Genomic DNA, 72,089 nt, shown 5'->3' with positions numbered 1-72,089 from the left:
AACATCCTTTATCAATGGAATCGTCAACTATCAATGATGTCAAGACACTTTTCCTGCCAAATTAATTTAGAGTGGAAGGTCCCCAATCTTCATTGGGTCCTGGATGGTGAGTACACAATTTGTTGCACTTAGGCAACCATTGAAATACTCCTTTAGGAACTAAAATTCTCCTAAATTTGCATTTTTCAATGGTATGTCCCTTTTTGCAACAATAATGACAGGTAATATGATGAGAATATGGAGTTTTGCTAGTTGATACTTTTGGTACAAAAGTGTATTTACTATATAAAGGAGTATACGATCTTTTGAACTTGTTTGGATCAACCGCAAAAGTCACTTTTGGTTGTAGAGCCTTGTCTAGCTTGGCTTTTAGATCTCTCACTTCTTTTTGCCAAATGTGACATGTCTCACAACCAAACCATGATGTAGGATCTAATTCAACTTTGTTCTTTTGAATGTCTAGCATAGATTGTTTTAAAGCTTCCATATCCCTTTCGGTTTTCTCAACTTTTGATTCAAGATATGAAAAAATTTTCTTGTTTGAGGCCAAAAGTTTGAAAGCTTTAATTGCATCTCTATGTAATTCTTCAAAAGCAAGTTTTAGTTGAGAATGAGATACCTTATCTATGAGTTCAGGTTTAAGATGACTTACAGCTTTCTTTTTCTTGTTTTGATGAGCCATGAAACATAGGTTTGCTGATTCTTCTTCATCGCTTGACGAGTTTTCACTAGATGAATCACTTTCCCATGCTATGTAAGCTCTTTTAGATTTGTTATGACCTTTGCTTTGGTTCTTCTCCCTTTCTTTCTTAAGGTATGGACAATCCGGTTTGTAGTGACCGGCTTTCCCACAATTGAAGCAAAGACCTTTGATCTTTCCTTTGTTGTCGTCATCTTGTTTGAACATGTTTGATTGCTTTCTATAGTTGATCAATCCTTTGTCGGAATGTTTTACTCCATTTTTCTTTAGATATTTGTTGTATCTTCGCACAAACAGTCCCATTTCCTCATCATCGGAGTCTTCGTCATCACTTGTGTCACTATCCTTTGGCTCTCGTTTTGAGGTCTTGGAGCTCGAAGCTTTTAGAGCTATTGACTTCTTCTCTACCTCTTTCTCCATGTTCTTTTCTTTCTTTGTCCTCTTCTCATGCATGTCAAGGCATTTAAGATGCTGTTCATGTTCCTCTAGTTTACCAAAGAGAGTGGTAATGTCTAAAGTGTTGAGATCATTTGCTTCCTTAATTGCTGTAACTTTGGGCTGCCATTCCCTGTTCAAACACCTTAAGATTTTGTTAGTAGCAACTGCATTGGAAACCGGTCTATCAAGAGAATTTAATCGATTTTTCAGGTGAACGAATCTTTTCTGCATGCTTTCGATGGTTTCACCATCTTCCATGTGGAAAAGTTCGAACTCTTGAGTTAACGTATTGATCCTAGCTAGTTTGACATCATCCGTTCCCTCGTGGGCAACTTGCAATGTGTCCCACATAGCTTTAGCTGATCTACAATGGGAAACGCGATAGTATTCATCAACTCCTAGAGCTGAGATTAGAATGTTTCTCGCTTTCCAATCGTATGCATATTTCTTTTCATCTTCAGCATTCCAAGTATCTTCTGGTTTTGGAACAACTGCACCAGCTGCATTTGTCATAGTGATCTGAAATGGACCATTGACAATAGCTGTCCAGATGTTCCTATCAATTGCATTGATATGGACACACATACAATCCTTCCAATAGCCGTAGTTTTCTCCGTTGAAAACTGGAGCTCTATTATGAGCCCCTTTAGGTCCAGAAGCCATCTTTCCAATAAGTGTTTCACGTAGCACGGAATAAACCAGAGCTCTTGATGCCACTTGTTAGACGCTGGCCTAAGGATCTAGAGGGGGGGGTGAATAGATCTCTCTAAGTTTTTAAGGATTTTTCTACTGACTCGAGCGAAAGCGGTTCTGAATCGACTTGCGTCTATTCTGGACCGCTATTGCAAAGATCGTACGTGTTTCAAAACCAAAGAATAAGTGGAATTGATGGTGAAGTAATATGATAGCTAACCAATACGTTTAACAACTGAAATCCAATTTAACTTCTAGATTGACAACTTTGATTTGCAATGCAGTAAGATTGGATAAGCAAAAACACAAACACTTGGTGATACGTTCAAATTGATAGTGATTCAAGTTGTGGTGAATTGTGATGTTTGTGCAGAACTTTAATTCACAATTTTAACACTCGAATCGTTGATCAATTTTGCACTTATAACCAATTATGAACAGAAGGTAAAAGAGAAAGTAAAAGCGATAAGAACACGATATTTGTTTAGGCAGTTCGTCGATCGTCCTCGCTACGACTACGTCTGCCCCCAATTCCAAATTGAAATTGGGTAATCTTTCATTAATGTTGAAAGTAGTATATACAAAGAAGATAACAAAGCGATAAACGATAAACCAATTATGTCGATCCTTTGAATCTTCTTCCCCCTTAATCTTGAGCAAGATCAAGGTTATCCAAGAGCTTCACTTCGATTCCCTTCTGCAGTGTCTTGATTCCTTGAACTCCCCGTTCCTCAATCGTTACACTCAGCCGAATCCTCAATGAACGCCTCTTGATAAAAACCCCCAAGAACCACCCGTCGTGGAGGACAAAACCCGCAGATTTTATTCACCAACAAACCCCACGAACCTTCACCCACTAGGAATCTTCAATTCCGTTCCATGGACGTTATCGAACTCATCACTAACCCGCAACGCAAGAATGATTATGTGTAATTGTGTTGGAGATGATGAAGAACGAAGATGAGAAGCGTTTGTGTATCTTTCAGTCGTTGGTGTTCTCTGAATAATTACCCTTGCACAATATATATGATTGCATAACAGTTAGAACCAAGAGAAACTGATTTTTGAACTTTCTTGATCAGTTAGGTCGACCACTTGTAGTGCTTAGGTCGACCTAACAGAGCTTGCAGAATTTTTCTCCCAGTTAGGTCGACCTGTTGAAGGAGTAGGTCGACCAGAATCCTTTTCTGATGCATTCTGGAGACTTTTTCACAGATCAGGTCGACCTAGTTGCCATGTAGGTCGACCTAACAGACTGATGTGAAGATTTCTTCATTTTGAGTCGACCTAAATGGTCTGTGAGTCGACCTAGCAGAGGTATATGGATTTTCCTTCATTTTAGGTCGACCTAGGTTGATAGTAGGTCGACCTAACTGCTGATTTTCTGCATTTTTCATGTCCAGCTTGTGTTGAGTCGACTTATATGCCAAGTGGATCACCTTGTGCTTGCTTTCATGAGTGATCAAATTTCTCCTTGTTATTTGAATGCTCATTTGAGTTTGCCATAAATCAAAAACATCTTTGAGTGTAATCTTGTATTCACACCCTTGCCTTAGGGATTTCCTCGAAACACTCAAACTCTCTCTCTTCTCTCCTTTCTTAAGGGCATTGTTATCTCCGCTCTATTGCATCCTAGGTTGTCCCCTTATGCAAGAGCGCGAGCGTTAACTCTGCCCAACTAAAAAACACAAAAACAAACAGAAAATCGTGAGCCAAACTACGGCGCTCTGATTCTTGAAAAGGATACGTAGGCATCAAGTCGCGGGGCTTGAACGAGCACACTTGTAAATAATTCCTTCTTTTCCCAGTATTTCTTTTGCATTCATTCGCATTTAGTTGTAGACATTAGACACCCTTTAGATAGAAACAAACATAGGTGGATACCATCGAGTACGATGGGCGCGAGGGGTGCTAATACCTTCCCCTTGCGTAACCGACTCCCGTACCTAGATTCTCTGGTCGCAAGACCCTGTTCCTTCCTTTGTTAGGTTTTCTGATATTCCTTTCCCTTATGGGATAAATATATTGGTGGTGACTCTTTTCACTTTTCGCGAGCGTGCGATAGCTGGCGACTCTGTTGGGGATTACCTAAGCAAGTCGATCCTAGCCTTTGTTTGTTTTATTTTATTGGGTGTTTATTTGTTTTTTATGTCTATATCTTGTATATATGTTTGCATGTTTATTTTCTGCTTGCATATCATGTTTATTTCTGCTTGCACATCATGCATCTGGACTATATTATGGATCCCCGTGGGGGCCACATATTTTTCTGCTTTGTTTTACAGGTGGGGGTTTTTGAGGTAAAAGGCCCACTACCCAGGCCAGTGACACATAGGATTAGCGTGGATGCTCATGTTGACTCCCGTAGCGCTTGCTATGATCGAGTTTGACATGGGGTACCACAACTGGGAGAGGTTCTTTCATGGAACACCGTGTCTGGCACGCTTGTTGCCTCAAACACTTTGTACCCCATGGGAACTGTAGACCCTGGTGACCATTAGGGACCACTTGTCCGTGACTAGACTACATACCTGTGAGATTGGGGTGGGACACGAAACCTTGACTCCTACATACCTTTGGCTCTTCATATTTGAGGTCGGACCTTTATTTGGTCTGTTCTCATGGTGCTTGATATTCTAGTATTCAAAAAAGGCGTCGAACCTTTGATCCTGTGACATTTGGCCTGTACAGAGGTTTCGCATCAGTTATTCAGAGGATTGTGTAGTGGTTACTAAGATTATATGGACCTTGATCCCATGCTTTTGCATTGCATAACATCGTTGCTTTATCCACTTCATTTATGGGGGATCCTAAAGTCTATTTCCAAAAAAAAAAAAGAAAGAAAAAAAAAAGAAAAAAGAAAAGAAAAGATATTCTATACAAAAAAAAAGAGCTTTGATTCCAAAAGAGAACAAAAAGTGTATGAAAAGGCTTTAGGATCTCTCATAAATGGAACATGCATTCATACCATCATGCATTTCATGGTTCTTTCAAAGACTTATGGGACCCTTTCTATTCAGATTTCAAGATCAACAACAGATCTGACTTCTCACCGCCACAACTCCAAGATCAACTATGGAACAACTCCGTGAGGAAATGGATGAGATGAGGGAATAAATGGGTCATCTTATGTTGGAGATGCAAGACTTGATCCATAATCAGGGTGCCCTAAAAGAGGAAAACAGTCACTTGAAGACTCAAGTGAGCCTGGTTATGGAAGTTTTGAAAACGGTACTAAGAAAGGAAGGTGATGTTGTCCCTGCTGCTGCAACAGAGATTGTTGACTCCTTCTCTTCAATAGGATCTTTTTCCACTCATGGGACGCCTCAGAGGGATCTCCCTCAACTTCAAGTGTCGTTACCTCCACGTCAATCTGTTCATGTCCCTAGAATGAATCAAGGAGGCCGAATGTGTGGGCAAAAACCTAAGATGCCTCAGAGGGTTCTTGATCCGATCCCCGTGCCTTATGCTCAGTTACTTCCCCGCTTGCTGGAACTTCGGTTGGTTGAGCTACGCGATTTATCCATGCCTGAAAAGCTTCCCCCCAATTTTGATGCCAATGCTCGATGCGAGTTCCATTCTGGGGCACCTGGCCATGATATTGAGAATTGTAGGGTGCTGAAGCATCAAATTCAAGATCTCATTGACTCAAAAGTGATTTTGATCACCTCCGAGGGCATGAGTGTTCAAGGAAATAGGGTTCCATTTGTGGTGGAAGAAAAGGTTGATTCATACTTCTATGTCGGATTTACTTCAAATCAGAAGCACAATGCACCGTCTTGGATTCCGGATCTTCCACTTTATCAGTCTTTGATTGTTTCCCAGCCAAATCAAAAAGGGAAGACACCTGAACAAATTGGATATTTGAATCATCACCAGCAACAGGGTCTACAAATGCCGAGGAGACCACCAAGAAGAATTGACCCGATTCCTATGACCTATAGTCGACTACTTTCTCATTTACTCAAGGATTCTTTGGTCCAACTAAGGGAGTTTAAGCCCCCTCCAACACCGATTCCTCAAGGATAAGACTTAAATGCAAGGTGTGAGTACCATTCTGGGACATCTGGACATTCAACTGAGGATTATAATATTTTGAAACACAAAGTCCAAGATCTCATTGACTCCAAATCAATATCACTCACTCCAAATGGCCTGCACATAAATTGAGGAGTCATGAATGTCCGTATTCCATAAAGCATTTCCAAAAAAAAAAAGCCCAAATGGAGTCAAGGCTCCTCAACTATGGCAATCATCATTTCATTTCCGTATTCTCATTTCAGTATTTCCTATTTTGTAGAAGGCTACATCCTTGTTTGAACTCGTTGGTATGATAATAATGAAAACACCACAAATTCTCAAGCAACTTTGTCAGAATCTTTTTCAAAAAAGTGATCAAGAATGTTTTGTAGAAGCATCTCTCATTCTCAAGGTTCTTGTGCTCAGTTGTATCCGTGGAGGTTGGTGTTTCAGTTGGTGTTTGAGCTCTCCTTGCAACAAGTAGCTTCTCTAAGTTTGGTGACCACGCAAGGTTCCTCCATGTTTGATGGCAAATACTTCTTCAATGAATATGCTTGGGGCTCCCACACGAGGGATAAGCAAGACGTACTCTTATCTTGAGCATTGCATCACACGCATTGCTCGAATCCCTAAAGCAAGGCAAAAGTTTACGACTCATGGGTGACTTCGTTGGAGTTCTCTTTTGGAGTAATATGAAGTGTTTGGAAAGAACTGCAAAAAGCATTCAAGATCAATAAGTCCAGACGGAGTCAAGTCTCCTCAACAATGGCATTCATTTAGTCTCTTTATTGCATTCTCATTTGTAACATTTCATTGTTTATTTAAGCATTTATAGCATGTAAAAGCTTGTTAATTTCTGAATGAAAATAAAATACATTGTTTATGTTTGTCTTGAAGAAACCCATTCGTTTTCACTCATAAAATGTTTTTGACATTACGATACCGACTTTACTAATCGCTTGCTTAGGCAAAAAGAGGAGGGAGAATGATGAAAAATAAAAATGCAAAATCTCTAATCGTGTGTTTTTGAATAAAACCCTACTGAGGATGTACAAGCATTATTTCAAATCCCCAAACACCGGAGACATAAGGGAGATAGATCCTCGATAACCCTTTGAGCCTTGAAGTATGTGTTTCTTTTCTAATCACAAAAACCCTTATTTTAACCCTGGGGCAGGGTAGTGTTCATTTAACTTGATCGAGCTTTCAAAACTCACCAAAAGGGTATGCATCTAAGGATACAACAATGGTTATCCTCCAAAAGGTTGAGGAATGTCAAAACCGCAATGATTATCCTTATTCCATCAAGAGATCAAGAGATGACGATACCACAATGGTAATCCTTCATCAAATCAAAGGAGCGAGGCAGTCGCAATCACATCCAACGAATCAAAGATAATGCAAGGTCAGACGACTTGTTCAAAAAAATATAGCAAAAAATATATCTGGCAAAAAAAATAACAAGAAGAAAAGGATGAAAAAAAAATGAATGCAAAAAAAAAACGATGAAATTGCCGAGCGAGAACAAAGTCGTGTGACAATGAATCAGAAGAATAAAAGGTGAGCGACCGCCATGTCCAAAGAAACTCTTTGATTCCTCAACCATTTTAAATTCCTTGTGAGGGATGAACACTCGTGTCGAGTTAACTGAACATAGGACTGGAGAACATCACGAAGGGGGTGGGTACAAATAATTTTGGGCCTAAAAATCCTTTATTTCTGAAAGCCGTGAACCCGACCAAGTTACAACCCTTAAAAGTCCTAATTGAAGTAGGGTTTATTTTGAAAGTGCACTCCGATGAGATAGCGTTTAACTGACTCCCAATGAAGCGAGACTCATATTCATGTTGGTATCGTATGTTTGCTTTATCTTCCATATGTAAAAATCGAGGTTGTGTCAACTAGTGATTCGGTCACAAGAGGTTGCAACCTCATTTCATAAAAAGTTTTAAAACTTCAAGACTAACATAGGCTTTGCATTAGAATTATCATTCTTAGAATTAACATTCTTTTGCATACAAAACATCTGCTTAAACATCAAAAAAAAATTTCAGGATGAGAATCAGTGAGTAACTTGATCATGTCAAAGTACAAGAAACTTGACAACTCCGAAGAGTAAAAGCTAATCATCTCAAATATTGACCATCAAGGGGCAAGTTATCCAAAGAACTCCGTTGGACATGAATAGTTAATGCTTTCCTTGATTACCTTGAAGGGAAGAGTTTGAAGACTCCGTTGAGCGTGGTAAAGTTGTTTCCATGTTTGTTTGACTTCAAAACAAAGAAAGCTTGGGGATTCTAGTCAGATGTACCTAATCTGGGGCAATCAAGTCGAGGGATCTCTCTCGAGTTCAACCAATCTGGGGCAGTTACGTCGAGATTCGACAAATCTCTCCAAGAATCCTTTGGGGAGAATTTCTTCATGGGTCATGAAGCTTGGGGCACAATCTATTGAGTTATCTTGCCAATCTTTGAGAGTCGGATTTCTCCGGGAAACTTACTCTCTCCCCAAGCACTGGAGTTTATTTCTCCCAGGAGAGGTTCTATTTCCCTAGTCAAGGCTCCTTACCTAGGTCTCTCATCCCCGACATGGTGAATCGAGGGAATCTCCTCAAGCTGAAAATCCTCCAAGTAGTGGCACATGGTGAGAAGTCAGAAGTTATTCTAAATTCTACAAGCCAACAACCAGAAGGGGCATCTTGCAAGTCAAAGTCCAATATATATTGGCATCTGTACATAATTCTTAACACTAAGGGGATTCTCCCTGGTGTTTACCTCACTAATGCCTTTATTTGGCACTCTGCATATAGCGTCCATTGCATATAACGCTGCATCCTCAAAAGCGTAGCATATCCATCAAAATGGAGCATTACGCCATAGAAAAATTCAAACATGCATACAAATCATAAGCCAGATAATACAAATTAGCACTCAATCAAGACGACGATACTTCCCCACATAAAAAGTTGTCCTTACAAACTCCAATTGATATCTGCTACTACATTACAGACATCCTTATGCCACGGTGCCAATACCTGGTATCCTCAATCCCCAAAATAAGTCTCATATCCTCTCTCCAATGTGGATCGGTTGCAATGTCTTTCTTCGTCAGAATCGTTGTCTCCAAGGTTATTTCCCGTTTGCTGCGTGCAGATTAGAGCGTGAATGAGGGGGGGCATTCAACCCATCTCATTTTTCAATCATTTGAATAACTATACTTGGTGTGTAGCAATTTGAACGATTGCCGCTCTTGAAGAGTTACACCCCGCCTTTGGCCTGAGGGATTAATGTAATTCTTATGCTTCGCAAGCATCTATATCTTCGTGATTCTTCAGTGAACCGATATCTTTTGATCGAGTCTAGTCGTCACTAGTCTCCGTGGTCCCTTCCCCCGTATGGGAAAACTTTTCAGGTCCAACCCCCGTGTTGTGAACCCTTTGCCTTCCGACCTTCGAACCCTTTCAAAGCCCAGTTCCCAACCTGGTAAACCCTTTCAAAGTCCAGTTCCCAACCTGGCAAACCCTTTCAAAGCCTAGTTCCCAACCTGGCAAACCCTTTCAAAGCCCAGTTTCCAACCTGGCAAACCATTTCAGAACCAATTTCCTTCTCCAAACCCCGATGTTGAGTCGTAGATCGCACGAGGTCTATTTCCTTTCTGTCCTGAAGATCGTACGAGGTCTTCTCCTGATGTTGAGTCATAGATCGCACGAGGTCTTTTCCTTTCTGTCCTGAAGATCGTACGAGATCCTCTCTTGTTGTCGAGTCGATGTTGAGTCATAGATCGCACGAGGTCTTTTCCTTTCTGTCCTGGAGATCGTACGAGATCCTCTCCTGTTGTCGAGTCGATGTTGAGTCATTGATCGCACGAGATCTATTTCCTTTCTGTCCTGAAGATCGTACGAGATATTCTCCCGATGTTGAGTCGTAGATCGCACGAGATCTTTTCCTTTTTTTCCTGAAGATCGTACGAGATCCTCTCCTGTTGTCGGGTCGATGTTGAGTCGTAGATCGCATGAGATCTATTCCCTTTCTGTCCTGAAGATCGTACGAGATCTTCTCCCGATGCTGAGTCGTAGATCGCACGAGATCTATTTCCTTTCAGCCATTGTTTCATACAACCACTTCTTTGAAAACCCTGTATTGGCACCGTTACCACGTTACAAACTATCACCATTCAACCATTACTCACCATAAACATTTCCACCAGAAAAAAGAAAAAAACAAAATTCTCTTTCCCCAGCAGATATCAAAACAAAAATAACACTTATACCATATTCTCTTCAGGACAAATTTCTGGTACTTGGATATTTAATCTTCTTCTACCTCGAAGGTTCGAAAGACTAGCGTCGATCTCACATTCAGGTTTAAGACGATTAAATAGGGGCAACTGTCATACCCCAAATTTGTCCTACCCCTAACTTATTTCTAACTGGCTTAGACTTCGCATCCATGTACATACCTTCCATTAGGACATTGACATAATTCATGCATTCATTAATCAATAATCTGACAAGCGATCAAGTATTCTGAAGGACTAGGGTTCTCTAGGGTTTTGAGGTTCTCCTCTTCATCCAGAGTGATCAAGCCACAATGACATCTTCATCAAGATTTTTCAAGAGCACCAAATGCATAAGTCTCTACCTTTAGTCAAGCAAGAATCGGAGATTGCATGTAAATACTAGAGCATCGTACCAAGTTGGAAGGTTATTGGTATTAACTTTGACTTTTTGGTCAAAGTCAACCATGGGAGGTTGACTTTTGACCAAAGTCCACCTCAAGCCTGTTCTCATTTATATCTCATGGATGTTATTGATTCATTTGGGTATGGCAAGATTGAATGTGAGATGAAAAGATTTGAACTTCCAATTGACAGCAGGTTAGAGAAAAAAGGAATAGAAGAGAATTTCTTTACAATATTCATTCGCTATTCCATGGCAATGAAATCCATTCCCTCATGAGATCCATTTGTTACAGTACGTTACCTCAAAGGAAATTACACAAAAAAAAACATATAAGTGTCCAAGCAAGCTTCATCGAGCTACACGCATAAATACATAACTTCATCCAAATTCATTTAAGTTCATCACAAGTATCCTTTCAAAATCAATATCCATTAAAAAATCACAATCAAAAACCATAAATTTATCCTAAGGCTATCCCTAAATCTTCACACTTCCATATTATTCTTCAAAGCTTCGTTCATAACTTTTCCAACCTTCACGCCATCAAATTCTTACCCGCCATTTTCAAAAGCTATACTAAAACCCATGTCTACAAAGTGCAAATTCCATAACCATGCCTCCTCCGTTGGCCTTCAAGCATCTTCATACATCAATGTATTACCATCCAAGTGTCCATGAACCAACATAGATCCTCAATCAACCTGCAAGAAAGAATTGCATCAGAACGGAAAACAATGGATCTTTGAGTCAAGTGCAGTTCACAACAAGTTCAATTATCCAACAAACATACCTTGATCCAGTACATGCTAAAATTACAAGTGAAAAATCTGCAAGTGCAAAGTTACAAACAATTGGGAAACAATGTTCCTGAGTTACCACAACAGCAGGTTCTTGGATTCCAACTTACCAATTCAGCACTTCGCTTGTATGATACGGCAAGGAAAGGTTCCAATTCGGAAGCAATCGCATCATTCAATTGAAGCATTCATGCAGGGCCAAAACCAGTGTTGCTGCCACATTCAAATACATACATATTTACATTCATAGGTTACCTCATCCAACTCATACAGGCTGCAACATAAAAAAACAGTCCCCACAGCCATACCAACAACCACTGCATACATTCAAACCTGCAGCATTCATACAAACTACCACCCTGCCATTGCATACATTCACACCAATACACCTCTGCATACATAAAAGAAAGACCAAGTCAGGCCCATATCAAGACAGGTTCAAACTCTCTACAGCCCTGTACTTCATAAAATCATACACTCCACACAGTACAATATAAATTTCAGAGCAGGATTACAAACAAGAGCACAACAAGTCATTTCAGCAAGCAATTGAACTCCTACAAGTCAGGTCTGCAAACATGGGGAAAAGAAGAGGCAAACTGAAAGTTAAAAACATTGACATTGACATTCGGACCTATACTTTTGACTTCAAACTACCAAAAAAAAAACCAACATCAAAATCATAATTAAAAAATCCAGACAATAGCCAGCATCTGCCATCTACACCAATTCATCCTAACTCCAACAAAACCTAACTCAATTTTAACCATTAAACCAAATACCAAACAACAGCCTAGCCAATACACATGCTTACAGTATTTAAATCCCATTTTTAATTTCCTTCCAAGTCAGTTTTAGGTTCAGCATTCTAGAAAAAATCAAGTTTCAGTCTAGAGTATACCAAAATCCAATTCTACATAGATACTAACAGAAACAACTACTCAAAACTGTCCTAACAAGAAAACATTCAAAGCCAAAACAGAATTCTCATAACCACCAAAACAGATTCGTAACAGAAAAACTGAATTTAGTAACTAACAATTTCATAACTAACATTTCCACTCCCTCTAACTAACTCAACTGAATCCAAACCTCTTTAACATACTCCAAACCACAAGTAACTGAAACCATTCCTCACTCCTATCCTAGTCAGCACCCGAACCTAGCTCATCACCAGCCTCTATATATTCAAACCTCCCTCCATTTTCACCAGGACAGACGCCATTTCCTGATACAATCACCATCTTCTTCATCTTCTCCCTTCAACTCTCTCTGCAACTTTCACTACACATGCCATTTTCACCATCATTTCACTTTCTTCCATCTTCACCCTCATGTCCAACCTCACCATTCGTCAAGCTCGGAATTGATAACCATTACACACGCCTTATTCTTCACCAGTCACCAATCCTCTCTAACTCCATTCATCTTCTTCTTCATTCTCCGCGACTGCCACCTCGCAAACTCTCAATGCACACAGGCTACGACTCTCTCAACAACAATCACGCACAATAACACAACTTCAAAAAGCATCACAGAGAACCAGACGCAAACGAAAGAAGAAGGGAGAAGAAGAGAATCATTCAAGCAAAAAACGAAGCAAGAAAGGAAGAAATCGGAAGCATATCATTACCTCGTCTCTGGTATTCTCAATCTTCGATCTCCTTCGGCACATCAAGTAAGCACGAAACTTTCTTCAACTCTATTTTTGATGCAGTCGTGTTCGTTGATGTGTGCTGAAAGATAACCCCATAGTCTCTCCCTTTGATTCACCTCCATTAACATTCAATCGAGCTTTTAGTTAAGATTAGGGTTTCCTATTTGCTCAGATTTAGGAAATGAGATTTAAATTGAAAAAAATTAAGGCCGGATTAGTGTTCAGGGTGAGAAGTAGAGGCGATTGGTATTGTTGAATCGAGTTTCTGAGTCGCGCCGCCGTCGTAGGCGTTCTCCGGTGTGGTCACGATGATTTTCCGGCGAGAGGTATATGTGTGAGAATGAGAGAAAGCCTTTGAGAAGCTGAACGGTCGCAATAATAATCCTAGTTTTAATTTCCCTTTTTTTGTTAAATAAATCTGATAATTGAAAAATGACAAAAAAAATCTGGATCAGTATTAATAAGCTTCGGGCCTATACCTTCACTAAAGCCCAGTTTTTCTGTTACCAGCGTTTTTGAATGAAAGAGGTCTATGGGCCTGATCACCATCTGCACCTCCCATTGGCCCATACGCGCCATCTTTTTTGTATGCTGAAGAAACATGAACAAAAACCTCCTAGGCCTCAATGTTCTGGGCCTGCACCTTTACTATCTCATACACCCATATTTAGCTACACCCCCTGACTCCATTAAAACTTGATAGTTTTTTTTAGTTTTTTTAGTTTTTTTTAGAGTTTAATTTTTAGTTTCTTTTAGAAATTTCTTCATGAAAATCAATAACAAAATTTGTTAGTTTCAATTAGGTGATCTTAGGATTAATGTTAGACTTTTAGAAATCTCATTTAAAAACTCATAAAAAATACTAGCTTCCTTGATAACTCATAAAAAAATAGTAGTATTTTTTAGCTTAATTTTGCACTAATGTTTGAATTGCTTTTATATCATTTACATGTTAATTTTTGTATAATTGTTGTGTGATTTTGTTGCTAGCTTTTGGTCATATTTTTGGCCTACCTTGTTAATATCATTAGTACGCTCCTTTTAGGATCTCATTACCATGTTAACATTAGATCTAGATTCCCTTTGTACATAATGACTCTAGGCTTAGAAATTAGGCTAGTCTCCTTTTTTCATTCTTTTTCTTTTACAACACTAAAACACTTAATAAATATCAAAATAAAATCCCTTTAAAAAATACAAAGAAAACACTAAAAAACATTAATAAAAAAGTGAAAATCATTAAAAAGGGAATGGAAGCTTGAATCTCCCTTGCTTTAGGGAATCATTCGAGTGCTTGGATCTCCCTTGCTTTAGGGAACCATTCAGGCGTAAGTTCCCAAATTCTAAAAAACACAAACCAAAGAGTAACTCGATTTTCCCTTGCCTTAGGGATTTCCTCGAAACACTCAAACTCTCTCTCTTCTCTCCTTTCTTAAGGGCATTGTTATCTCCGCTCTATTGCATCCTAGGCTGTCCCCTTATGCAAGAGCGCGAGCGTTAACTCCGCCCAACTAAAAAACACAAAAACAAACAGAAAATCGTGAGCCGAACTACGGCGCTCTGCTTCCTGAAAAGGATACGTAGGCATCAAGTCGCGGGGCTTGAACGAGCACACTTGTAAATAATTCCTTCTTTTCCCTGTATTTCTTTTGCATTCATTCGCATTTAGTTGTAGACATTAGACACCCTTTAGATAGAAACAAACATAGGTGGATACCATCGAGTACGATGGGCGCGAGGGGTGCTAATACCTTCCCCTTGCGTAACCGACTCCCGTACCTAGATTCTCTGGTCGCAAGACCCTGTTCCTTCCTTTGTTAGGTTTTCTGATATTCCTTTCCCTTATGGGATAAATATATTGGTGGCGACTCTGTTCACTTTTCGCGAGCGTGTGACACATACCTTGTAGTTCTATTGAACTTGCAGCGGAGAAGTCTTTCGACCTCTGCTTTGATCTTTGAGAGAATCTCTGGTGCGAACCTTCTTGGAGTTTGCTTGATGGGCTTCTTCCCTTCCTTTATAGGCATCTTTAGTTCGACTAGATCTCTCCCTAAACCAGGCATCTCATCGTAGTCCCAAGCGAAACAATCTTTATTTTCTTTGAGTAATGCGACGACTTTAGATTTCAAAGCTGGATCTAACTTTGCACTGATGTACGTTACCCTCTTCTAATTTTCGTCTCCCAGATTTATTTCTTCAAGTGGGTCTTGGGCTAACATTTTTATGTTTGACGCCACTGGATCTTTCTCGAATCCCAACGGTTCTCCATCATAGATCGCATCTAGCCTTTGATCTAGCTATTCGCTTGAGGTGTTTTCACTTTGAACCGTATCATCAGGAAGGTGAGGAATAGACTGTATCCATGGGCTTGTCGCTTTTGTCTCTTTTTGAGTTGCCTCGACAACCATGTTTGATAATTCGGCTTCGAGAGCCACTTTTCTTTTGTTCTCGGCTATGTAAGCCGAAATCTTTTCAAAGAAGGATGACTCAGTCATGATCGACGTCGTCGTCCCAGCCTGTTGGCCATATCGTTGGGAGATTCTCCATTGGTGCCGTATCTTATGGGCCATCCATTATCTCCCTGTTCCACTGGAATCCGTTTGGATGTAAGGATAGATAGTATAAAGCATTCTTATTTGGGGCATACATTTCCTCTGCTGCATTACATGGTCCTATATTGGCTAAGTTTATGTCGAAACTATTCTTGTTGACTTGATTAACTTCAGTCATATAGTAGCTCTGGTCACCTTCGATGTTTTCCACAATACCATCCTCCCTCTAGATGGTTAATCTCTAGTGCATAGTCGAAGGTACTGCAGCGACTCCATGGATCCATTCTCTTCCTAGCAAAAGGTTGTAATTCGCTTTTGCTGGTATCACCATGTGTCGCTACCGCGAAAAATGGAATCAGAGTCGCCACTAATATATTCATCCCATCGCGGGAAAGGAATATCAGAAAACCAAACTCAGAACAAGAACAAGGTCTTTCGACTAGAGAACAGGGTACGAGAGTCGGTTACGCAAGGGGAAGGTACTAGCACCCTTCACGCCCATCGTACTCGATGGTATCCACCTATGTTTGTTTCTATCTAAAGGGTGTATCTATGTCTAAACCTAAATGCGAATGAATGCAAAAAGAAATACGGGGAAAAGAAGGAATTATTTACAAGTGTGCTTGCTTAGGCCCCGCGACCCAATGCCTACGTATCCCTTACAAGGAATCAGAGCGACCGTAGTTCGGCTCAATATTTTCTATGTTTTTGTGTTTTTTAGTTGAACAGAGGTTAAAGTCGCACTCCACGATGCTCGACCTTTGGAGACTTATACACCTAATTATGGAATGGATTCAACATGTTCTTAAGAATGCCACGAGGGCGAGAGACAGAAGAGAGTTTGGATGTTTCGAATGGACCCCTTAAGCAAGGGAGATTCGAGTTATCCTTAGGTTTGTGTTTTTTAGAAATTGGGAACTTACGCTCGGATGGTTCCCTTAAGCAAGGGAGATCCAAGCACTCGAATGATTCCCTTAAGCAAGGGATATTCAAGCTTCCATCCCCTATTTAATGATTTTCACTTTTTATTAATGTTTTTTAGGTGTTTTCTTTGTATTTTTTAAAGGGATTTTATTTCAAGTATTTATTAGGTGTTTTAATGTTGTAAAAGAAAAACAATGACAAAGGGGGACTAGTGTTATTCTAATTCCTATTTAATATCTAAACTAAAATCTAAGGGGAATTAACTAAGCAGAAAGTTGTTTAAGTTGACCAAAGTCAACTTTAACAACTAAGGGTATTTTAGACATTTCTCAAGGAATTGAAAATATTCACAAAAAGAAATAAGTAAAATCTAACTAACCATGAAATTATTCACAAGCAATTTTGCATTTTTTATCATGTTGAAACTATTTTTAAGAATTGAAACTAAAAACTATGTATTTTTATTACTTAATAACCAACCAAAATTCAAAGAAATTCTATTATTAAAATTCTAATCAAAACAATTATTCCTAAAAAAATTTCTAATTGGTAAGAAAATATTTTTGTCACATTTTTTTGTTTAAGCAAAATTGAAATACTATGCCAAAGAATAAAAAATCTATTTCTTATTTGTTTTTTTTTTATTAACAGCAGGCGGTGTATTAGTAAAAGCCAAATGAATTAAAATCAGTTAAAGCAGAAAATTGGGCCTGTTCAGGGGGTGGAGATAGCGCACAGCGCCCAGGTCCAGATATAAAAGTGTGGGGTGCATTAGTCATACAAGGGTGTAGTTCCAGAGAGTAATAAGGCCCAGAAATCAATCAAATCCGTGGCCCAACTTCAGTTATTTCCATTATTTCTTAATCAGTTAGCATGCATCATTTAACATATGGTGAGTAAAATGTAACGTGACAATATAAAACTAGTATCAATTGGTCATCTATATTTAAGTGGCTAAAAGACAAAATAATGCCTGAACCAATCAAAGCGCACCATCATACTAGTTCAATCATTTGAATAAAAACAAAATAGGAATATAGTGGAACGCATGAGCCAGTAAAGTAGCGACACGTATGCAATCAGAACCAGACAAACCAGACGCCGGAGATACTCTCCGGTCATCCCTTCCGACCGTCTCCACCACCGGCGATCAACAAAAACTCCCCGAAAGCTTAAAGCCGACCATGTTCCGACTCGTTTTTCCGCATAGATTCCGAATCCGGCCTTGGTTTTTCTTAATTCTCTTTCTATCTCTAAAACCGAGTGCGTTTTTAATGCTTGCAAAATCTAAAACTTCACCGAAACAGAAAATATAAACATCCATAGGATTCTATACACGTGCTGAGTTCAAGAACGAGATCTAGATCCATGGAAACTCAAGCTTACTTCACATAATCACCAAACAGAATCCACATACAAGAAGTAACACACATCTACCGAATGCATATGTCTTAGCCGTGCAATTCTAGGCATGCTCAGAAAGTTTCAGAAGCGTACCTGATGACGAACCGCAAAGAGACTTCGGAAAACTCTACAACCTTTGAGAGCAAGATATTGACGGTGAAGAACTATCTCCGGGATCCCTTATATCTCCATGAGCTTTTGATTATCTATTGAGGTTTGACGTTGAACAGGATGATATTTAGAGTTATATGAAGCTTTTATCGCGAAATAAACGCACACCGAAGAAATCCGAAAGCGAGATCTTGAAGAACGAAGGTTGAAATGAAGGCCTTGAGTTGTGGTTGTAGCGTGTGAACCAGTGATGCGAAGGAGGAATTGGTGATGGTTGTGGTATGATGATGATTTGATGATTGGAGGAAGGTGAAGGTGGTGAGGATTGTAGGTGGTGAAGGTTGGTGGAGATGGTGGTTGAAGAGTTTGTTACAAAGTGTAACAAACTTTGAAATGTGAATGAAGGGAGAGAGAGAGAGAGAGAGAGAGAGAGAGAGTGAAGGCGAAGGAAAAGAGTGTGAAACTGAGAAAAAAATAAGTTATGGAGCCTCCCTTCAGTCTGTGAAGGTCTTTGGTTTATATAAGGATGCATGAGGTTGCATGGTTAGTGTATCATGAGTGTGGAGCTTGTTTACATACGACTTAGTATGAAATGGTTGCTATATATTGTGCATGGCTGTATGGGGAAAACGATGGTGGGGTATATGTTTTTGTAGATTGCTCATGTGAATCATCCATGGTACCCACTTTGAATGTTCATAAGTTCCATCATAGCTCACCAAATGACACAAACTTGACATCAAATTAAAGAGGGAATGAAGCTTGCAAGGTTTAATGTTCAAAAGATCTTGAATGGGCATTTAAAAATGGAAGAAAAATGGTCCTGAACTCCTGAAACCACCACTGCCAAGACTATGTGCGCGCGTGACTTCATTTGGGCTTGTCCTTTTGGAAAAAAACGAGACTTGGTCAGGGCCTCAGTTTGGATGCTTCTACCTAAATCCATACACATTCCATTGCTACCATCTATGGCTTGTTGGAAAGAGGACATGTCAAGGAGTAGTTTGACACTAAGCTTGAGTCTTGAGAAGATTTGTGGACCTTTAATATTGATGTTTAAAATGGCACGCCAGGTGTATGATGAAATGCTCATGCTTGACCTGGATTTGTGCCCAGCCACATACGTGTCTTGAGCTTTGCGAGAAGGTGACTTTGGAACTTCATAAGTGATTCAATATTCATCCAATTACCTTGATTTTGGTCATTTTAGATAGAGGACATATAGAAGAAGAGATTGATGCCAAGTTTGCACTGAATGGACTTTTATGTTCCTCAATAACCAGCTTCAAAGTCAGCACATCAACTGTTTGATAAAATGTGTCACGCATGCCCAGCATTTTTCCCAGCACCCTTACTTGAAACAATTTGGAATTTCAAACTTCAATCCTCAATATCTCTTGATCCAAGCTTCAAATGCAAAAACTTCCAACTATAAACTTGTAAAGGGCCATGATTTGAACAACTTTGATGTTGAAATATTTTTTAAATAAAGCCTTGATTCATGTGTAAAATTGATTTGAAGTGAGCTGGTCAACCATATTTGGAAACTCCAAAATTCCCAAATTTTATCTAAGTGTTAGGAACTTTCCCTTTTTGGCCTTTCCCATTTCAACTACCTTCCAAATTTGGAAAGTTTGAATATTTCTTGATTTTATTTATTTCTTTGATTTTCTTTGACCGATTTTCCACCACGGGTCAATATTTGACAGTTGACTTTGACTTTGACCAAAAAAGTCAACTTTTTCCTAATTTTTCAGATTCCAGATGAATTCCTTGATTAATCCGTTTCCGATCTAATTCTCAATCAACTTCCAAACAACGAACTCCCATAAATGTTTCTTCAAAGCAACCACATTTCACACTCACAATCATCTCCTGATTAAATTTTGACCAAAAAGTCAATAGGGTTGACTTTGGTCAAAAACCCTAGTCTGGAAATCCTGATGAATCTGAGATTGTATCTTTTAATCAAAGCTTTGACTTGGAGATGACAAAACCTTGATTTTAGGAGAATTTCAATGGGAATGATGCCATACAATCAGACTTCAAATCTTCTCCTTTTTTGATCAAGAATTTCTTCAGCAGAAGCTCTTTTCCTTATCAATTTTCTTGAACAGTAACAATGATATGAATGAATATAATGGATGAATGTCCTAGATGAGGTATGCACATGAATATGGTATGAAATCCAATTAGGAAATAAATAAGTGGGCAAATTTTGGGGTGCAACAGCTGCCCCTATTCAATCTTCTTGGACCTGAATGTATGAACGATACAAGTTATGGACATTTGAGGTGTAAGTGGATTGAATACCAAAGAACCTTAAAATTTGCGCTCTGGAATAACAACTCTGAGGCAAAATCGCAATTGAGATTTTTGAAAGAGGACACCAGTTACTACTGACTCCAACCAAGGGGTACAATCAAATGCTTGATATAAACATGAAACGCCAGTCGACTACTGGACCTTTGCCGGTGACAACCGGACTTTGAAAGGAAAGACCAATAACCATCAGACCCAACCGGAGAATGCCTGTAACCACAGGACTTTAAGGAAAGGGCTAGTAACTACTAGACTTTTGCTGGTAAAAACCGGGCTTAGAGGGAGAGGACCAATAACCATCAGACCTAACCGAAAGATGCCTTGTAACCACAGGACTTTAAGGGAACAGACTAGTAACAACTAGAACGGACCAAAGGATGCCTGTAACAATAGGACTTTAAAGGAACAGACTAGTAACAACTAGAACTGACCAAAGGATGCCTATAACAACAGGACTTTAAAGGAACATACTAGTAACAACTAGAACTGACCAAAGGATGCCTATAACAACAGGACCTTTATTGGTAACAACCAGACTTTAGAGGGGAGGACTAATGACAATCAGGCCTAACCAAAGGATGCCTGTAACGACAGGACTTTAAAAGGAGCAGACTAGTAACAACTAGAACTGACTATAGGACGCCTGTAACCACAGGACTTTACAGAAAGGGCTAGTAACAACTAGACTCAACCAAAGGATGCCTATAACAACAGGACTTTTGCTGGTAACAACCAGAATTTGAAGGATATCCATGACCATGGGAATTTAAGGAAAGAGATGCCAATAATTATAGGACTTGACTGAAGAAGACTAGTAACGACTAGACTCTTATCGGGGAGGTTTATGAACACTGAATTTGAAGGCGATGCCAATAAACATTGGGCTTTGAAGGCGATGCCAATAACCATTGGGCTTTGAAGGCGATGCCAATAACCATTGGGCTTGACTGAAAGAAAGGCTAGTGACAACTAGAATCAATCAGGGGATGCCAGTAAACACTGGGCTTTCAAGAAGGTATTGATGCTTGCGAAGCATAAGAACTACATGAATCCCACAGGCCAACAGGCGGGGTATAACTCTTCAAGGGTGGCAATCATTCGAAATGCCACATACATAGTATGGATTTCAAATGATTGAAAAATGAGATGGGTTGAATGCCCACCCTCATTCGCACTCTATTATGCACACGGCATGTGGGAAAATAACCATAACAAGACTAGTAACGACTAGACTCGACACGCGGATGACAGTAACCACCGAACATTCACGGAGAAATTGATGCTTACGAAGCATAAAAGTTACATGGGTCCCTCAGGCCAAAACGCGGGGTGTACTCTTCAAGAGTGGCATTCATTCGAGTTGCCACACACCAAGTATGATTACCCAAATGATTGAAAAACGAGATGGGTTGAATGTCCACCCTCATTCACACTCTAATCTGCACGCAGCATACGGGAAAGTAACCAAAGCAAACTTGCAAGAAGCAAGAGGTATCCCTTATGCAAAAGGCAGTAAGGGGACTCACAAAAAGTGAATACAAAGAGAGGACTGGTGACGACCAGACTCTATTAGATGACGCCAGTAAATACTGGTATTTGAAAGAGGTATTGTTACATATGGAACGTAAGAACTACATGGTTCCCTCAGGCCAAAAGGCGGGGTGTAATTCTATAAGAGTGACAATCACTTGAATTGCCACACACAAAGTATGGGTTATCCAAACGATTGAACTCGGCAAAAGGGAAATAACCAAAGGGACAATGATCTTCATGAAGAATGACTTTGTATCCAATCCACACTAGAGAGAGAAAGTGAGACTTCTTCTGGGGATATATTACCTTGTGCCTTTGAAGCACACACAAACTTGGCTTATGCATTGATGCATGTTTGAATTTTTCCATGGCGTAATGCTCCATATTCATGGAAATGCTACGCTTTTTGTAGATGCAATGTGAATGAAATGATTACTATATGCAGAGATGACGAGGGCCCTTTAGAGAATATTCTATCGACTTGTCGATCGAGTTTCGTCTCTGACCTCGGGAGAGGTAAACACTAGGGAGAATCCCCTTAGTGTTAAGAACTCTGTGGGGGTGCCATTGGACTTTAACTTGTAAGATATGCTAGAATAACTTCTGACTTCTCACCAAGTGCCACGACTTGGATAATTTTTAACATGAGGAGATTCCCTCGACTCACCTTTTTTGGGATAACAAATCCTGATGAGGAACCCCTGTTAGGAGGAGTGGAACAACTCCGATGAGAAATAAACTCCTATACTCGGGGAGAGAATGAATTCTCATGAGAAATAAACTCCTATGCTTGATGAATGGGACTAACTCTCAGGAGAAATAAACTCCTATGCTTGATGAATGGGACTAACTCTCAGGAGAAATAAACTCCTATGCTTGATGAATGGGACTAACTCTCAGGAGAAATAAACTCCTATGCTCGGGGAGAGAGTAACTTGTTGGGGAAGAGCATTGTGATACCTATCAACTCCGTGATGGTCAACTGCACTTTACAAGTGAATGATGGTTCCTTCATTACAAACAAAAATGATTATGCCCCAGGCTGCCTGACTTGTGAAGATATCTGATTTAAAGAAGACATTTGCCTCGAAAGGATTCTTACACCGCAATTACTTGGGATAATTAGCGCCAGCCTATTCAAGCATTTGAGATGTTCTTTCTCTTGATCCACGGATCCTTGAAGAGATTTTTCGAATCTCGACGTAACTGCCCCATATTGAGTGAGTTTGAGAGATTCCTCGACTTCACTACTTCAGATTGATTGAAATCAAGAGAGAGATTCCTCGACTTGATTAACCCAGATTGGTTGAATTTGAGATGTCAAATCTCGATTTGATTGCCCCAGGTTGGTTGAACTCACGAGAGAGATTCCTCATCGTGACTGCCCCTGATTATGTACATCTTATCAGAATCCTCAAGTTTACTTCCCTTGAAGTCAACCAAAATATGGAAGCAACCTTATCACGCTCACTAGAGTCTTCAAACTGTTTCCTCAGGATACCAAATCAAAAAGCATCTACTTAACAGAATATTCAGATTTCTCCCCTCAGGGTAGTCAATCAAAGAAGGTATCAACTGTTTTGCTCAATGGAACATTCAAACCTTTCCTTTCTAGGTAACCAATCAAGAACAGTATCAAACTGATCGGGCTCAGCGGAGTCTTCCAGCACTTTCCCCTTAATGATCAAACAACGAGGGCATCAAACTGCACATGCTCAATGGAGCCTTCAGACAACTTGCTTTGATAATCATTCTCTGAAATGATTTCTTTTTACAATACGGAGTTCTCAAGTCTCTTTTACTTTGACATGATTAAGCTCTTCATGGATTCTCATCATGGAAGCTTCTTCGATGTTTAAGCAAATGTTTTGTATGCAAACAAATGTTAATCATAAGAATGACAATCCTAATGCAAAGCCTATGTTAGTCTTGAAGTTTAAAGAAACTTTTTATGCAATGAGGTGGCCACCTCTTGTGAATGAAATGATAAAGCGGGCATATGATACCAACATGGATATGTGTTACACTTCATTGGGAGTCAGCTAAACTCTATTTCATCGGAGTGCGCTTTCGAAATAAACCCTACTTCAATTAGGACTTTTAAGGGTTGTAATTTGGCCAGGTTCATGGTTTTCAGAAACAAAGGATTTTTGGGCTCAAAATTATTTGGTACCCACCCCCTTCGTGATGTTCACCATCCCTAAGTTCAATTAACTCAACATGAGTGCTCATTCCTCACGAGGAATTTTAAAATGGTTGAGGAATCAATGAGGTCTTTTCGGACATGGCAGTCGCTTCACCTTTTATTCTTCTGATTCATTATCACACGACTTTGATCTTTCTTTATTTGACCATCCTTTTTCTTTTTATTGCTATATTCTTTTCTTTCATCCTTTTTTATTTTCCTTTTTTTTTGCCATATTTTTTTTCTTTTTTTTTCTTGAACAAGTCGTGTGACCTCGCATTGTCTTTGATTCGTTGGAAGTGATTGTGACTGCCTCATTCCATGATTAATGAAGGATTACCATTGTGGCATCATCATCTTTTGTCCTCTCGGTAGGTGAGGGATAACCATCACGGTTTTGACTTTCCTCAACCTTTTGCAGGATAACCATTGTCGTATCCTTAGATGCATACTTTTTGGTGAGTTTTGAACACTTGGTCGAGTTAAATGAACACTACCCTGCCCTAGGGTTAAAAATGAGGGTTTTTTCTGAACAGAAAAGAAACTCCTACTTCAAGGCTCAAAGGGGTTGACGAGGGTCTATCTCCCTTATATCTCCGGTGTTTGGGGATTTGAAACAATGCTTGTACATCATCAGCAGGGTTTTATTTAAAAACACACAATTAGGGATTTTGCTTTTTTTTCATCATTCTCCCTCCGCTCGTTGCCTAAGCAAGAGATTAATAAAAGTTGGTATCGTAGTGCCAAAACATTTTTATAAGTGAAAACGAATGGATTACTTCAAGACAAACATAAACAATGTATCATGATTTTCATTCAGAAATTAACAAATTTTTACATGCAATCAATGCTTAAACAAAGGATGAAACATTACGAATGAGAATGCAATAAAGATCTTAAATGAATGCCATTATTGAGGAGACTTGACTTCGTATGGACTTATTGCTCTCGAATGCCTTTTGCAGTTTTGGATACCCCATCGAGACTTCCGTTTGTGTATAAAACCTCTTGGCGTGGATGTGGTTGTTTTGAAATCAACGAGGACTTGAATTCTGCCTTTGAATGTCCTACCACCTTCAGTTGAATGGCTAGGTGCCCCAGCGTGGTAACCACTTAGCATTATCATATGTTCCTTCCACACACTTTAGATTACTCCCCAGAAGAATATTCCAACAAAGGCGTACGAGAGTGGTACATTTTTGCCTTACTTTAGGGATTCGAGCAATGCAAATGATGCAATACTCAAGATAGACAATGTCTTGCTTATCCCTCGGTCGGGAGCCCCAAACGTAGATGTTAGAACAGTAACCACAATCATGAATGAAAGAATATTGCATTATCATCGAACTCAAGAGAGCTATACATGGTGAGGAAGACCCAAAACACCAACTGGAATACCAACAATCATGGATATAACTGAGCACAAGGCACTGAAATTACACTGGTTCATTTCTCATATTCTTTCTTTCTGTGTTGACGAGCAAAGGCCACTGAGATTCGGGAAGAGATGACATATGATATGAAGCAACAACTTGAGAATGAGAAAAGTCTTCGTAGAACACTCTTGATTACCAAATGGCAAAAGATTCTGACGGAGTCACAAAACTTTGTAGTGCTTTAGGGATTCGAGCAATGCAAATGGTGCAGTGCTCAAGACCAGAATACGTCTTGCTTATCCCTTGGTCGGGAGCCCCAAGCAACTTCCACGTATATACAAGAGATGGTTACCAATTTAGCTTCAATATTCAAACCATTCGGAGTGAGAGTAAATGACCTTTGCAGCTCTTGATATCAAGCACTGGGCACAAACACACAATGTCTAACTCGAAGGAGTCACAAACTTTTATGGCTTTCAACCTTTCCTCCAAGAGGTGGAACCTTTTGCCAATTTCAATAATCGGAAACTTGAAGACTTCAATTTCCAAATTATCCTCATCTTAGTCAAACCCCACGGAGTTGTTCCATTATTAACTTTCAAGCACATAGCGGTGAGAAGTCGACTTTGTTGCTGAGATCAGAATCTGAGTAGAAAGGGCCCCCATAAGCTTCTGAGAGACATATGAAATGCATGATAGTATGAATGCATGTTTCATTTCTAAGAGATCCTAAAGTCTTTTCATACTTTTGTTTCTCTTTTATTCTCTTTTTTTTTTGCATATAGTATTTTTTTTCTTTTTTCTTTACTATTTTTCTACTTTTTTTCCTCTTTTTTTTTTTTTTGGAAATAGACTTTAGAATCCCCCACAAATGAAGTGGATAAAGTAATGATGTTATGAAATGTAAAAGCATGGGATCAAGATCCATATAATCTTAATAACCACTGTGCAATCCTCGGAATAACTGATGTAAAACTTCTGCACAGGTCAAATGTCACAGGATCAGAGGTTTGATGCCTTTTTGAATACCAGAATATCAAGCACCATGAGAACAGACCAAATAAAGGTCCAACCTCAAATATGAAGAAGCCAAGGTATGTAGGAGCCAAGGTTTCCTGTCCCACCCCAATCTCACAGGTATGTAGTCTAGACACGGACAGGTGGTCCCTAATGGTCACCAGGGTCTACAGTTCCCACGGGGTACAAAGTGTTTGAGGCAACAAGCGTGCCAGACACAGTGTTCCATGAAAGAACCTCGCCCAGTTGCGGTACCTGTTATACCCCTAAATTTGTCCACGTCTTTTTCAAAAAAAGAAGGCAACAGACTTCTGTCTAAAAATTGGGAGTTTCATATAATCTTGGATTTTTATTTCATAAATATCCTGATTTTATGAATACTTGGTTTTTAGAATTTTTCTTATACGGTATTTGGGTTCGCTGTTGAATTTATTCCTACGCAAACGCCAAGTACTGTTTATCACTTCACACACGCTATTTATTTGAGATTTATTTACAGATAAATAGTACTGACGCAATTGGTACAGAATTTATTTTGCAGGCACAGAGTCCAGGGATTCAAACTGTACTGGTAACAATTAAATTGTTATTGTTTCCCACTAATTTTTGTACTATATTCTATTATTTTCAAAATCTCTTTCTTTCTTTCCAAATCTCTTTCTTTCAAATCAAATCTTAACTTTATTCCATACATCTCTCTTTTCAAACCCTACCATACACTTTCTTTCAAATCCTATTACCATTCAAATTTTTCTTTTTTGTACGGAATCACTTCATTCCCCAACGTCTCTATCCTTCTTTTCATTCTATAAATACCTCTCATTTTTTCCATAAATTCTCACATCAAATTTCAACCCATCTCTCAAATTTCTACCTCATATCTATTTTCTCTTCTTCCCCGGCAAAAAATGGCAAAGTGGATGGAGACACTTTTTCTTATAGTCATCACCATTGTTACGGTGATCATGTCCTTCTTCTGTCTGCATAGTCCTGAAAAATGCGGACCTGCGATGGTTACACTCCCGATCATCTATTTTCTGTTGGTTATAGCATGGATTATTAATCGTCATATGTAAAGTTTGTCGTATCTTCTGTTTTTAGAATGTACCGTTCTTTATATTTACCGTACTGTTTACTACGTTTTGTTTAGGTAATATTTGTACTGTCAGTATTAAGTATTACACTATCTATTATACCGTCATTTAACTAGTAAGATAATATTATATGTGTTTATTGCTAGTTAAATATTTATTTTTCTGTGCATTAAATCCTTTTCGATCTTATTATTGGCGGTAATTTCGTTCGCGTACGGTGTATTTTAAATTATTTGTTATGTTTGTATTTTTCTAACAAACCATGTAAATAATTTCTCATCATTAACACAACAAAAACAAAAAGAAAAAAATTAACTTTAACTGTTAAGTTTTCACTTTAACAATTACGTTAATATCCGAACAGCCAGTTAACAATCAAACCCGATGACAGCACGTTTCTCCGTGTTTTGTACCATCATTCAAATCAATATTTCACATTTCAAAATTCCAAGATTTTTGTCCTAGAAGTCTTCTGACAATATCAAGATTAGCAAAGACTCAGCACTGCACAAAAATCACGTACGCTCGACTGTCTCCTACACAAACAGTCCCTAACTAGGGTTTTTGTTTTTTTCAGGAGAACGAGTTTTTTTGAGACTTCAAATGGATTTCATGTACCTCCATATGTCTCAAAGTACCACCAGACAAATTTTCAAACTTCGATTCGCTCGGACGCGCAATCGACAGCTCAAACAGTCAACAGACGACCCGTTTGACCAAAAAGTCAACAGACAGTAAAAAATGAAATTTTTTGTCAACATCCATATTTTGTCAAAGGATTCATCATTTGACTAGTGGTTGATCAAAATTCATCAAGAAAAGATCAAAAATCAACAAAACCCTAAGTTTCAAAATTAGGGTTTTCTCCTAAAAAGTCAACTGAACTTTGAATGACCATAACTCTCTCGTCATTCATTCAAAAAATTCCAACCAAAGCTCATTTTGAAGGAAATTCAATTATCTTTCAAATGCAATTGGTCCCATGGTCATTGGATTCACCATTTGGAAAATATGAGCTCAGACATTACAGGTCATTTTCAAAGTCAACAAAAAGTGGTTTTTTGTCAAAGGCCATAACATCAAGATAACTTCTCCAAATGCAAAAATGCTTCCAAAGTAGCTTGTAGAGGACATCTTGAGGTTTCTAAAAAGTACAAGAACTCCTTCATATGATAAAACTTGAGGGATTTATGCCTTGTTGAAGTTGGCTATACCGACAAGGTGCATATACCGCCAGTTCCATTAAACGTTCTGACGGCTCCTTGGCCTTTCGCAATGTGGGGTATTGATATGATTGGAGAAATCAAGCCTACTGCTTCCAACGGACATCGTTTCATACTGGTCGCTATTGACTACTTCACAAAATGGGTAGAGGCAGCCTCGTTTGCTTCAGTTACCAAGAATGTTGTGGCCCGGTTTATCAAGCACAATCTCATTTGTTGGTATGGCATCCCTGAAAGGATCATCACGGACAATGGCACAAATTTAAACCACAGGGTGATTACCGAACTCTGCACGTAGTTCCAGATCAAACATCTTAATTCATCTCCATATCAACCAAAGATGAATGGCGCTGTGGAAGCTGCCAATAAGAACATCAAAAAGATTATACAGAAAATGACAGTAACCTACAAAGATTGGCATGAGATGTTACCTTTTGCTCTTCATGGTTATCGCACATCAGCGCGTACTTCAACAGGGGCAACTCCATTTTCCTTAGTCTATGGTACGGAGGCAGTTCTCCCAATTGAAATTCAGATTCCTTCCCTAAGGATTATGAAAGAAGCCGATCAAGACGAAGACGATTGGATTCAGACTCTATTGGACCAGATAAACTTGATCGATGAGAAGAGACTTGCGGCTATTTGTCATGGTCAGTTGTACCAGAAACGTATGATCAAAGCCTTCAACAAGAAAGTCAAGAGTCAGACATATCAAATCGGTGATTTGGTTGTCAAACGCATCATCCTACCACAGGGTGACCCCAGGGGCAAGTGGACTCCCACTTATGAGGGACCATTTGTAATCAAGAAAGTATTCTCCGGCGGAGCTATGTTGCTTACTACTATGGACGGAGAAGATTTCCCACACCCTGTAAATGTGGACATAGTCAAAAAGTACTTCGCTTAAAGAAAAGAAAAGCTCGCTAAGTTGAAAACCCGAAAGGGCGACTTAGGCAAAAATGAGCGTCTCGGTGGATTGAAAACCTGAAAGGGCGATCCAGGCAAAAATTAGAGACTAAAAATAATTATCCCGGTAGGCTGAAAATCTGAAAAGGCAGCCTAGGAAAAAGTTAGGGAATAAAGCATACGACTATGTCCTGTTTGGCTACTTACTCACATTCAAGGTTCAACACATCAAAGGCACCAATCAGTCCAATCATTTTCTTCCAACAAGTGAGGGATGAGATACTCGAAGACAGATTGGCAATAGCAGAATTGAAACTTGACTGGATTGTTTCCACATAGCTATTTTACTTTTCAAAGTTTTATGACAATTTCCTACTACTAGGATTTTTGTCTCCTTGTACTAATCCGCCTATTATGGCCCTCTTTCAAAATCAACACAATTCACGCTCAAAATCAATGTTTTCACTTTTTCTGTTTTGAACGCGTAAACGTCCCAATGATAATTTTGAATGAACATATGCATTTGAATATGATTAACAAGAAAAACAGGAATAGCATTCAGGTAATGTCCCAATCATCTGGGCATCATCCCAACACCAGCATTGGAAGAAAATTTTCCTAACAGAGATGCATTTCTCAGTATGTTTCTCAACGAGATTTTTCTCTCCAACAAAGTGATTCGAGAAGCCTTATTCTCCAGGAGGACTGTTCAAGAACAATATCCCCAGAAGGTGTGATCCTCCACATCGAGGCTTGATCAAATAGTGCATCGGAGGATTACCTATCTCTCTTACTCCTAGTCAGGGTGTATTAGAACCTTCGAGTTACCTTCATCCCCAAGAGGTATTCAAAGATCCTTCAACAGAGTATCCTGATTCGTAAGGAAGTTCCCCAGCTAAGTATACTCGAGCAAGATAGCAAAGATCATCAACGGTCATAATACCATCATAGCAAGCAGGGACTTATTTTCCCAACCAGAAGTTTGATACGCTCTAAACTGCATAAATCATACATCATACACATATTCATGCATATCATATAATGTTTCATGACAGATGCATACATAACATGCATGGTTCTCATTTAATTTGAGAATCTCAACATATAGATTACATGCATCATGACATTGCATATCACTAACTTGATTTTTCTGGTGGACGAATATCCTCAGCAAGTTATCTTCAATCACGAGCATTCTTTTCAGATATAATCAAACCAAAGATTCACTCTAAAGAGCTTTAATTCTAAACAAGCAAAGCGGATCTAAGTTGATACCTTGGACGGTTTCCTTCCTGATCTACTTTCAACGATCCAAAGCGGATACCTCAGACGGTTTCACAACGATCAACCTTCAAGATCCAAAGCGGATACCTCATACGGTTTCACAACGATCAATCTTCAAGATCTAAAAGCAGATACCTCGGACGGATCTGTAACGATCAGCATTCAAAAATCTGAAGCAGAAACTTTGGACAGTTCTGTAACGATCAGCCTCCAAGATTTAAAGCGGTAACCTCGGACGGCTCCGTAACGATCAACGCAGAGGTTTCCAAATCCTTCATCAAGATATAATCAATGGATTCATTTTGATGAACAAACCATCAACACATTTGCCAGATGGCATCTGAAGGCCCATCTCAGGTAATGTTTCGGTCTGCAAACAACATTTCTCAGACGACATTCAAATACAATTCCAACATCACTGCCGGTGGAGGTAACTGCAAATTTCAGGGCATCTAAATATTCAATCATCTTCTACCTTTAGATCCCAATTGGTCTCTTCAGGTTTAAGAAGATTGAATAGGGGCAACTGTTATACCCCTAAATTTGCCCACGTCTTTTTCAAAAAAAGAAGACAACAGACTTCTGTCTAAAAATTGGGAGTTTCATATAATCTTAGAATTTTTCTTATACGGTATTTGGGTTCGCTGTTGAATTTATTCCTACGCAAACGCCAAGTACTGTTTATCACTTCACACACGCTATTTATTTGAGATTTATTTACAAATAAATAGTACTGACGCAATTGGTACAGAATTTATTTTGCAGGCACAGAGTCCGGGGATTCAGACTGTATTGGTAACAATTAAATTGTTATTGTTTCCCACTAATTTTTGTACTATATTCTATTATTTTCAAAATCTCTTTCTTTCTTTCCAAATCTCTTTCTTTCAAATCAAATCTTAACTTTATTCCATACATCTCTCTTTTCAAACCCTACCATACACTTTCTTTCAAATCCTATTACCATTCAAATTTTCCTTTTTTGTACGGAATCACTTCATTTCCCAACGTCTCTATTCTTCTTTTCATTCTATAAATACCTCTCATTTTTTCCATAAATTCTCACATCAAATTTCAACTCATCTCTCAAATTTCTACCTCATATCTATTTTCTCTTCTTCCCCGGCAAAAAATGGAAAAGTGGATGGAGACACTTTTTCTTATAGTCATCACCATTGTTACGGTAATCATGTCCTTCTTCTGTCTGCATAGTCCTGAAAAATGCGGACCTGCGATGGTTACACTCCCGATCATCTATTTTCTGTTGGTTATAGCATGGATTATTAATCGTCATATGTAAACTCTCTCCTCATTCATTCAAAAAATTCCAACCAAAGCTCATTTTGAAGGAAATTCGATTATCTTTCAAATGCAATTGGTCCCATGGTCATTGGATTCACCATTTGGAAAATATGAGCTCAGACATTACAGGTCATTTTCAAAGTCAACAAAAAGTGGTTTTTTGTCAAAGGCCATAACATCAAGATAACTTCTCCAAATGCAAAAATGCTTCCAAAGTAGCTTGTAGAGGACATCTTGAGGTTTCTAAAAAGTACAAGAACTCCTTCATATGATAAAAATTGAGGGATTTATGCCTTGTTGAAGTTGGCTATATTTTGGGAAAATGCATGAAACCAACATTGATCAAAAATGTTTTTTTTCCAAAAGGGGCCAAGTTTTCATGATCCAAACATGTTCCCAATAATGTTAAGGGCCTCCCACGACCAACCTAAGGCCCATAACATTTTATTTCTTTTTTGGTTTAATTTTATTACATTTAAAATTAAATTGAAAAAGAAATGGTGAAGAATAATGATGCAATTCTTGATTCTTAAGCTAAGGCCACCAAGATAGCTTACAATCTGCAGCAAGAGAGGTACAAGGCAGGCCTAGGGCAAGAGGTGTGGAAAAATCAAGCTATGGTAGCTTGAATTCAAAGCTTAATATATTAAACAAATCCAAAATTCAACAAAGATCATCAATGCTTCTTAGCTTCAATTTTAAGCACTTCATGGCCTATAAATGAAGTAGCATGCTTCATCAATCAAGGACACCCGAATTCATAGCCTACCATATGCATATATCACTCTTGTAACAACTTGTAATATTCAAAGAAACTTGAAATTCGAATTTTAAGTTCAAGTCATTTTCAATACAAACTAAGTATTCAAACACCATCTCTGAACTTCACTGAACGTATCCAAATAAGTTTTAAGCATCAAAACCTCACAAATCGGGCCACACAAACCACGGTTTGTTCAAACATAAATCACCCTATATCTGGTCATTCATGCATGTTTAACAAGATGTAGACATATATTTGAGTTTAGTTTGATGTACTAATTGTTTCTGGAAGTTTAATTGAGGTTTGGACACCTGTACGAGGAACCACCATTTTAGGGTTCTTGCTTTCAAAATTAGGGCTTTACGATCCATGCAAAATTACAAGTTTTAATTGGTACCAGTGAACTCGTATGAACAAGACGAGTTGATTGGTGGCATCGCGCCAAATATATTTTACGTTTTGCTTGCATTCGTTATTTTAACAGGTGTAATAGGTTGAAGCTTTTTACAACACCTGCAAATGAGCGATGTAAAAAGTGTTATGATGAAGAAGATGAAGACGTGGCCTCTCCCTATTGGCCAGAGCGCGCGCGTGTTTTTTTTTTTTAAAATTAACATGTGATCCTGTGCTTTGCAGTCTACGCTTTTGCCATGTGCCTCACTCTAATCACCCTCAGATCCACTTGCCAACTCATCCAACGCTCATGATGTACCAGTCCATACCATGGACTCTCCAACCTATCACACTTGATCATTACTTAATATATTTTCCTTTTATTTAATTTTCTTTGTAAAATTAATTTAAAATAGTTTTAAAAATCCAAAAAATACAAAAAAAAATATTTTTAGGTTAATAAAATAATATATTATTTTTTGATATAAAAATATTTTATTTTTCTTCATAATTTAAATATTTTGTATAATTAATTAGATTATATGTATATATTTGCTTTTTAATTATTCCAACCTATCAAAAAAATCAGAAAAAAAATTGTTCTTTTTATTAAATTAGGTTTATATATTATAAACTAATTTTGTACATATTTAGAATATTTTTCTCTTTAAGTTTTAATTATTTGTATAATTATATGTTAATTTAACTTAATAATTTCAAAAAAAAACAATTTCAAAAATTCCAAAAAAAATTAGTTTTGTTTTAAAATTAATTGACAAACATTTTGAACATATTTTAGACTTAATTTTTAGGTTTAAATTTTATTTCAAATTTTAAGCATTTTAATTAAATTAATCATGCATTAATTCTAATTAAAATCAATCATACAAAAGATCAAAAAATATTTCTTTTATCTTATTGCAATTTAAAATTCCTAGATAAGTGTATAGGTTGTCAAATTCATGTAAATAGCGTAGTTTACATTTCCTGCACAATCGATGTAATAGCGTAGATTTACTTTCCGCATTTTACGTTTCCGCACTTTAATTTCTGTACATATAAAACTGTGTGTATGTCAAAGATAAAAACTGAAGCGTTAGATCACTAACATCAAAGACAAAATATCTGAATCAGAACACAATCACACTTGCACCTCTTAGGGTAATCCCTCTGTTACTCTTTTCAAAAATCAAATTCTACTGTTTCAAATACAAATTCAAACTTTTGTTTACATCTGGTAAGAGGAGAATTTTCTAAAAGAGATAGGAAAAGACCTTATAATGTAGGATAGACCTCCTAATTGCTTGCTCAAATCAAAACAACAAATGTCTCACATATTCACTGTTTTTCAAAACAAAACTTTCAAAAAAGACAATACTTGGTATATATCCAAACAAGGATCATTACGAAGTTAAAGATCTTTTTCAAAACATCTTTCGAAAGACAAAACACTTTGTATACATCCGCACAAGGATCATTACAAAGTTAACTCTTTTCAAACGTATTTAAAACCATATACAAGCATTTAAAGGCAAGACAAACGATTCAAACAAGTGAGCTAAGCAACTAAGAGCCCATGGATAACCATGAATACAAAGGGTGCTAACACCTTCCCTTTGTATAACCTATCCCCTTACCCAAAATCTCTTAAAGGTCTTTTTCTGTTTCTTTTATAAACCTTTCCTTAATTGGATAAAATAAAAGTCGGTGGTGACTCTCTGATTTTCAAAACTCAAAGGCAAAAGAAGAGTCAGTTTGCGTCTCACGAAATCGAGGGCGACAGTACCCCATGTCAAAACTCGATCATAGCAAGCGCTACGGGAGCTGACATGAGCATCCACGCTAATCCTAGGTATCACTGGCCTGGGTAGTGGGCCTTTTACCTCACACAAACCCCCCACCTGCAAAACAAAGCAGAAAAAATATGTGGCCCCCACGGGGACCCATAATATAGTCCAGATGCATGCGGAAAGTAAACATGATATGCAAACAGGAAATAGACATGATATGCAAACATCTATACAAAATGTAAACATATAAACAAATAAATAAACACCCAATAAAAGAAACAAACAAAGGCTAGGATCGACTCGCTAAGTACGGACCCGCAATAGGTCTAACGTCCCCAGCAGAGTCGCCAGCTGTCGCTACCGCGAAAAATGGAATCAGAGTCGCCACTAATATATTCATCCCATCGCGGGAAAGGAATATCAGAAAACCTAACTCAGAACAAGAACAAGGTCTTTCGACCAGAGAACAGGGTACGGGAGTCGGTTACGCAAGGGGAAGGTACTAGCACCCCTCACGCCCATCGTACTCGATGGTATCCACCTATGTTTGTTTCTATCTAAAGGGTGTATCTATGTCTAAACCTAAATGCGAATGAATGCAAAAAGAAATACGGGGAAAAGAAGGAATTATTTACAAGTGTGCTCGCTTAGGCCCCGCGACCCAATGCCTACGTATCCCTTACAAGGAATCAGAGCGACCGTAGTTCGGCTCAATATTTTCTATGTTTTTGTGTTTTTTAGTTGAACAGAGGTTAAAGTCGCACTCCACGATGCTCGACCTTTGGAGACTTATACGCCTAATTATGGAATGGATTCAACATGTTCTTAAGAATGCCACGAGGGCGAGAGACAGAAGAGAGTTTGGATGTTTCGAATGGACCCCTTAAGCAAGGGAGATTCGAGTTATCCTTAGGTTTGTGTTTTTTAGAAATTGGGAACTTACGCTCGGATGGTTCCCTTAAGCAAGGGAGATCCAAGCACTCGAATGATTCCCTTAAGCAAGGGATATTCAAGCTTCCATCCCCTATTTAATGATTTTCACTTTTTATTAATGTTTTTTAGGTGTTTTCTTTGTATTTTTTAAAGGGATTTTATTTCAAGTATTTATTAGGTGTTTTAATGTTGTAAAAGAAAAAGAATGAGAAAGGGGGACTAGTGTTATTCTAATTCCTATTTAATATCTAAACTAAAATCTAAGGGGAATTAACTAAGGAGAAAGTTGTTTAAGTAGACCAAAGTCAACTTTAACAACTAAGGGTATTTTAGACATTTCTCAAGGAATTGAAAATATTCACAAAAAGAAATAAGTAAAATCTAACTAACCATGAAATTATTCACAAGCAATTTTGCATTTTTTATCATGTTGAAACTATTTTTAAGAATTGAAACTAAAAACTATGTATTTTTATTACTTAATAACCAACCAAAATTCAAAGAAATTCTATTATTAAAATTCTAATCAAAACAATTATTCCTAAAAAAATTTCTAATTGGTAAGAAAATATTTTTGTCACATTTTTTTGTTTAAGCAAAATTGAATTACTATGCCAAAGAATAAAAAATCTATTTCTTATTTGTTTTTTTTTTATTAACAGTAGGGGGTGTATTAGTAAAAACCAAATGAATTAAAATCAGTTAAAGTAGAAAATTGGCTCTGTTCAGGGGGTGGAGATAGCGCACAGCGCCCAGGCCCAGATATAAAAGTGTGGGGTGCATTAGTCATACAAGGGTGTAGTTCCAGAGAGTAATAAGGCCCAGAAATCAATCAAATCCGTGGCCCAACTTCAGTTATTTCCATTATTTGTTAATCAGTTAGCATGCATCATTTAACAAATGGTGAGTAAAATGTAACGTGACAATATAAAACTAGTATCAATTGGTCATCTATATTTAAGTGACTAAAAGACAAAATAATTCCTGAACCAATCAAAGCGCACCATCATACTAGTTCAATCATTTGAATAAAAACAAAATAGGAATATAGTGGAACGCATGAGCCAGTAAAGTAGCGACACGTATGCAATCAGAACCAAACAAACCAGACGCCGGAGATACTCTCCGGTCATCCCTTCCGGCCGTCTCCACCACCGGCGATCAACAAAAACTCCCCGAAAGCTTAAAGCCGACCATGTTCCGACTCGTTTTTCCGCATAGATTCCGAATCCGGCCTCGGTTTTTCTTAATTCTCTTTCTATCTCTAAAACCGAGTGCGTTTTCAATGCTTGCAAAATCCAAAACTTCACCGAAACAGAAAATATAAACATCCATAGGATTCTATACACGTGCTGAGTTCAAAAACGAGATCTAGATCCATGGAAACTCAAGCTTACTTCACATAATCACCAAACAGAATCCACATACAAGAAGTAACACATATCTACCGAATGCATATGTCTTAGCCGTGCAATTCTAGGCATGCTCAGAAAGTTTCAGAAGCGTACCTGATGACGAACCGCAAAGAGACTTCGGAAAACTCTACAACCTTTGAGAGCAAGATATTGACGGTGAAGAACTATCTTCGGGATCCCTTATATCTCCATTAGCTTTTGATTATCTCTTGAGGTTTGACGTTGAACAGGATGATATTTAGAGTTATGTGAAGCTTTTATCGCGAAATAAACGCACACCGAAGAAATCCGAAAGCGAGATCTTGAAGAGCGAAGGTTGAAACGAAGGCCTTGAGTTGTGGTTGTAGCGTGTGAACCAGTGATGTGAAGGAGGAATTGGTGATGGTTGTGGTATGATGATGATTGGAGGAAGATGAAGGTGGTGAGGATTGTAGGTGGTGAAGGTTGGTAGAGATGGTGGTTGAAGAGTTTGTTACAAAGTGTAACAAACTTTGAAATGTGAATGAAGGGAGAGAGAGAGAGAGAGAGAGAGAGAGAGAGTGAAGGCGAAGGAAAAGAGTGTGAAACTGAGAAAAAAATAAGTTATGGAGCCTCCCTTCAGTCTGTGAAGGTCTTTGGTTTATATAAGGATGCATGAGGTTGCATGGTCAGTGTATCATGAGTGTGGAGCTTGTTTACATACGACTTAGTATGCAATGGTTGCTATATATTGTGCATGGCTGTATGGGGAAAACGATGGTGGGGTATATGTTTTTGTAGATTGCTCATGTGAATTATCCATGGTACCCACTTTGAATGTTCATAAGTTCCATCATAGCTCACCAAATGACACAAACTTGACATCAAATTAAAGAGGGAATGAAGCTTGCAAGGTTTAATGTTCAAAAGATCTTGAATGGGCATTTAAAAATGGAAGAAAAATGGTCCTGAACTCCTGAAACCACCACTGCCAAGACTATGTGTGCGCGTGACTTCATCTGGGCTTGTCCTTTTGGCAAAAACGAGACTTGGTCAGGGCCTCAGTTTGGATGCTTCTACCTAAATCCATACACATTCCATTGCTACTATCTATGGCTTGTTGGAAAGAGGACATGTCAAGGAGTAGTTTGACACTAAGCTTGAGTCTTGAGAAGATTTGTGGACCTTTAATATTGATGTTTAAAATGGCACGCCTGTTGTATGATGAAATGCTCACGCTTGACCTGGATTTGTGCCCAGCCACATACGTGTCTTGAGCTTTGCGAGAAGGTGACTTTGGAACTTCATAAGTGATTCAATATTCATCCAATTACCTTGATTTTGGTCATTTTAGATAGAGGACATATAGAAGAAGAGATTGATGCCAAGTTTGCACCGAATGGACTTTTATGTTCCTCAATAACCAACTTCAAAGTCAGCACATCAACTGTTTGATAAATGTGTCACGCATGCCCAGCATTTTGCCCAGCACCCTTACTTGAAACAATTTGGAATTTCAAACTTCAATCCTCAATATCTCTTGATCCAAGCTTCAAATGCAAAAACTTCCAACTACAAACTTGTAAAGGGCCATGATTTGAAAAACTTTGATGTTGAAATATTTTTGAAATAAAGCCTTGATTCATGTGTAAAATTGATTTGAAGTGAGCTGGTCAACCATATTTGGAAACTCCAAAATTCCCAAATTTTTTCTAAGTGTTAGGAACTTTCCCTTTTTGGCCTTTCCCATTTCAACTACCTTCCAAATTTGGAAAGTTTGAATATTTCTTGATTTTATTTATTTCTTTGATTTTCTTTGACCGATTTTCCACCACGGGTCAATATTTGACAGTTGACTTTGACTTTGACCAAAAAAGTCAACTTTTTCCTGATTTTTTTTATTCCAGATGAATTCCTTGATTAATCCGTTTCCGATCTAATTCTCCATCAACTTCCAAACAACGAACTCCCATAATTGTTTCTTCAAAGCAACCACATTTCACACTGACAATCATCTCCTGATTAAATTTTGACCAAAAAGTCAATAGGGTTGACTTTGGTCAAAAACCCTAATCTGGAAATCCTGATGAATCTGAGATTGTATCTTTTAATCAAAGCTTTGACTTAGAGATGACAAAACCCTGATTTTAGGAGAATTTCAATGGGAATGATGCCATACAATCAGACTTCAAATCTTCTCCTTTTTTGATCAAGAATTTCTTCAGCAGAAGCTCTTTTCCTTATCAATTTTCTTGAACAGTAACAATGATATGAATGAATGTAATGGATGAATGTCCTAGATGAGGTATGCACATGAATATGGTATGAAAGCCAATTAGGGAATAAATAAGTGGGCAAATTTTGGGGTGCAACACCATGAACATAGTAGGCCTTGTAACTGAACCCACAGTTAAGTTCACTTGAACAACTCCCAAAGTCTGTCCTATTTTTCCTTCATAGTTGGACAGAACCATGTTATGTAGCCTTATATCATATCGAACATACCTATCCTTTTCAGCATGTATTGGAGCATTATATTCACTGCTGCCCCCCCCCATCTACCAGGACTTTGTTAATGCCAACATTTTCAATCTTAGCCTTTATGTAAAGTGGTTTTAGATGGTTTCTCATACCTTCGTCAGGTTTCTCGAAGAAAGCATTCTGTTCTTCGACAAATCCATTGTTTAGAACATAATAACACACAGGTCTGTGTCTTGCCATCTCTTCTGCATCAGCCTCTCCGCAATCTTCGGCTTCAGTTTCCTGGTTGAATTCATGAGGGAGTACATACACGACGTTGCAATTGAAGTTTATAGATGACACACCATCAGAGTCAAATTCGTTTGTCATCCTGTCATCCTCTTTCCACGGACTGGAATTCATCTTCTCTTCTTCTTTCTCGTTCTGAGAACTGAACAACTTACGTTCTAAAGGTGGTTTGCTCAAACGTGCCCCCTGCATTGGGATTTTAGTACTGCTAGACTCTCCAACCTCTTTCGCCTTATATTCTTTCTGGGCCTTCTTCATCCTTTGGTGTCTTCTCCACTGAGACCTAGACATAGGATGCCTGCCCTTGTAGTTCTCCAACCTGTACATCTCTCGATTTGAGGTTTGGAATTGCTTTCTATAAGCCATTGCAGTTCTTCCTCCTTGGTCCCAACTTCGCCATTTTTTGTTTCTTGCACCTGCTTGTGTCCACCTATCCATGGGTATGTTCGCAGGAAGCTTGAAAGTCACTCTTCGAGCTTTGGGATGAGGACTATCAGGCCTTCTTGATGGTGTTCGACTGTCGAACACATACAAGTTGGGACGGAGTCCTTGAGACTCTCCACCAGTAATGAGTATCGTTCTTTCGAAAGATTGTGCCATCAGGTTATCATAGACTGCCCCACATTTGGGACACATAACAACTTATGTATTTTCCTTGTGACACCTGACAAGGAAACCCACCAGAGTCTCTTCTGGCCTTGGATAAATTTTCAACAACAAGTTTCCTTCTCTCCAAGGTTGTTCCATCCTTTCTCGTTGGGCCCTATCATAATTCGCTTGAACCCTTCGATTCAACATGATCGAACATCTTGGACACATTAGCATTTGTCCACAATTCCTCTCATGGCACCTCCAGAGATATTCTTTCAAAATTTCAACTTTGTGTGGGAACTTTGCCACATTGATGTTCCCTTGTTCCCTCAACAAACATTTCTCCAACTCCTCTATTTCGGATAAGGGATGTCGAACATTCACCATGTTGACACCTGCTGGGGAAGCTTCGGAGATCTTTATCTGTTGGAGTTTCATCCTGAGGTCTTCAGTGGCCTCACCAACTTTCTCCTCCACATCTTCATTAATTTCGATCTCAGAAGACCCTTCAACATCAGTATTGAAGGTCACACTGTCATTTAGGCTCTCAGTAGCCTGCTTTCCAGATGAAATTAACTCCAATTCAGCGACATCAGTTTCAGACACCTCCACCATATTGACATCGAATGGTTCACACAAGTTAGTGTCAGCAACATCCAAAGGATTTGTGTCAACCTTCATATGATTCTTTGCCTTGTCAGCGAATTTCAAACGTCTGTCCTTGATTGCATTCTGAATTAGATCCTTGAAAAGAAAACATTGTGAGGTTTTATGGCCTAGGAAACCATGATATTTACAGAAGCCTCGTTTCTTCCGTTGTTCTAAAGGAAGAACTTTGGAATTAGGAGGCACTATCATCTGGCCATCTTTTACTAATAAATCAAATATTTCGTCACATTTAGTGACGTCAAATCTATCATTTTTATCATTCTCGACTGGATTTTTCCCATTCGAAGGAGTAAGCAACTTGCAAGAATAAGGTGGTGCCTCCTTTAATTCGGCTAGGTCTATCTCGACCTCTTCAACGCTGTATGAATCTTTGAATGGTTCGCCCTCAGCGTCTTCTGCTTCGACATACGCCACCCTCTCCTTCTTGTAACTTTTATTTGCTCTGGCCTTTTCTGCTTTTAGTCGTTCGAATTGTCGGACCTTGTCTACTAATTGGGCCATATCCCTCAGATATTGAGTATCCAGTTTCTTTCTGATTGAATAATCTAGGCCGCCTGCAGCCATTTCGACTAATTCATGTTCTGGGACAACCGTGAAACACCTTGATTTTAGCAAACAGAACCTATTCAAATAATCATCTATAGGTTATGTGAATTTCCTCTTGATGCTAGCCAATTCTTTCAAACTTATCTTGGTCTGACCCATGTAAAATTGCTCATGGAACAATTTCTCCAAGTGTGTCCATGAGTCTATGGAATTTGGGGGTAAGGTTGTAAACCAAGTAAAAGCATTTTTTGTTAGCGAACTAGGGAAATATTTAATCCTTAAATCCTCATTGCCGGCTAAATCCCCGGCTTCTGTCAGATATCTGGCTATGTGTTCTACCGTCGATTCACTAGTGTCCCCTGAAAACTTCGTGAACTTGGGTACCTTGGTACCTCTTGGCAATTCTGTTTGCATGATGAATTCTGCTATAGGGGATGAGTAATTTGGACGTCGAAGTCCAGTGTTAAGGCCATTATTGGCCATAATCCTCTCTATCATGGCAGCTAAGTTATTTTCTGTTGCCATATTTTCTCTCCTAACTCTTTGGACTACTTCGTCTGGATGTTCGTTCCTACCAACTATCCTTAATATGGGTCTTTCTTCGATGGTCTCTTGTTGACCAAAGTCGGTCCTTCGACCTGTGTTCTCCAGATCTATCACTTGGTTCCTTTCAACTGCTGCTGTCCTAACAGGGGGAAGTGTGTCAGCGGTTGTTGTTCTAGGCGGAGGAATTGTGTCCGCAGGTGTTTGCCTAGGCGGGGGAACCGCATCTTAGATACGTTCCATAATCGGATCACCCTCTCGATAAGGGGGTTGGGTGTTTCTTCGCCTAGTCTGTGGAACTCCCATAAAATTGGCCATTTGATTTATTTGAGATGATATTTTTTGGAAGATTTCTACATTTTCCTGGTTAGTTCTGGCCAAATTTGTTACTAATGGGTTAAAGAGTGACCCTATTTCCTTAGCAAGAACACCTAGCATATCGTGGTTACTTGCGTCCATTTCTTGCCTAAACGCTGCTTGACTATTAGAAGTTAAAAAAGGCATCTGGTTGGACGTGCCTGCATTTTATGCACTTTGACCTACCGAACCTGTACTAGGCGAAAATGTCGTGACATTAGGTGCAGTATATGTAGAGCCTGCCATAGAAGTGTATGGCATTCCATAAGGATTTCCAGGCCTCCATACATCGAATGGGGGTGAGAATGGCCTTGGAGAATGTACTTGGCTTGTCGAGAAATGAAGTGTCTCGTTTGTGCCTGTTGCATGAGGTATGGTAGTCGAACTGGAAATCGGGCCAGTTCCTGTTGTGTTTTCAGGCGTGGCTTGGGAACAAACTGCAGCCGCAGACCCTCCAGAAACGGGTATTTCCTGTTCATGTGTTGTAGATGTCGAAACATGTGTAGTATTTGCTTATACTGTTCCTGACCCTTGTGGGGGATCTTGCTAGTTGCTGCCCCCTTCCACTGGTCGAATTGACCATTTTCTTGTTGTACTTACGCTTTGGAATCGGTGGTGCACTGTTGGTCAATTTACCATTCCTAAGGTTCATACAAGGTCTTGATATGTTCTAGACAAAACAAAACAACCAATTAACACAATCTGTTTGACACTGTCCCACTGGGCGTGCCAATTTGTTTACGGTGATTTCCGGTAAACAACCGCTAGTCTTCCAAACTATAGAATATACTTTGGTTACTCGCAGGATCGACTAGATTGATCCTAGGACATAGTCAAAAAGGTTGTTATTTATGATGAATTGATTCATATTGGTTGATTATTTGGTCTTCGATATAAGAGTTAAATAGACAAGATATAAAGATTAACAATCACCTTATTATACACGTAAATATAACTCTGGCGAAAGATGTATCAAAGATAAACTTTCGAAAACTTAAAGTGCAAGAATGTAAATTGCAGAAAGTAAAGGTCTCGAAAACAAGTTAAAACTAAAAGGTAAAATTGCAGGAATGTAAATGACTGGAAATTAACGAAAGACGAAGAAAAATAATGGAAAAAGTACTTGTATTAAAGTGAATACAAACGTATTAAAGATGGTGGTGTCATACGTACATTTCTCAGCGAACTCGTTCTCTTAACGCTTGATACTTGAGTAATTTATGAGTGATTTGTACAAAATGAACACATCGAATCCTAACATTAAGACCCTTATTTATACTAATTTTGACCCTAACGGTCCTATACTAATAAGATGCCACGTTGCTTGCATGCATATGCTTCGAATTTCTGGGGCGCCATCTGTACTTGTTCAGTTACACAGATTATTTCGAAATTCAAATCATCCCGCTTGAATTCTCCTTCGATACGTGGCAACGAAATTAATACCGAGAATGCTACGAAAACATGTCAAGCCTCAGTACCTTTCGTATTTTGTAAAAACGCTTAAGTCTTTTAAAGATAATTTCGTATACGAACCAGCTCCAATACTTATTATCTTTATAAACAACATCCTCGGACATGGCCATCAGTAGCCATTTCGAAATGGTCATCAGTAACCATCTTTCTTCGAACTTTACTCTTCCAAAGTATATTTTCTTCTAACAAAATCTCCAGCCAACACACGGAAACTAAAGATTAGATTGAAGAGATCCTTTTTCCATATAGTAAGAATGCCTCCCGACGCCCCGTTGGCATCCAAATACGACCACTCCACTTGGTTGTCACCCCACATTTCTTTCACTACATTACACTCTATGCCACTTAATTTTGTCTCTTGAATAAAACAAATATCAATTTCCCCTTTTTGAATATGATAGCCGACTCTCTTCCTCTTGGCCCGACTACCTCCTCCTCTTAAGTTTAAAGAAAAAATAATCATGGAATAGGTTGTTTGTTGATCCCCGTCGTCGCCTCGTCCCCTTTGGAATCCCTTACTTCCATTTCCTTTACTTTTACTATTGGATCAAATTTGTTAGAGATGTTTTTAATGCCAAGCTTAACCATTGAATTCCACAGCCCCTCCGTCGCCTTGTTCAACACTCCATTAGATATTCTTTTATTGCAATTTGTGATATCGGCATTAGAAATAGATTCGCATGTTAAAGGTAGACCTCCAGACAAATAATTCGGCTTTAAGAAGAGTTTGTTCTTGTTGGAATGAGGTGAAGCTCCTAGCAAAAAAGAGTCCTTCCCTTCTTGAAGACGATTCTCTACTGGGTAGATAAAGTTTTCTGCTTGATCCCCTAGGTCCAACACCTCTCTAATTTTCTTTCTAGACTTTTTGCAATTTTTTACCCTCTGACAATGATCATCAAAGCTTAAACTTTGTTTCCCTTTGGTACTAGCTTCCTTTATTTTGAAGTGTATAGATGCTTTCTTGATTGGCACCTTGTGATTCTTCGAGGCTTTTGAAATGATTTTGGTATTTTTTATCCGCCCATGCATGCATGTTTTATCAACTTCCAGCACATACTGTTCAACACTCCCTCCTTGGCCCACTAAGAAAGAAGAAGCGTTCTCCCCTTGGCCCACTTGAGGAGATTCCACATGCTTACATTGGCCCACTTGAGAAAAAGGATGACCCACCTCTTGAGCAAACACATTTGGTACTGATTCTACATGAATTTTCGCTGTACTCACAAAATTGGGGACCACTTCGTTCTCTTTCCCCGCGCCACGCATGTAATATCTCTCCTTGACCTCTTCTTTTACTTTTATCCCCATTTGTTTATTTGAAATAAATAAGCCACCTGGGCCCACCACTTCTATATTTTTGTTTAAAGGACTCTTCACCCCAATTCCTTGATTCACTTCCACCGCTCTGCTAACAGATTTCATTGAAATGGCATCTGAGGTACTGTGACCCTCAGAAAAGGTAGCAAGGTTCTCCTTTAATAGATCGTAGCAATTAATGTTATCTGCATATCCTCTTTTATTTTGAAATCTGTCGCTTTACTTTTGCAGGTTATCCGCTCCAACGTCACCATCACAATTAATGATGTGGTTCAGATTCCCAGGCTTTGTGGGACATTGATTCAGATTGTTCCTTGTCGTCTCATCTCTTCCGCCGTGCGAGCCTTGATACGAGTCAGAAACATCCTCGTCCGACATTGAATTAGTTCTAGATGTATTGTCTTTAGCTTCCCCTGATTCCCATATCTGATCTTCAATAATGAGTATGTTGAACCAAACACCATCAACACAAGCCCTAATTCTGCTTCTAATGAATTCTAGGTGATTTGTATAAATCATAACTCTGATAACATCCATTCTGCTACACTTCTGCATCAATATTTGAGGATTCAATATCTTCCCGAAATCAGCTAACAATAAGTTCAAGAATCTGTCATTTCTAGTGAAACAGGGCACTCCATAGATGGATACATAGGCAACTCTTGCACATTCAGCATCGGATATCTTCCATTCCCTAACTTCTTCAAACCAGAACTTTAACCAGTCACCCCCTTCGTGAATCAAAGTGTCAAGTTCTCCTTTAGCATATTCCTCTAGGAGACAAAGGCTAAGACCCAAGGCAGTTACAAATATGGTAAAGATGCCTTCCTCCAGCAAACTATTTGCCACTGCATATGCATCTCCAGGCTTCCTTGTGACACCTACCTTAGCTTTGGTGAATCTCAGTTTTTCAGCTTCACTGGATGTAAAGAATAGCGTTTGATAAACCTCTTTTGCTTCCTCTGAATTCGTCACCTTGTCTCCCTTGATTATTTCCGCGTAAGTTTTCGATGAACCCACACCTCCCCCTGCCTTAGTGACCTTAGGAACATCTCTTGCTGCGTTAACGGGAAAAAAGGCCGATTTGAAATTTTTAACTTCTCCTGTAACTCTGATTTGACTGGATTGGTATTGTTCTGCAAATCCTTTATTTTAATCCTTGATATGTTAGCACTCATCTTTGACCCATCAAGCCATACATTGTCCATCTTAGTCTCCAAATTATTCTCATCTGCCACATTGATGAATCTTACGAAACCGAATCTATGTCCTCGCCAGTCTCTTTTAGGTGGGATCACAATTTCTTCAATCAGCCCCAGATCCTTGAACTCTATGAACAAATCTCTAGCACACCAATTCTCCCCGAAATCTGTAATGAAGATAGCCAAAACCTCCTTCTTAATCACCTCAACATCCTTCCTCAAAATGTCCCAAACTAGCCTTACTGCACCTCTATTCTTCCTCCCTTTTACACTGCGCCATTCACCCTCCATGTTAAAACCGCTCGAAAAGAAGAAAAACTCAAAAAAAAACCCAGATCTTGGTGGAACTCTCACACTACTTCTTTTTCCAATTTCATATGTTTTTCAATGAACCTAAAAACTGACTTGTCTCTTATAAAAAGCAACAGAGGTAATATTATACAACAAATCATAATTTGTTGATGCAGCCTTTTTCCTATGTAAACAATCGTTGTCTCCAACGTTAGCTATGTCTACTCAACTATCACTCCAATTTTAACATTTCATCCACATACGTCTCTTTATCTATAAAAAATTGTAGTTCATACTTCATACTCATCACCTACTTTAAACCAGGGATCCCACTAAAACGAAGTTTCTTCATCATTCTCCATCAAACTAAACAAGTGATCTTCTAATCGCCTGTCTTTCATCTCACATATTTAATCGCCTGTCAATCCAATGGTTAATATTTGTGAAATAACTAAAACACCTTTTTGAGTAAAATGTCCATTAAACCCCATTAATCATCTAACTCCATGATCTGTAACACATCCTAGGTTCTTACCCACGCTCAATGTTGGATAAATTTAAATGCAGTCTTGGAAAGCCAAAAGACAGATTCTCTAGGGCAGACAAACTTTCATAGGAAATAGTTAATCATTAAATGTTATGTCTATTTATGTTTCCCTGGTCTCTATATAAAGACCCTCTCTTTGTAACCTAATTTTTAACTTTTGCAACAAATCCTTTGCAAGTCTATATATATCAGAAGAGAGTAGTTTGATCTGTTACCTTCAAATTGGTATCAGAGCGCATGGCAAACACGATGAACCAGATGCCATTGCCACAATTGTCAAAACCAAACTATGAGAACTGGAGCATCCAGATGAAGGCGCTGCTTGGATCGTTAGATGTGTGGGAGGTTGTAGAAGAAGGGTTTGAAGAACCAGAAACCACGACAGGAAATACAGCAGCCCAGAACAAGGCGTTGAAAGAGACGCGGTCGAAAGACAAAATGGCATTATACATGTTGTTTAGAGCAGTAGACGAATCTGGTTTTGAGAAGATTGCTGGTTCAACTACTTCGAAGCAAGTGTGGGATACATTAGAGACGGCGTTCAGTGGAGAAAATAGAGTCAAGCAAGTTCGTTTGCAAACTCTTCGAGGAGAATTAGAAAGGATGAAGATGAAGGAGACGGAGTCCGTGTCGGACTACATCATGCGTGTGCAAACAGTTGTAAATCAACTGAAACGAAATGGAGAAGCAATGACCGATGCTCGAGTTGTCGAAAATACTTTAAGATCTTTGACTGAAAAATTCGAAAATATTGTATGTGCAATAGAGGAGTCGAAGGACCTTGGGACAATCACTGTCGAAGAAGTAGCTGGTTCACTTGAGGCACACGAACAACGCAAAATACAAAAGAAGGAGGAGACACTTGATAATGCAGAACAGACAAAGGAATCCACTAGAGATGAAAGGGCACTTTTATCTCAAAACTAGCGTGGTCGAGGACGTGGTCGTGGAGGTCGAGATGGTGGTCGAAGCTATCAGAACAACAATTTCGAAAGAGGACAGGCAAGTCAACAAAATTGGCGAGGTCGAGGACGTGGTCATAGAGGTGGCAGGTCGAACTCCAACATCGAATGCTACAAATGCAATAAACATGGACATTTTGCGAAGGATTGCAACTCATACAGTTGCTACAATTGTGGAAAAGGGGGACACCTTGCAAAAGACTGTCGATTCAGGAGGAAAGTCGAAGAGACAACAAATTTCGCACTAGAAACAGAATCAAACGAAGGATTCCTATTAATGACCCAAAAGGAGACAAACACAGAAGATGACACTATATGGTACCTTGACTCAGGAGCAAGTAATCATATGTGTGGTCACAAACATCTATTCAAAGAAATAAAGAAAATTGAAGATGGTCATGTATCTTTTGGAGATGCGTCGAAGGTAAAGGTCGAAGGCAAAGGAACAATTTGTTATTTGCAGAAAGACAACGTACCTGGAAAAATACAAGATGTTTATTATGTAACAGATTTAAAAGCAAATATTCTAAGCCTGGGGCAACTTACAGAGAAGGGATATTCGATATTTATGAAGGATCGAATACTGCATTTGAAGGATAAATCAGGGCACCAAATTGCTCAAGTTGAGATGGGAAGGAATCGAATGTACAAGCTGAATCTGAGAAGCGTTCGAGGAAAATGTTTGAAAATCGACACTGAAGACCAAGCAACTCTGTGGCATCTACGTTTTGGTCACTTACATCATGCTGGGTTAAAGAGATTAGCGGGAAGAAACATGGTACATGGATTGCCTAACATGGAGTTTGAAGGAAAATTTTGTGAAAATTGTGTTTTTGGCAAGCAGACGAGAACTTCTTTTCAAAAGAAGGCAGAATATCATGCTAAGCACATCCTTGAATTAATTCACACTGATATCTGTGGATCAATCACTCCAGAATCCTTTAGTGGTAAGAAGTATTTCATTTCCTTCATCGATGATTTCTCAAGAAAGACTTGGGTCTACTTCCTGAGAGAAAAATCTGAAGCATCCGAAGCATTCAAAAGGTTCAAGGTAATGGTTGAAAAATCGACTGATCGACACATCAAAGCACTCCGTTCTGACAGAGGAGGAGAATATACTTCGACAGCTTTCATGAAGTATTGCGAGGAGCAGGGTATAAGGAGATTTCTAACTGCAGCATACTCACCTCAACAAAATGGGGTTGCTGAAAGGAAAAATCGAACAGTCTTTGACATGGTTCGTTCAATGCTCAAAAGTAAGAACATGACGAAGGAATTTTGGGCAGAAGCTATGCAATGTTCAATCTATGTTCAAAATAGATGTCCGCATTCAAAGTTGGGAGATCGAACACCGCAAGAAGCGTGGAGTGGACAGAAACCGACTGTATCTCATTTTAAAGTATTTGGTAGTGTTGCTTATGCACATGTACCAGATCAACGAAGAACGAATCTTGAAGACAAGAGTCAGAAATATATATTAATTGGGTATGATGAGAAAACAAAAGGATACAGGTTATTCGACCCCATAAACAAAAAGGTGGTAGTAAGTAGAGATGTTCGAGTGAATGAAGCAAGTAGGTGGGACTGGAACAATTCGACAGAAGACATAGTCGAAACTGAAGAACCCTCAGTCGGTATACCAACAACCCAAAATCAATTACCAAGGTTTGAATACTCTGACAGTGAAGACGAATCCTCACAGCCCAGAATGAGAAGCTTGTAAGAGTTGTATGATAATACAGAAGAAGTACATCTTGTGTGTCTACTGGCAGATTCTGAAAACATTAGTTTCGAAGAAGCATGGAGAGATGAGAAGTGGAAGAATGCCATGGACGAAGAAATTAAAGCTATCGAACACAACAAAACTTGGGAACTAGCAGAGTTACCAAAAGGAAGTCGAACCATTAGTGTGAAGTGGGTGTTTAAGAAAAAGATGAATGCTCAAGGAAAAGTCGAAAGGTACAAGGCGCGACTAGTGGCAAAAGGATACAGGCAGAAGGAAGGAATAGATTATGACGAAGTATTCGCACCAGTTGCAAGAATGGAGACAATTCGACTGCTGATTTCTCAAGATGCTCAGCTCAAATGGCCAATATTTCAAATGGATGTCAAATCAGCATTTTTGAATGGTGTGCTCGAAGAAGAAGTCTATGTCGAACAACCACCAGGATACATGAAAGACGGAAGCGAAGGAAAAGTGCTAAGACTCAAGAAAGCACTTTATGGATTAAAGCAGGCACCTCGTGCATGGAATACACGTATTGATACTTACTTCAAAAGGAATGGTTTCCAACAATGTCCTTACGAACATGCCCTATATGTAAAGAAGTATAAAGGAGATATACTGCTTGTTGCACTCTATGTCGACAACTTGATTTTCCTGGGCAACAGTGATCAAATGATTGAAGAATTCAAAGGTCGAATGACACGAGAATTTGAAATGACGGACTTAGGTCGAATGAGCTTCTTTCTTGGTCTGGAAGTTCGACAAGAAGAAACTGGAATTTTTGTCTCACAAGAAAAATATGCAAAGGACATTCTGAAGAGGTTCAAAATGGAAGGTTGCAATCCAATCTCGACACCAATGGAGCCAGGAGCCAAGCTTTCAAAATTTGATGGGGGGGAACGTGTCGAAGCAAACAAATTTCGAAGCTTGGTCGGAAGTCTTCGATATCTCACATGTACTAGACCAGATCTTTCTCTAAGTGTCGGAATCTTGAGTCGATTTATGGAAGAACCAGTTCACTCACACTGGAAAGCTTTGAAGAGAATTCTTCGTTATATCCAAGGAACTGTGTCACTTGGAATGTTTTACTCAAAAGCAGAAGATTACAAGCTAACAGGTTACTCCGACAGCGATTGGTGTGGAGATATAGACGATCGAAAAAGTACATCAGGATATGTATTCTTTATGGGAAACACTGCTTTCACATGGCTCTCAAGGAAGCAACCAATTGTAACACTGTCAACATGCGAAGCAGAATACGTGGCTGCATCATGGTGTGTATGCCATGCTATATGGCTTAGAAGATTGTTATGTGAGTTAGAGCAGAAGCAGGAAAATGCAACCATAGTACAAGTCGACAACAAATCAGCAATCGAACTGGCGAAGAATCCAGTGAATCATGAAATAAGTAAACACATCGACGTACGTTTTCATTTCATTCGAGAACATGTGAAAAATGGAAGCGTCGAACTGAAGCATGTGGCAAGCAAGGATCAAGCTGCAGATATTTTCACAAAACCATTGTCGAAGGAGATATTCGACAGAGGCAAGATAATGCTGGGATTAATTGATCGAAGGAGCATTTAATTTATGGGGGAGTTTTGTTGGATAAATTTAAATGCAGTCTTGGAAAGCCAAAAGACAGATTCTCTAGGGCAGACAAACTTTCATAGGAAATAGTTAATCATTAAATGTTATGTCTATTTATGTTTCCCTGGTCTCTATATAAAGACCCTCTCTTTGTAACCTAATTTTTAACTTTTGCAACAAATCCTTTGCAAGTCTATATATCAGAAGAGAGTAGTTTGATCTGTTACCTTCACTCAAACCCCTCAATCCATCATAATAAGTACTTTATTGTGTACATATTGTAATATCAGTCTTCATTAAAAGAGGAGGAATTTGAGACGTTATATCCTTTCCTCCTTAATTAGTTTTTTCCTCGAAATTCACCTTTTCCCCCAATTCTCTTCTTAGGATTCATGTTCTTATGCACATTTATTTGATTTCAACTTTTACTAATTTATAACATGGTTCCCTTACATCACATATATGAGTCTCTACTTTAGCTCACTAAATTCTCTTAAAATTATTCTCATCTTTTTCTAACTCTTCGTGAAGCAATCTATTATTGAACACATAAGTATTATACTTGACTCTTTTAAGGTGTTTTGCAAAAATTAATAGTTCAAGTATCCTGTAATCCCCCAAATTGAATTGTGCTAAGTAATTCCATGTTTGTCTTCATAATATCCTTTACAAATTTTCTATAGGCACTTGCTTTTGAAGAAGATGTCTCTATAATCTTAAAGTTGACCATGAATTTCACCAAAAATGATGATGGTTGCTAAAATTGCAACCTCACGTATCCGTATGAGACTCAAACTAATATATTTAATACTTCTACTTAGAGTACTCAACTCAACTGATGACCCTTCTGTGTGGAGAAAAATTTATTCCATCGTATGTTGCATTTTATGATCTCTACAAGTTACTATTTTCTATTAATCAAGTAAAGAGAATCATGAAGTATGTAAATGGAAAATGTGACTACACTATTCAGTATTCTCTTGATAGCAATTCATTATTGGTAGGGTATTGTGATTCAGATAGGACTGAGCGATTTGATGATAGAAAGAGTACATTTGGTGGATGCTTCTTTCTTGGCAACAATTTAATCTAATGGTTCAACAAGAAGCAGGATTGTGTTTCATAATCTACTGCAGAAGTTGAGTACAATGTTGCGAGGAGAAGTTGCACTTAACTACTCTAGATGAAACAGATGTTGAAGGAGTACAATTTCGAACAAGATGTCATGACATTATTCTGTGACAACATGAGTTCTATTAATACTTCAAAGAATCTTGTCCAATACAAAAAACACCAAACACATTGACATTCTTCATCATTTCATCGAGCACTTGTGGAAGATAAAATTGTAAACCTTTATCATATAGCAACTGGAAAAAAATTAGCTACAAATTTACCAAAGCCTTAGATGCCGTTCAGTTTGAAAAACTAAGGGATGCTCTTGGTATTTTCATATGTGAAAAATTGTAGCAATCAACGCATAAGAGGTGTGCAAAAATAGAAAGACCTTTTCTCTCTCTTAAGACCATTGTTGAATGTTTAATGAGGCTGATTATTCCCATTTCTGAGTTGCTTTATAACTGGTCCTTTGTTACAAGCAAGAGCAATCTATATTCCTTTTTATAATGTTCTTAAAAAAATTGGTAATTTTCTTTCTATCAAGTTCTTCGAATTCTTTTAAAAATGAGTCAAAAATCTGAAGATACTCAGACTACTAAATTTGGGGTCAAGAAGGCAACATTAAAGAAATTCAGGTTCTTGAGTCAAAGAAGGCTAATCTGGACATGAATGAAACAAAGGTGAAAACACGTGCTGGGCCATCTATTAGAACATCTATGATTGCGAACAAGTTTGTGACAAAAATGAAGTCCTAGAAGAGGATTCTGCATGCAAATCTTGTAAGTTTTGTAAGAGTTATGTTAGCCAAAATTTGTCAAGGGGGTAAAAAATTTTGTGAAGAGAACTCGCATTTTTTTATTATTATGCTTATTTGACATTAAATATTTTTTATTGGAATTAATTTTACTACGTTAAAAAGTGATAGAAAATAAAATGAAAAAATAATACTATAAATAAAAATATTATAATAAAAGTATTTTAAAGAAAAAAATCATATTAAAAAGAATAATACTATAAATAAAAATATTATAATAAAAATATTTTAAAGAAAAAATCATATTAAAAAGAATAATACTATATTTAAAAATATTTTCGTAGACAATACTTTAAATAATAATACATATTATAAAAAAAAAACAATAGATAAAAATTAATAATGGTTTAAACTGTAGTTAAACGTAAAAATTAAATAATTAGTAGCGTTTTAAACTGTTACCAAATAAATTATATTTAAAACTTATAAATCAAATTACGATGGTTTATATCATCAGGATATCACATTCACGATAGTTTTAAACCGTCGAAATCAACAATGAAAACAAAACACAAAAGAATATTCACGACGATATCTAATCGTTGTCATTTCAAATTTATGTCAGTTCCAACTCGTCGTGAACTTGAGCGACGGTTGGTGTGGCAGTTTTGGCAACCGTCGCGAAACAGCCTGGGGACACACATTTTTTCGACGGTATAACAGGCGCTGTAGATAGTAAATTGCGGCTATTTTAACCGTTGTAACCTCTCAAAATAACCGTCGCAATCTGCTAATTTTATTGTAGTGAATTAGGGAAATTTATTTTGAAGTATAATCTTTTTTTTTATTTATTTAACTATTTCATAAAAATATAATCATTTGTTTAACTAGAAGAAATTGCATCATCTAGTTAAGATATTGCAACCTAAAATAAAAATGGTGAATGATTATAAATTGAAAAGGACGCATTGTTGTGATGATTCCTTTTCAATTTTTTACCATTCACCATTTTACTTTTGGATTGCAATATCTTCTCTAGATTATGCAATTTCCTCTTTGTTAAATTTATGAAATACATATATTAATAAAAAAAAACAAAATGCTTATGCTTCTAAATAAATTACGTATAACCTAAAATGTCTAGAGCATAGTAAAGTGACACAAAATACAATAGATTTCTCTTCAGTTAAAAGTCATAACCGAGAAGAAATGTGATCCCCTCACACCCGTCCCCTAGGTTAAAATTTCATACCTAAAGAAAAAGTTATGAGCCACATGTCACCTCGGTTGAAACTCCCAACTGATAAAAAATGTACACACGCCATTTAAAAAGTGCAATTTTTAAGAATTGCACATAAGACCAAAACTACTTTCCACTTAAAATGACACTAGACGAGGGGAAAAAGTATCACACTTTTCATGATACAATCGGCCCGTTTGTTTTGCCTTTTTTTAAAAAATGATTTTTATAGTGTTACATAATTTTGTGAAAAAAAATTTTACAAAGAAACTTTTTATAAAAGCTTCGAATGAAAATTTTGTTTGAATAGTTATTCTTAAAATGTAATTTTAGGTATTTCATCAATTTATGGAAAAAAATTTGGATATCAAAATTTCAAAAAATCAATTAATTTTGAAGCTATTTCAAATAGATTTTCATAAAAATTATTTTTGAAATACAACTTTTTAAAAAAATTGCGATTTTGACTAAGTTTTGGTCTTCAATAATGTATGTTTATGTTATAGGATGTCAAAACTAGTGTTTCATTTTAGAAAAAACGAATATAAAAAAACTTGTAATATTTTGAAAAACGGTTTTTGAAAATCTATTTTAAAAAATACAAAGAAAAAATCAATTTTTTTAAAGACGAAACAAACTGGCCCAATATATTACATCGGCCACCCATTTGTGGTAAAAACTCATAATTCAATCGAGGTAAAAACTAATTTTTTGTAGTAGTGTAATCAAATTAAAAAGAAAAAACCAGAAAATATTATATAAGAGGTGATTTTGTTGAGAAAAAAATAAAAATAAAATATTATATCAAACATGCATTTAGTATTATCTTTTATAACACACTTTTTTTTTTCAAATGCGCGTTGTCTGAACCGTGAAATGGTTCAACTTACTTTTGCTTTAGGTGGAAAAAACAATAAAGGCTTCATTGTAATTTTGGTCCCTCTATTATCCATTTTTTTAGATTTTAGTCCCTCTATTTTAAAATCCGGAATTTTAGTCCTTATATTTTAGTTTTTTGAGGATTTTGGTCCCCCTGCAAATTCGAAGGCAATTTTAAATGAAATGACGCTCTTATTGATGATGTGTCAGTGTCAGTTCAGCAATAATCTGTTCAAAAAAGCTATTTTTATATAAGATTTATGTTGAAGATGTCATTAATCTGAGTTCCATTTTATTAAAAATTGCCTTCGGATTTAAAGGGGGACCAAAATCCTCAAAAAACTAAAACAAAGGGACTAAAATTCTAGATTTTAAAATAGGGGACCAAAACCCAAAAAAATGAATAATAGAGGAACCAAAATTGCAATTAAGCCAACAATAAAAAGGCATGGACTTCGTAGCTCCAAAGAAATTTCACGGAGCTCCTCCCAAAACTTTATTTTTCCAAATCTTATTTTATTGTTACAAGTTTCTTCGTTATATACTTTTAACAATAGCTTTTTAATAAAATATTATGGCCAAAAATCAAATTGAGAAGAAATCATAGACACGACGTGTGAATAGATTCAAACATATTCTTTTTGAACAACAACTTTATTCTTTATAAATGAGAATTCAAGTCATGTGTTGTAATCAAAAATCGTTTTATTTTGCACACATTACTGAGTTTCAAACATGAACACAAATAGTGGTGACCAACTGAAAGCAGCAGCTCAAACAGGTGATATAGATCTCCTTTACACAGTAATTCATCATGATCCATGGATTTTGGAGAATATAGATTCAATACCATTTGTTGAAACTCCATTGCACATCGCCGCATCTCTGGGGCATATCCGATTTGCCATTGAGATTATGAATTTGAAACCTTCCTTTGCTTTGAAGCTAAATCCGCAAGGATTCAGCCCCGTTCATCTCGCTATGCAAAACGACCAAAAGAGGATGTTGTCTCGGTTTGTTGACATGAATAAAGATCTTGTTAGAGTTAAAGGGAGGGAAGGGTTAACTCCTCTTCATTTTGCAAGTCAAATAGGAGAGGTAGAACTTTTAGCTGAATTCCTCACAGCTTGTCCGTATTCCATTGAAGATGTGACAGTGAAGGGTGAGACTGCACTGCATATTGCTGTTATGAATAATCAGTATGAGGCTCTTGATCTTCTTGTTTCCTTTCTTAGAAAAAATTTCATGAGAAGTGCTAGGATGATTCAAGATAAAATACTAAATTGGAAGGATGAGGATGACAATAACATTTTGCATATTATAGCACAAAGAAATTTCGAGCCACAGGTAACCTTTTTGTCACTTTTTGAAATTTATTTGTATTCTATAAATTCTACCTTATAAAATCGACTTAAACTTTTGGTATTAAATTTTTATTTGAAGGCATTTCATTACAACTGTTTTGTTCATTAATGACTAGGTAGTAAAGGCAATTGGTTTGTTGTTAAAGATTGGGATAAATTTGAAGGCAAAGAACTTGGAGAACAAAACTGCATTGGACATGACAGCCAATGTAGATATAAGGAGTATATTGTTGTGTGCTGGAGGAAAATCGAACTCACAGATCACCAATCCTCCCACACTTTCACATAACCTCAGATCAAATACCTCAGTCAGAGATAAAGTGACAACTTGTATATTTCGCACTGGAAGTAATATATTAGAGGAACAACGTAACACTTGGTTGATAGTTGCGACTCTTGTTGCAACAGCCACGTATCAATCAGCACTGAGTCCCCCTGGTGGAATTTATCAGGTTAGTGCTAGTGATGGCATTAATGTTAACATCACTTCCTCCAATTCTACTATTTCTACACCTAATAATGCTGGGAAATCAGTCTTGTCAGCACCAGAATTCTTTATGTTCTTATTTTTGAATATGACTTCCTTTATTGTATCAATCATAGCAATAGTTATTATGATACCAAGAGGAACAATAGACGTTGTAGTGGGTTTTCCGGTGCTCTCTTTTGCTTTAAGTTATTTATTTTCTATGTTGAAGATATCCCCTATTTTTGAGGATACAACCATTGTTTTACTCTTTGTTCTACTTCTTTCAATTTATTTTTTCTGGGTGTTTGCTGCTTTTTCAAGAGTGTACTATCATCTGAAGCCCGTAATTGCTAAGAAATTGAATAGATGATAGTTAAATCAATATTGTGGCAATAGGAGAAACACCAATCATGGTTATGATCAATAGGAGAAACACCTAATGTTATCTGCAACTCAGACTGCTGCCCGAATTCACAAACAATATCGCAACGTCCATTTGCAGTATTCATTGTTATTGTTACTTGTTAACTTCAGATAGTTGTGAGTGATTCCATGTATTAAATATTTTAGACATATAGCTTGCTTTCTACTCAATGTATGTGTATTATTAATGAAAAATGTTATTATTACACTCAAAATATACACTATAGTCTACACCGTATTTACTTTTCACCAATACGTGTTTTTATTAAAAAAAGTAATATTTTTTTTATATATTTTTGATTAAATAATATCGATATAAAAACTGTGTGATTAATCAACTTCATCACTTTATTAATCAACCTTCTATACTGCATTAACCAACTTTATTTTACTACTAAAAATCAATTTTAATATATGAGTGCTTATTAACTAACTTTATCACTACATTAACCAACATTTTACACTTCATTAACCAACTTTGTTTTACTACTAAATTAATTTTAATATCTGAGCGTTTATTAACCGACTTTGTCACTTTATTAACCAACGCTTTGTATATCATTAGCCTACTTTGTTTTATCACTTGTTCTGAACTGGGCCTATGACTGACTCATTGTTTAGTAGGGCCCAATCCTGCGAAGTCAACATGAATGCCCAACTGAATGATCCACATGATCGTAGCCGTTGGGAGCGTCATAGCCACATGCTCTTCTAAGAGTACATGTTCAACTGCCCACCGAAAGATTCAGTCCTCCTCCTCCAAATCCCACGGGCAGTCTATCTAGGATGGAGATTACGTGCAGACCTTGCCCTACCACGTAGGATCCTAGCAGTCTCTTGTTTCGGGCCTACGCAATCCAGCCCTAAACAACAGACTTTGGCTCAGCGCTATGGGCATTATAAATACTCTCTTTCACAAGAGGGTCAAGTAATTCACTTTCATTCCACATACTTACTTTCTCACTCTAAACCTTACTTTGGAATCAGAGTGTCTTGCAGGTACTCCCTCCTTTTTCTTTGGACCGACCATAATCATGTTACAGGCCAAGACGATCGTTTGATCCTGGTAAGATCAGTGGCCCCGTCTGTGGGAAATTAACTACTTCTCCGTTGTGACACCCTAAATTTTGCCCAAGCTTTTATCCTATATTTGAGTTTTGTTTTTCATTCCTGATATTGACTTTGAGGATAGGGTTTAGTTGAGCCTGGTTGGTGCACATTTCAATTAAAGTGTAACATAGTGGAGTTTACTCTGATTTAAATTCACTTAGGTAGTCATCCATTATTTGTTGCTTTGTTTAAATTTTTGCAATAAGTTTTAGTTAGAACAAGATTGAGAATCTATGTTCAGAATCTAGTTTTGATGATAACAAGCATATATTTTGTGAGTAACAATTTTATTACTAATGGTTTCATTTAGTGTGCAGATGTTATATTATAAATCTTATACAACATTCATCAGAAAAAGAATACAACAACTACATCTAGAAGATTGGCAAAGCTAAATATCATTATCAGATGTTCTGATTAAGAACACGTCAAACAAGCCAAAGATAGCAGATCAGAAGCAAGATAAGCAACAATCAGAGACAAGACTACTCAGAAGAACAAGCAATATCAATGCTTACATACAACAAGTCTCAATCAGAAAGTACATCAGAAGCTGCAAGGAAATGAACAAGAAAGATCATTACAAGAAGCTTTGCAAACATCAGAAGATCAAGCAAGTATGAAGATCAGAAGTTCTGAAGTTACAAGTTCTGGCGACTATGATACAGGGACATATAACATACAAACATCAGCAGAAGTCACGTACAAGCCAGTAAAGAATCTACAGCTACGCATACAGAATCGAATAAAATACAAAGAGCATTGAATCAAAGGAAGGTCCGTTAGAGACATCATCACGTGCAAATCGGTTACAACATTAAAAAGGAACAACTCCCAAGGTTGAAAGAAGAAGCAAGCTACATGCAACACATTGAAGAGAGAAAAACCAGAATAGCACACCAAGTGGCATCAGGATAAGGTTCTGTTATGAACAACATGCATCCAATCAATACGAAGCATTCAAACCCATACTCAACAAGATTGCAACGGCTACATTCCAACGGTAACCATTCATCAAGCTATAAATAGAACCAATCTTCAAACTTGAAGAGTATGGAGTGACCACAGTATATGGAATCTATCCATCTTACTCAGAGTGAAAAATCAATTTATCTAGAATGATGAGTGAATGGATCCGAAAGAGAAAAAGGCAATATTCAGTGAGAATCATCCATTTGAGATAAGAAGAAAATGTGCAACCAAAGATATATTCCGCACAAAAGAAGAAGATACAAGAGGCAACACATACTCTGTATGTGATAAGCAACAGTGCTGATGTACAATGACCATATGCCTATACAATACAAGAGAGAGAAAATATGTGGGAAATCAAACACACATCAAAAGATACACAACAGTGCTGAATGACCAGAGTGCTGGTATACTCTAAACACGTGCCTATGTGATTTGATAGCATGAACGTGAAAGCTGACGAGCTAATTCAAATGCTCCATTAAGAGGCAACATACACTATGTGTGTGATGATTAAATGTTGAAATACACATCATATGTCTACCATGAAGAACCTATCAGAGGATGAAGAACAAATCTGCATGCTATGCAGAATGCTCCACTGAGGAGAAATGAAGACATCCAAAAATATTTGATCAAGCATTAACTTGATCATGTTGAAAGACAAAGGGAACTGAATACACTGAGTTGTTGCTCGTAGAGTGTTTCATGTTTACTAATGTTGATCAAATTTGTATAAGCTTTTATCAGCTTAATAATATGTATTAAAGAAGAAGATGAAGATCAAGACAGAAGCAACCAACTTAAGAGTTGCTGCTCTTTATCTGCTTACAAAACAAGAAGATCTCATCCAAGAAGTTCAAGAATAGAAGACTACAATTTTATTTGTTATTCTTGTATTTAATTGTAAAACACATAGAGTTGTTGTTCATAATGTGTTATAACTTAGGAAACTTGTGATAGATTGTTTAGGCTCCAGAAGTGACTTCTAGTCAGTGAGTCGTAAGCATACGTATTGAGAATAGGAGACCATCTACTTATTTAAGAAGCAAACCTATAATCTCAAGAAGATAGATGAACGTTATATCCTGCTGGGATCCCTGAACAGTTCATCATCTAAGGTTAGTCACAGTGGTTTGCTGTGCAGGGTTAGTCACAACAGGATGGTTATATTATATCTCGTGGAGATCACAGAACATTCCTTTGCAGTCAGTCACGAGAAGTTGGCTTGTGCAGGGTGCCTGAGTCAATGGACGTTATATCTCACGGAGATTACTAAACGAGTCATTGTCTAGATGGTTTGTAACAGCAATTGGCTGTGCAGATGGTTAGTCACGACGGAGGTTCGTGCAGTTGTAATCATGATTTGGTTATAGTGGATTAAGACCTCTGTTGAGAGGCAAATCACCTGAAGAAGGTGAACTGGAGGTAACCTTAGTTAGAAGGTGAACCAGGATAAAAATGAATGTGTCTTTTACTTTCTACACATGTCATTTTAACTTAGAACATTCAAGCAAAAGCTCCTCAGAACTGTACTGAGCAAGTCAGAAGTTCTGATGACACACAGAAATTAAAATTAACATCTTATTAGTTATGTAGCTTTACATCTTCATGCTTCCGCAATATCAAAGCATAATCCAATAGATGATTAAACAAAAGAAAGAAAAGACATTAAAGAAAAAGAAAGAGAAATTAATAACCTCCTAAACTAGGGTTTTGATTTCTGTGAAGAAAATTAATAAATCAAGGTATCCAAAGGGTTTCACATGACTTATGATGTTTCAAACTATCCCCATGACAAAATTCAGGCTTCAATTCCATGGATTTCTCAGTCAATTGCTCAGAAAGTCAATAGTCGACTAGTTTGACCCAAAAGTCAATTGTGGTCAAAGTACAGTCAAAATTCCTGATTTTTTGTCAACATCATTATTTTGAAGTATCATTCATCATTTGATCAAGGATTGATCATGATTCATCAAGAAACGTTCAGAAATCAACAAAACCTAAAGTTTCTAAATTAGGGTTTTTTGACCTAAAGTCAACTGAACTTTGACCAGTCATAACTTTCACATGGAACATTAGAAATTTTCCATCCAAAGCTCATTTTAAAGGAAATTGAATTCCTTACAACTTTTTCTCTCACATGCCAAGTCTAAAAATACTTCATTTGAGAGATATGGATCAAAATATTACAGGTCTTTTTTAAAAGTCAGCCAAAAGAAGTCTTTTTGTCAAAGCCCATATCATCAAGATAAAATCCTCAAATGGAAAAAAGCTTCCAAAGTGGATTGTAGAGGACATCTTCAGGTTTCCAAAAGGTCCTAGAAATCCTCCATATCTTATAAATTTAGGGAGATATGCCTTGTCAAAGTTGGACTATTTTTAGGAGAAAAATGTGAAATAAAATGGTTCAAATAAGATCTTTTTGCAAATAGGCTCATATTCTTAGGATCCAATCTCTATCCTCATGATATGTTGATCCCAAGGTCCAATTGCCATGAATTTATTTGATTTATTATGGATTTTTATTCATTTAAAAAAGTGATTAAATTCAAATAAATCAAGGAAAAAATTCAAAGATTCAATTTGGCTCATAATTCTAATCAAATCCAATCAACATTAACTCCAAAAATCAATTAAATTTCGTGCACCAACTCATTGGAAGAAGATTGGATCAATTTGGCCAAATTTGGAAGCTTTTTAAAATAATATTTTCAATCAAATTTTTTAAATTGGCAATCATGGATTCAAAGGGATTTGCTTGAGTTTTATTGACCTAAATCCTTCATCTATAAGAGGGTAATGATTCCAGACCCCTAATTCACGACTTTCTCTGCCTCACAAACCCTAGTGCCATTCAAAAAGTTTCAAGAAACAAGCAACTTCGATTTTGAAGTTAAAGAGTGGTTCAATCAATTCTGAGCCTTGCTACACATTCCTTGAGGATCACTGAAGGTGTTTGGATTATTGCACGACATCTTGAAACATGTTTTGGATGCATATTATAATTTGTTATAATGAATAGAATGATTCTGGATTGTTTTGGATGCATGTTAAGGTATGTCATGAAATCTTCAAACTTGATTGCTCTAATTCATAGCATATAAACATGTTTTGGATGCATAATATGATTTGTTATAATGAATAGAATGATTCTGGATGATTTATTGGATGAATGTGGGACTGTGCTGAGTTATACCATTATTGAACATTAGGGTTTATTTTAGGGTTTCTTGTATTCGTAAAATTGCAGGCTATGGCAACGGATGCAAAAACCGTAGGTAAAGGTCTGGGTTTTTGGCGACGGCTAGAGGTTTGGGACGAGTGCGTGGCGTCACGCTATTGGCTCAATTTGAATGAAAAGCGTGCGCTGGTGTTTGGTTTGCTGAAGGATCATGTGTACGCGCTTTATGATGGACTATGATGCGCCTTCATCCTCCCAGCCCTCAAATCGTTTCAGTTATCCATACAACGCATCAAGATACGCAACTCCACCATGGTCCTTCACCAGCGTGCCACATGGAATAAAAAGCTAAGTTTTTTTTATTTTTTTATTTTTTATTACATAAATACTTTTTATTTACTTCTTTTCCTTTTTATTATAATTTCTTTTCTTATTTATTTTTACTTATTTAATAAATTTATTTTTTATATAATAATTGTATACTTATTTATTTTTATCAAAAACTCGATTTTTTTTCATAATTCTATTAATAATTGTTTATATATCTAAAATTCAATTTTAATTTTCATACACACTTTTAATCAATTAAATAATTAGGATTTGATCCAATAATTATTTAATTGGTATATTTAATCGAATTTTTGATTTTCCCAAACCTTATATGTTTATTTAGATTATTAATTTTTCATACCTTATGGTTCTAATCCTGATTTATCCCGATAAATTAGGGTTGACGATCTTTAAATGCACTAACCTTTTTCTCTTCTTCGCTCGTAATTTTCAGGGTTGATCAGGGATGCGATGAAGACTCAAGACACATAAATTAATCATTCTTCCTTTTGCCTTTATTTGTTTCTGCATTTTATTTCTCCTTCCCCGCAGGTGTTTATTGTAATAGTGTAGGATTTTATTCTTTCTGCCTTTTATTTTGCCTTAATATTAATTGATTTGGTTAGTAACCCTAGGGAGTGCAACCCTGAATTGAACCTAGAATCATTAATCTTATAAGATAAAATATCTGAATCTAATCACCTGATTATGCCACACACACACCTTTAGGGTAATCCCTCTTGTTGCCTTGTTGCCTTATTACTGTTGCCTATTGCCTTAATTTGTGAAAATAGTCAAGTCCCTTGATTCCGAGGATACCTAAAGCAAGTGTCGCCCTCGGTTCATTCATCATCAAATTTGTCCCTCGATGTTGCCTCGGTACATGATGGTTTGTCGCCATTGCTAAGGTATCCTCGCATTGCCTTAAAATGACATTTATATCCTTCCCTTAGACTACTTGCCCTCTTTATGGCAGGGTCAGTCTTATGGCGAACGATAACTCCGATGACCCTTTAAATCCAATAAATAGACTTCATACCCTCATATGGTATGGATAGTGTAACACCCCATTTCTACCCGGCAAATATATATAAATCAGAGTTTTTCAAAATTTCTCAATAAACAAATGAGGCGTCACATAATCAAAACAAAACAAATCACCCCGTCGCATAAAGCGGATACATAGCACCTTTGAAATAGAATAACTTATTTTATTAAAACACAGCGGAATCACTTAAGAATGTATTCAATAAAATATCTTCAGTTAACTTAACATTTTGTCCAACCAAAATTAAACAATTAGATAGCAACATCAATAATAGTATAAATCGTTCCCCCCAGAGTGCTACGTATCAGAGCGACAACCGACTCGAGTAACGGCAACTAAATCTTCATACTTGAATACCTGCACGTTGCCAATATAAAGGCAACGGCGAAACAAGAAAAAAGGGTGAGATATCAAATCATATAAGTGGGCGCATGATAAATTGCATGCTAGGATTCAGACATATAAAATCATTACATCGCAAGTATCAACAGTTACCATACACATCATACTTCCACATTTCATTAATCTCTCATACTTTTCATCGCACAACAAGTCATAATTATGTAAATAGTATCATCTAATAAATTTCACATATTCAAGTAAGCACAAAATTCAATAGTATAATACTCAAAAGATTCAATACTATTATCCCAAATATATACACAATCCATCATTATCACATATTCACACGTTTAACCAATTATATATCAAAACATCACCAATATCAATTATCACATCTCATGTACACATGATAATCACATAAATGCATATATTCAAACATCACTTAACCTCAATGTGACTCAATGCAAGACATGTGACTCTATGCATGTGGTACCCAATATGGACCCAAAGTTCCACCGCTTCCGATTCATATAGAATCTAGCCACGCTTCAGATCCGGACAAGACCAAAGCCACCAAATGTAAATATATAGTTTACCGCTTTCCGATTCACTCTAGAATCCAAGCCACGCTTATGTTTCAAAGCAAACCACCTTTGTTTCAAGGCATCCATGATATGAATGTATGTACAATATTAATCAAACATATGCAATTAAGATAATCTCTACCATCTTAATATTTAGCATATCACAATAATTCAACTCGATGAATTATCCACCAATTGTACACAACATTCACAACACATACATATCATTCACATATAAAAGGTCAATTAATCAATTACGATTCACAAAATCCAATTAACACTAGTAACCATACTATCTCATGTTAATTCTCATTTTGCCCATTATATATGAACATACACATTTAAAATCAAGCAATTAATCATTAAAATTAATGCTATCCAACTACCCACAGAGAATCAATATCAAAACAAAATCATTGACATAATAATATATATTTCTCAACATACATATTCAATCAAAACACAATTACGGATAAATTCTCAAAATATCGTAATTTATCGACAAACCAAATAGTTAATCTAGTTCCAAATTATATTCTAATCAATTAAACACATTGAAATTAATTCAACTATTAATTTAACCAATTAATATCAAACTATATTAATTTAATTCACTTCAATTTCTACTCCATTTCAAATTTCTAGCATTCTATTGCTCAAAACCATTTTTATTGAAAAGAATATCACGCTAGCTTTCTAACGCCTCGAACGGAGACTCAAACGGAGTTACGGTTCAAAAGATATGAATTGTTAAGGTTCCAATAAAAAAACAAACACCGACGTTATACACTGACAACTCTAAACATGTCAGAATTACTCAAAACAAATAAAAATATGACTCTTAATAATTTAAAACAACTCTGACAACTTATTGTCGACTCTAACAACTCTATTGACAACTCTAACAACTCTATTGACAATTATATTAAATTATTATAATTTATTTATAAAGAATATTTGAACCAAACACAATTTCAGTCGATTCGTAAAATATCACAATTTCAACAAAATAACACCACCATGTTAATCTACTACTTAAATTTAGCTACCACGTCAATTTTCATCAAATTCCGGAGAACTAAATATACCGCTTAATTCGGCTATTTCGATCAAACGGGACTGTTTTGTATTTTAGTAGTTCTATAACTATTTCTAATTATATTTACATTTCACAATCACGTTTCATTTCTTTTAAAAACATACATATCACATAGTTATCACATAGTTGTTAAGTGGATCATTAATGATATTTTTAATCATGTTTCACTGCACTAATAATTTCACTACCAGTAGACATTATTACAAGTCAGATTCATATATAAATACACTATGAGATATAATGAAACAGCATGGAACGAAAGATAACAGATTCAAGAAAAACAAAATGTGCAGGCATAGCTATAATGGGGGTGTCGCTTCCATGATGACGCCATTCATGGGCTTGTTTCGCACAGTATAATATCAAGTGTATTTCCAGAAATAGGACACCAATTTCAAACAACAGCAGCAGCCATTAACAGTAAAAATATCACTCCAAATCCATATTATTCATGGCAATTTCATAATTTCCAGCAACAATGTAACACAACAAATGCAATAAATTTACACACCCAATTCCCACATACGATTGTTCATGAGCCCCATTATAGGAAGAGAACCCCACCCTTACCTTATTCAATTGATGGCAACTTGTTGGGTCTCCGATTTGGCACCATGGATGGAAGTTTCTAAGCTTTGTTCATCTTCTCCAAGACTTGTCTCCTTCTCTTCACAATTTTGTTTTCTCCCAAATGACAACACTACACTTCATATCTCTAAAACCCTAATTTTATTATTCAATTGGGCTTAGATAACACTTCCTCTTCACAACCAATTTTAGGCCCAATAAGATAATTAATCTAAATAACCAATATATCACTTTTAATAATAATCCATCAAAATAATAAATTCCAACTTGTAAATAATATTATTCTTAATATTATTTTCCGACTATCCGACTTTAATTTAATAATTTCAAATACGCTTCTTAAAATAACACCGACAATCCAAATTCGAACAATATATCATATTTCCGGTCTAATCTTAGTTACTCAGAAAATTCCCAAAACTTCAAATATTATTTCAATAATATTTCTAACACTGAAAATATCAAAATTCTTGATTAAATATCAATCCGCTATCCCGAACTAATACCGACTAAATCGTCTTAAAATACGAAAACTTCACTAAACACTCCGAACGTCTAGATTAAGCGAATAATCGAATTTCCGGGCGTTACAACTCTCCCCCACTTAGAATATTTTCGTCCTCGAAAATCTACTTGACAACACCATCGAAACCAAATCTCGTATCCAATTCTCAAATATCTAAATAGCGTTTTGTAACACTTCAATCACTACTTCTTCGGCACAACAACAATTCCACAAGAACACTAACACATTACTATTTTTACCAGATTCACAAATTCTCGATCCAATACAAACTTTCTTCAATACTCATCCTCACATCGTTATTTACTTGATATTTCCAATCTTTCATTTTGCGACACTCGCTTGCATAAAACGTACCACAATGATTGTTAATCTCATCTAATTCTAACTCATCCATTCTTCTTACCAAGCTACACAAATTGATGGGCGATTATCTTCACGATAAAATATAGACTCTTTCTACACTATTAAGACAACAAGACAAATCTATAACGTCCAACACGAGTTTTGTCTACCATTAACAATAGATTGAGGGTGATCAGTTCCCCAATTTGCCAATTAGTATCCGACAACCTTAGTGGAGTATAAATCGTTGTTACATCATAATAGTGTTCTTTCCGAATTTCCACTTAAATCCAATAACACGACGTAATCCAATGATTCACTTTGGGTTTTCACAACTTCTACAACATCTTACCTTATCAATCAATCTTGTCGATGAGACACCGACGTCCAAACATAATACAGAAGTCTGATTCATAATAATTTAGCATCACACAATTCGTTTCGTCTCAACCGAAGTCCTCCTCGCGATAAACTGGCGGTAGAAATTCCATACAGTCATTCTTTTGTACACACCGTCACTTTTGGCATCCCAAATACGACTTCTATCATCCCTAAGTCTGAATTTTTCTTCACTACTACTTCACTCTTCCTTAAAAGTCATCAGTACTCAAATCATCTGTAATACCGAACATCTCGTTCTCTCATCTTAATCATCAACAACAAGTTCTGCTTAACTTCGCTTCAGACATTTGCAGTTATAACCATTCTTATTCAACAGGATTACACATTTCCATAAGGTAGAATACAACTTCACCTCTTCGTAGGCTCAAACGGTACGTCCAACTGATACTCGAAACCCAAGATACAAATCTCTAACGTTATTCGAATTGTAAACATCAACGTCAAGCATCGACAATTTTTATGTTATCTCCCAAACTCCTCAAATAACTTCGACGACAAACTGCACCCCATCCCAACATCATCATGTTAAAATCAAATCTATTACGGTTGCGGAAATCATTCTTATAATACACTTCATCTCGTTATCTTTCTGATGCTTCAAACAGAGTTCAAATCAGATATCCGAAACTCAAGCTACGCGCATTCTCGAGTTCCAACTCGGATTTGCGATTCACAATACTTCACACATCGACTACGTCAATTAATCACTTATGCGAGTCTAACATAAAGTCTACCGCAGCTTTATCACTTTAACACTTGTCAAACACCGGCATCAAACGCAAAGGTTAAACACACCGACAAGTTCTCAGTTCTCAACCGTGCTGAACATCGCCACTCAGCATACTTGACCATCCCTTACAACAGAAACATCTTCAAGAAGTAAAACTTCTCCCCCACTTGGAATCAAACCAATCTCTGCAACAAAACAACAAGTACCGACAGTGTTTCACATACATGTCGTGTACTAAAGACTAAAACACTGACAGCATTCAACTGTCGCACAACTCAACAGACTCGACAACTTGGCCAGACGGACCGACCTGCTCTGATACCACTATTGTAACACCCCATTTCTACCCGGCAAATATATATAAATCAGAGTTTTTCAAAATTTCTCAATAAACAAATGAGGCGTCACATAATCAAAACAAAACAAATCACCTCGTCGCATAAAGCGGATACATAGCACCTTTGAAATAGAATAACTTATTTTATTAAAACACAGCGGAATCACTTAAGAATGTATTCAATAAAATATCTTCAGTTAACTTAACATTTTGTCCAACCAAAATTAAACAATTAGATAGCAACATCAATAATAGTATAAATCGTTCCCCCCAGAGTGCTACGTATCAGAGCGACAACCGACTCGAGTAACGGCAACTAAATCTTCATACTTGAATACCTGCACGTTGCCAATATAAAGGCAACGGCGAAACAAGAAAAAAGGGTGAGATATCAAATCATATAAGTGGGCGCATGATAAATTGCATGCTAGGATTCAGACATATAAAATCATTACATCGCAAGTATCAACAGTTACCATACACATCATACTTCCACATTTCATTAATCTCTCATACTTTTCATCGCACAACAAGTCATAATTATGTAAATAGTATCATCTAATAAATTTCACATATTCAAGTAAGCACAAAATTCAATAGTATAATACTCAAAAGATTCAATACTATTATCCCAAATATATACACAATCCATCATTATCACATATTCACACGTTTAACCAATTATATATCAAAACATCACCAATATCAATTATCACATCTCATGTACACATGATAATCACATAAATGCATATATTCAAACATCACTTAACCTCAATGTGACTCAATGCAAGACATGTGACTCTATGCATGTGGTACCCAATATGGACCCAAAGTTCCACCGCTTCCGATTCATATAGAATCTAGCCACGCTTCAGATCCGGACAAGACCAAAGCCACCAAATGTAAATATATAGTTTACCGCTTTCCGATTCACTCTAGAATCCAAGCCACGCTTATGTTTCAAAGCAAACCACCTTTGTTTCAAGGCATCCATGATATGAATGTATGTACAATATTAATCAAACATATGCAATTAAGATAATCTCTACCATCTTAATATTTAGCATATCACAATAATTCAACTCGATGAATTATCCACCAATTGTACACAACATTCACAACACATACATATCATTCACATATAAAAGGTCAATTAATCAATTACGATTCACAAAATCCAATTAACACTAGTAACCATACTATCTCATGTTAACTCTCATTTTGCCCATTATATATGAACATACACATTTAAAATCAAGCAATTAATCATTAAAATTAATGCTATCCAACTACCCACAGAGAATCAATATCAAAACAAAATCATTGACATAATAATATATATTTCTCAACATACATATTCAATCAAAACACAATTACGGATAAATTCTCAAAATATCGTAATTTATCGACAAACCAAATAGTTAATCTAGTTCCAAATTATATTCTAATCAATTAAACACATTGAAATTAATTCAACTATTAATTTAACCAATTAATATCAAACTATATTAATTTAATTCACTTCAATTTCTACTCCATTTCAAATTTCTAGCATTCTATTGCTCAAAACCATTTTTATTGAAAAGAATATCACGCTAGCTTTCTAACGCCTCGAACGGAGACTCAAACGGAGTTACGGTTCAAAAGATATGAATTGTTAAGGTTCCAATAAAAAAACAAACACCGACGTTATACACTGACAACTCTAAACATGTCAGAATTACTCAAAACAAATAAAAATATGACTCTTAATAATTTAAAACAACTCTGACAACTTATTGTCGACTCTAACAACTCTATTGACAACTCTAACAACTCTATTGACAATTATATTAAATTATTATAATTTATTTATAAAGAATATTTGAACCAAACACAATTTCAGTCGATTCGTAAAATATCACAATTTCAACAAAATAACACCACCATGTTAATCTACTACTTAAATTTAGCTACCACGTCAATTTTCATCAAATTCCGGAGAACTAAATATACCGCTTAATTCGGCTATTTCGATCAAACGGGACTGTTTTGTATTTTAGTAGTTCTATAACTATTTCTAATTATATTTACATTTCACAATCACGTTTCATTTCTTTTAAAAACATACATATCACATAGTTATCACATAGTTGTTAAGTGGATCATTAATGATATTTTTAATCATGTTTCACTGCACTAATAATTTCA

The 72,089-nt window shown here is 37.1% G+C and overlaps 1 protein-coding gene across 1 annotated transcript; it reads left to right on the top strand.

Moving 5' to 3' along the window:
- The first annotated feature begins 56,777 nt into the window (after window positions 1-56,777).
- On the top strand, window positions 56,778-58,446 carry LOC131625545 (ankyrin repeat-containing protein BDA1-like). Its single transcript, XM_058896397.1, has 2 exons — window positions 56,778-57,396; window positions 57,539-58,446. The coding sequence occupies exons 1-2, from the start codon at window positions 56,785-56,787 to the stop codon at window positions 58,250-58,252; spliced, it is 1,326 nt and encodes a 441-aa protein (XP_058752380.1). The 5' UTR covers window positions 56,778-56,784; the 3' UTR covers window positions 58,253-58,446.
- The last annotated feature ends 13,643 nt before the right edge of the window (window positions 58,447-72,089 follow it).

The sequence above is a fragment of the Vicia villosa genome, unplaced genomic scaffold, assembly GCF_029867415.1.
Source record: "Vicia villosa cultivar HV-30 ecotype Madison, WI unplaced genomic scaffold, Vvil1.0 ctg.000219F_1_1, whole genome shotgun sequence".
Taxonomy (NCBI): domain Eukaryota; kingdom Viridiplantae; phylum Streptophyta; class Magnoliopsida; order Fabales; family Fabaceae; genus Vicia; species Vicia villosa.
This window is presented reverse-complemented; position numbering and strand designations above follow the sequence as displayed.

Excerpts from the sequence above, each read along its gene's own strand:
- LOC131625545 (XM_058896397.1), top strand. The coding sequence starts at position 56,785 with ATGAACACAAATAGTGGTGACCAACTGAAAGCAGCAGCTCAAACAGGT. Across the intron at positions 57,397-57,538 it reads AAAGAAATTTCGAGCCACAG|GCAATTGGTTTGTTGTTAAA; the intron begins GTAACCTTTTTG and ends TAGGTAGTAAAG.